The sequence below is a fragment of the Dromaius novaehollandiae genome, chromosome 5 (assembly GCF_036370855.1).
Source record: "Dromaius novaehollandiae isolate bDroNov1 chromosome 5, bDroNov1.hap1, whole genome shotgun sequence".
In the NCBI taxonomy this organism is placed as follows: Eukaryota; Metazoa; Chordata; class Aves; order Casuariiformes; family Dromaiidae; genus Dromaius; species Dromaius novaehollandiae.
This window is the reverse complement of record NC_088102.1, coordinates 33,401,211-33,473,299: the sequence shown is the minus strand read 5'-3', so window position 1 is coordinate 33,473,299 and position 72,089 is coordinate 33,401,211.

Sequence of the window (72,089 nt, the reverse complement as noted above, 5' to 3'; positions counted from 1 at the left end):
TTCTCCCCGATTTGGAGAATCAAGGAAGAAAAGGCCTTTTGCTCAATACAAAGTCAGCCATCAAATAAAGCATCATCACCCACAATCCGATATTGAAGACAGGACTTGATGTTGCCTGCCTCAGGAAGACCTGGAGAGAGGACTTCCAGTATATTTTACTCCTTACAAGCTACTCAATAGAAGTAAAAGTGTGAAAAGGGTAAAGAAACCTACAGATAATTTAATTTAGAAGCATTTACTTGGCAAGTGAATCTACGGACAAGATCAATGTGGGGATACTTTTAATATAGAAGGACTTCACCAGAGTGCCAGGGAATTCATACTGGAGCTAATGGAATTGCTCTCTGACAAAAAACACCTTTATTAGTCTTTTATCTGGGCTAATATGTACAGTGAATTAATTTACATGAGGCTTTGAAGCATTTCATTATATTTTCCTTATTTTATTGCCCCCACTGGAGTCTTCAGCTGTACTGTCTCCTTCAAAAACCACTGTTTCAGGAAAATGTCTGGAAATGTTCAAGCTCATCTGGAGTCTGTTCTAAGCTACATCTTCTCCTTCTTCAATACATTAACTTAATCTCATAAAAGCAGAGATGTCAATGGCTACCTGTTTGCAGTCAATTCCCAGACTTACTTCCCAGATATCTCATATTTTCTCTGAGATGTCTCAACATATTCTCAAACTCCTTCTCTCTGAAACTGAATATACCAAGTTAACTTCATCAGTACTATATAAATTTATACCACCACCAAGTCTGTCCTATTCTCTACTTTTTCTTTCATATTTCTTCTGCTAAAACCTGTTTTTACCACCCTGCTTTATTTCCTTTCCAGGTGTGTTTTTTGAGCAGAAGCTGCCAGTGTGAGTCATATTGCAGTCATACTATATGTGTACAGTGCTTTGTAGCAGAGACAAATTTCCAGTGGGAAAAAGGGTCATGAGAGTGAGAACATCAGAGTACAAGTACATTACAAATTATTTCTCTGAAAATGTCTCAAATCCAAATGCAGAAATTACTCTGTAACAGTCAAGAGGGTCCTGAAACACTGGTCCTGAAACATATATTCTCTAGAATGTTTAGTGCACACTGACAATAAAGGTTTAATAATGCATTTGTGAAAATGGAAGTGGTACAATCTTTGGGTCCCACAGCATATTTACATTTTAAGCTGGTCATAAGCAAACACTGTTTTGCTATAATTTCTATAATTGAAAATAATTTATGTAGTTGCAGCTATTGCCTAAAGATACACCCTCATGAGCAAATGAAACATGACAAAGTACCAAAATATTATAGCTACTGTAACCAAGTTTCCCTCCCTTTCACACTGTTTTTTGGGTTTATGTAGTTCAACATATGTGGCTGAACAACAGTTACATTCAGTTGCTTCTTAAAAATCAAGGAAATTGTCTGTGTCTGGGTTTGTAGAACTGGTCTGTACTTTGCTGTAAGTAAACACATAAGTTGTCACCCAAACAGTATTTATTCTTTACAATTTCTGTGTCACACTGCTCAAGAGTAGCTTATATTTTCTGTTGGCATTGATGATTCAGTGTTAAATTACATTGGCTGGCATTAAAGTCACAAGTATGCACAAGTACATTAGTTAGAAATTTAAGATTCATAATTGTGAAAGTTTAGGTTTGGCTCAGCAGTGATTATCTGTTAATATCCTTTAAGTTACTAACACTGGATACTGGGGAAGTCATTGGCAGAACTGAAAATTGATCTGCTACTAATTTAGTTAAGGGTACATATTTGTTGCCATTCTAATGACTGTATATAAATTAAACAAAGGACAACTAAATCAAATAAAGAAAACAGTACTACAGAGAAATTTGAGAAGCCATCTAGTCCATCTCCTACTGTGACCGCAAGGCAGGAAAAAGGAGGGTTATATACCAGCATAGAGAGACACTCAAGGCACATGAGGGCTTAATCAAATTAGATTTAATGAAGGACTTGCACTCCAAACTGTTGCTGGAACCCTGGGAACTGGGCAGAGGGGCTGCTGATGGGAGGCTGCTGGTGGACAGAGGGGTTGGGTCGGACACCCAAGTGGGAATCACTTTAGGGGCCCCTGTTATCTCCTAGAGCTATTTCCTTTTCTTGATTATGCAAAACTTGAGTAGTTACTGACTGCAAAGCAGCTAGACATCACTGACAAAACAGAATATGCATGTCGGCGCCTAAGTCCTCGCCAGATCTTCTGCAGGTATCCTGGCTAAACTCCAGCCCTGACTGAAATGTGGCATCAGGCCTACCTGGGCATCTGACCCATCTGTCCAGCAGTCCAGCAACCTCCCATCAGCTGCCCCTCCACCCAGTTCCTAGGGCTCCTGGCACAGTTTGGAGTGTAAAGCCTGCATTAAATCTAATTTGTTTAACCCCTCACGTGCCTTGAGTGTTTCTCTATGCCAGTCGGTGTCTGACCCTCCTTTTTCCCACCTTGCAGTCACACCTACCTAAGGGGGATCAATTGTCCTGGCAGAGGTTTGTCTAACCTACTCTTGAAAACCTTCAAATGATGGAGGACATTTCCTCACAAAACTTATCTGTACTATAAAAGCCTGTAGGAAATTAGAAAGTTCCTTGATTGTCTATTGGGACTACTGGTCCACTTGACTTTCAAAATAACCCCAAGTTTTCTTTGTTCAAAATAAACATCATAGTTTTCTCTTCATAATTCCCCATAAAACTAGACTCTTCCTGAAGGCCCAAAGAAGCCTCTGAAAAATGGTGCTCATAGGATTTGTGATGGTCTTATTCATGTTATGTGTCAGACATATTAATGCCTGCTCTAGTCTCTTAAAGTCTAAAATGTCTAATAATATGTGTCTAGTCTGTGCAATTATTTTAGTCAAAAATAGTCAGATATAGGACCAGTACAAAAAGGTAGCAAAGGATGTAACAAATGATGAAAATAAACAAATGTTTTACACTGTTAGAGTTTCAAAATAAGAAAGGCTAGATCTCTTTACAACCATTTCTGAAAAATGACTTAACCAGAGAGGAGAGCTTTGTATTTGTCATCTTCAAGGAAGATCATATATTATGAATGCATCAAATAAATAAATAAATAAACTTGGGTGCCATTCTGGTGATGCAGGGTTTACAGAAGGACAGGTGAACCAAGCAGTCCAGCAAGTCATTCTCTACTGGTGGATTCAGCTCTTATCATTAAGACCATGTGTCTCTAAAGTCTTTCATGTACATGGTGAGGAAATGCAAAGCTGGAATTGGAGGGGAGGGATGGGGAGCAAGAGAAAGAATGAGAGATAATTTTAACCTTTACCTTTCCAAGGCCTGATGAAAATTTCATTTTATAAGGTGCTTTGTAAGGAAATCATCTAAAAAAAAATGACAATGAAAATTTATTACACTATCAAATTATTCAAAACCAGTTGAAATGGCTGCTTGGAAATATCAGGAAACAAGTCTGGAAGCTTTTGCACAGTAGACAGTTTTCTTCTGCAGAAATCTTTTATGCATTAAAGACCTGAACCTGCCCCACCAGAAGTATCAGTGACATTATTGTCATGAGTAAAGCTAAGTTCGCATTTATGGCACCAAGAACTGGTCTGAAAAAGGGTATGATTCAGAAGACGAAAATAAACTTTAAGAGGTACTTTTGCAATCTTTGCTGTTGCTGCCAATCAAGTAAGATCCAGGTAGGCAGATACCTCACATTCAGGGGAAAATCTTAAGTGGGATGTTTGGTTGTGCAGAACTGGTCAAATTTGCAAGTTGCCTTGAAGATTGTCCTGTGTAATCGGAATGGCGTGTAGCCATGTGTCTGGTATGGAAGAGCTATAAACATTTCCCCATGTTTTCCAGGCTGGACTTAAAAAAAGAGAGAGAGAAATAGGCACCTTCCCCAAAGCTTTTTACAGGTGGTTGGTGGAGGCACCTATCAGTAAATAGTAGTTAAAGGGGAAAATTATGAAAATTGGGAGCAAGTGTTTCAGATTTTTGTAATGGTAATAGTAATGTCATGGAGAGTGAAAAAAGTATTAAAAATAAGATAAGATAAATAAGATAATGATAAGAACAAAATAAATAAGATAAAAATATGAAAAATAAGGCCAGGCAATGACAAATGAATAAGGACATCAGAGGAGAACAGGAGAAAGGGCAGTGATGAAAACAGAGAGGAAAGAGAGAAAATGCAGATTGGTATCACCATTCTGAGATACATACCCAGTGAATACAGTGATAGGTTTGCTTAATAACCTTGCACTTTATCCCAGCACTTATACTGAGGTATATATTTCACTTAAGCTGATGTTGTCAATAATTTAGATACACATACAATTATAAATTAATGTAGAATTATTTTTCAATTACCTGTTTTCATAAACTTCATGAAACAATGTTTAATATTCAAAGGAAATGCAATTTGGTTTTTGTTTTGTGAAAGGAATTACTAGCAAGTTTTCAGTTCTTTATAAGGAAAAGTCAGTATTTTATTGACATTGGGCATCTTAATGATGAATTTTGTGTTTGGATATTTAGTATGGTAAAGAAATCCTATACTTAGTATTTATGTTCATATGTGTGTGCCTGTGTAAATGTCTTGCATAGTTAGAAATAAACTGGTGTTTAATAAGACTTTCAAAGGAACTGCAGTTGTAAACCTCCAGTTCAGAAGTATCATAAATTTGGGGAAAAAATACAAGAGTCTGAACTCAACATAAATCACATGATTTATAAGGTAGTCTTTAATGTGAAATATTCTCCAAAATACTTGAATTATTGCCATCTGGATAGACTTAGACACTTCATTGCTTATGAATACAGGATCGCCATTTCAAAGATTTAAGAGCACGTACATCAACATGTGATTGGAATGGCTGTATGAACTATCGAGAAAGCCAGCTGGAGCATTATCGTTTGTGACTGTCTGTGTGTTTGTTCAGCAGTCTTTTTGCCTAAGTAAAGAGAAGAGTCTCTACTGTACTGCTGACAAATTCAAACACCTCTTACAAGACAGAAATGAAAGAGCACCTGACACATAAAGGGGTGTGTAAAACAACAAGACCTGGAGATAATTTTCTAAATCTGAGCTTACTCCTGAGGAAAGTCCATTTGAAATACCTATATTTGGTTTGTATTGCATCAGATACAATTGAACCTCTGCATAGTTTTTGTTTGTTTGTTTTTTAAGTGCTCTGTAATGGCTGTCTTCTGTGCAGCAGAAGACCTCAGCAGAGTCATTATACAGCTGAAGATCTACTTCCTTCTGAGGTTGACATTTACATTGAAATCAATGGAGCAGTGAGAGCTAACACTGTGGGGTAGAGAACAAGAGAAAATTGACTGTCATATCTCAGCATCAGACCTGTTAGAGGAAACCAGTGTAGTACTCAGAGTTAACCAGTTGCCTAAAATCCTACTGACTCTTAAATCCAAGTCCACCCATCCACCCAGAACTCTACTGATTTTTTTCCAGTCCATCTTCACAGAACAGCTGTGTTCCCTCCCAATTCCTTTGCTCCACCTTCATCCCTAAGAACCCTTCTCTGCTGCTGAATGTTACATTGCTGAGAAACCTCATGCTAGCTCTGGTAACATATGCCCTAACCTGTCAGTACTAGGGGTTCTGTTTCAGTGAAAATTAGAGAAAAAAAATTTTGGTCGCAGTGGATCATCTTTTCATTTGGGAAACCACTAGCTGTATCTCTAACCCATGGCCAGTGCTTTAACTGTAGCTAAAGTATACTTAGATATGAGTTGAACATAATAAGGATTAGAAATAGATATGATACTGAACCTAGAGCTAATGTCTAAGATTCTGAGAAGGAAGAAAGGAAGAAAGGAAGGAGCAGAAAGAAAAAAAGAAATCTTTTTACGTAAAACATCATTTTCTGAGAATAGCAAGTTGCAAAACACAGCTACTGATTAATAATTAATCATAACTTTCTTAAGTATTTTACACATTTTATTGAGCTTATATTAAAATAATTTGCAAACTAGAAAACTCATGATTTTGATAAGTGTAACAGATATTAATTGAATAACATAAGATTTTAACACTGTGAGCCTAATTGTGACCCTTAGATAATTTTGTGAGAATTTCCTCAGATGACCCAATTGATACTGACTTCAATGAGAGCAGCTGCCTGAATAGGTCTCATCAAGTTTGAATTTACCAGAATACAGCTCCCTAAAGTAATACTTTATTCTACTATCTGCCCTTCTGAGAGTCGTGACTCATCATGAGTTTCTTAAAATTTAAAATATATATACACATAGTGCACATATGTATTTTTATATATACATGTATGCATAAATAATATATATCTTAAGGTTCACTCAGAAACTCAGAAGCTAATCAGGAACACTGCAGATTATATTTTGTCATTTGAAAGGCAAATAAAGATTCTTGAATGCTGTTTTATAATAAATTGGTGTTTATTTGGTGTCCTGAGGAAAGCAAAAAATTGTGACAGGCTTGCTACGGCACTACTAGGTTAAAGCTTGATTCAGTAGTGCTTATGAGGCATTTGGATAGCACGACGATGAAAAAGCTGACATAACCCGATAGAATAAATGAACAGAAGATTCTGAATGCCATGACTGCACTTGGAGAAAACTATGAATTTTGAAATCCCATGACCTGTACACATTTTAGAGCCTGACTAATCTGTGTCCTCATCATGAAAGAGCATAGCATTTGAAGGATTTTAACAAATGACGAACTACTTAATTTTCTATCCCACTGCTGTTGACAGCTTACCTTGACCTTAACCAGTGCCGCATGGTCAAAAACAAATACGGACGAAGTGACAGCATTCATAAATTATGGAGAGCTTTATATTTTACTCTTTCTTTTAAATTCTTGAACTATTATATAAATCCCATTTGCAGTCATAGAGCACAGAGTCCATCCCCCTCTATTGCCTACAAAGTAGTTCGGGGCAGCAATAAAATCTACTCTAAATAGAAAACTGAAACAGAAATACCTGTTTCAGAAAATCAAGCAAACTCTTCTGCTTACTGTGAACAGATGAAATATCTTCTTTTTATCAATATTAAGAGCTACCTCTCCCCAGGCATGTTTTGTATTTCCCTTAACTTGCCACTGTAATGATATTTCATGATTCTGATGAAATGTATTGTACAGAGCCACAAGTATCCTCATCTAAATAATTTACAGGTCTGAGAAAGTAAATTGATGCTTTAGAACCCCATTCAAAATTCACAGAAATTATCAACATACTCTTTTTGAATCAGACTTTTGATCTAACCCACTGTTCATAGAACTCATGTATATTAAGCACCATGCAAAAGCATCTGAACATTTGACTCTGAGGAATCTGTTATCCTCTGTTTATTTGTTTATCTTACAGTTTTGAGGCCTGAGGAATTAACATTTGTACAAACCATGTGGGGAAAATTCCTCTGAATGAGCCAGAAACTGAAACTAGAATTTTTCAGAAAATCTCCATGGGCAGCCAACCGCTTCAGACTCATTCTTCTCCCCTGTAGTCAGTTAATGTGGACAGAATTCCACCTTTCTCCTAAAAATAAGCAGAGGTAAGAGCTGTTGATGGGGAAAGTTCTAAATAAACATAGAGCAGCTGCACATGTCTGTCTATCCAGCGACTTTATTATTATCCATCTAACCCAGTTCCATCCTATTTAACACCTTCATGTTTAAAAGGGCAAAAAAAACCCTTGCTTTTAGAGTCCTGGCTACCAAACTAGTTCTGTGCAGACAAAAGGTATTTTCATAAAGCATAGAAGGTCTTATTTTAGCTTTTCATTCCAGCCACAGAATTACCAGCTATTTGTAACACCGTTGACACCCTTGAAACCATTTTTCACCTTAACATTGCAAGGTTTAATTGTGACAGGATTATATGACATAAATACACAAAATGGTGAGACTGCTTGAAGATTTCTGTTTTTGCAGATTAAGTAATCACCACCACATCATAATTCATATTGCCTGGGGAGGTTAGTAAGATTTGATAAAAGTAAATAATTTTATGGCAGAGCTATGCAATTTATGCTTATCAAACATAGACACACATCACATGCAGTGAACATCAGTCAGACACATTTCTTACTATGGGTCCTATTATGAGAAGGCGCATTAGTGCTCAGTTAGATCAAAATTAGTCCTGCAGTCAGTTTTCCCAGTAGACTTTGGGGCCCTCAGCTTACCCACATTCTCATTATGCTAAACTGTTAGCAGCAGACTAACCATGGAGAGTTTATAGGCAATAAGGCAAAAAAAAGCTTTTACTGTATTTTACAATATTAAATCTGAAGCCATCAAAAAAAAATACAATTCTAGTTAAAGAAAACCATACATACATGAGTTCATATGATGTGACCATAACATCTGAACACCTCCGCCAGAAGGATAGCTTGACTGGGCACTAAAAATATTGCACGAATGACAGACCTAGCGATATGGTTTCATTCTAATAGTTTGAGGTGCTAATAGTATGAAACTGTGGATGAGATGTTTTCTGTCTTCACAGAGAAGTGATGTGTATATACATCATTCTTGTGCAACCCCTAAAGCAGGCTATGGAGTAGCAGTACTGCTTCAGTGGAAGTTATTGTTCGATACACAGGGTTATTACAGCTGCTGTCTGAGATGGTGTCAGAGATTGATATAGTTTAAATGATGCCCCAGAAGGTACTGCAGGGTAGATGAAAACGTAACACTAGTATAATATCCTGAGTCGCTACCTCTATGGGTTAAAGATCCCCTAGTGTAAATGCCCTTGCCAAGGTCAGGAGAACTTTATGTTTGGCTACTTTCAGTCTCTAGTAAGGAAATGAGCAAAATATATGATTCTGAATACTTTTTAAATGGATATTAATTTCAACACTCTTATGGTACATTCTTTCAGAGATGAGTAGTGGGGTTCCTTGGTGATTTTCCATCATTATAAATCCCCTCATGACTGAAAGCAAGTAGCTTGTAATGAATGATGCCTTCAAGGTAAAGCGAGATTGCTACCTGCTGTTACAGCTGGTAAAAAAGAAAAGCAACTACATGTTGGGTAATAATTTAACCCATTAATTTTTCTCACACATTTTAGCAATTAAACAACTGACCTGAAACCTGTGATAAAAAACGATGTTTTCTAGAAGGCACACTTTTATATTTATAGTGCAGTTGGTGTTGAAGGTATGAAATATTACTTTCACTTGATTAAAAGTCTTAGGTACTTCCATTTCCTTTGAAAGCATATATTCACTTTAGTACCTGACAAAAGAATCAAGCTTGATTCTTTGGAATGAAAAAAGAGGAAAGATTTTTGCTATTGAAGATTAAGAGTGCTGAAAAACTGCTCTCTGAAGCTGGAATAGTTTTGGGGATGCCAGAATACTTCCATCCTTGGCCTGCATGTTTGCTTTTTGCTGGTGGAAAGATTAAAGGAGCCAGAGGGTAGTGGAAACTCTATCCGACACATATCCCCATGCCTATTCCTTCTCTATCTCCAGTGCCTCTGAGATCAGTTGAAACAAAATGAAGTTTGAATAGACAAAATGGGGCAGCCATACTCCTCAGAGCTCCTTTGCACAGAGGAATTTCATGAATAATTTTGCCAAATGGTTCATTGCAATTTGAAAAAAACAGGAATGCCGGACCCTATGACTGCTGCACTGTCAGCCCCAAATATTCAAAAACAGGTGCCAGGCTTAGCAAAAATCACTTGTCGTAATCACAATTGAAAAAATATTAGATAATTGATAAGCGGTATATTTCTGTTTTTCAGGATGTTAGAGGTCATATTTTCAAGCTTCATTTTAGAGGACCAGAAAAAAATAGTCCTCATTTTGAAAGACATATTTGCATGTAATTTGATGAATATAGGAGTTTTAATGTTCTAAGAAAGACACTAGACATTGCTAGGACTTGTGATGAAGTCACAAAAAAAGATAAATAATAAGTAATTCTACCTTTTTTTTATTTCACAGAAAGTTAACCTGGATCACTGTCAATCAAAGGATTCCTTTTCTGGAAATTCAGACTGATGCGAGTCTCTGGATTCCTTGTTGAATTCTTCTTAAGCACTTTGAAGACAGCTTATAAAATATAAATTGCTCTTTTGATTAATAATAATAATAATAATAGCCTCATTGAGAGTTACAAATAAAAGAATGAAAACATCAGCTTCCTCCCAGTATACCAGCAAATAAGGTGAAGAGTGGATTTTGGAAGTGCTTGCTGCATTACTCAGAGGAAAAACAATCAGAATGCCATTTGTAATGTTTGACCAGCCATTGCTGTTGCAGCTTTTCCATCCATTGTCTTGCTTGATCTTCAGACCCCAAGGAGACACCAGAACAGTGCCAGTTTTTCTTAGTCAACATCCAGGAAAGAAATAATGTGAAGCTCACCCACCATACTGAACACTCAGTGCTGAAGCTTTTAGTTAGGTTGGCTGTTGCTAAAAATCAGGGTGAAATTTTGGCTGAAAACAGACCCCTGGAGGCAACCTGCAAAACTAGAAACTTCATGTCATGTCCCTTTCAGTGTGTGCTTGAAAATGAAGAGACTGTTTCTCTTATTCTTAATATCAATGTAAGTGCATTGTTTTGAAAATTAGAATCTAACCTTTTTATAAAATGGCAGGATAATTATAAAAAAATTGATTGCACATTCAGTGGCTGCTTAAAAAGCAGTGTATTGAGAAAACATCACTACACTAGAAAAAATAGTAGTATAATTAAACCACCATAAGCAGTAGCAGGTCCCTGAATGTTGTTTGGCTTTCTTTTACTTCTCTGCTTCTAACTTACAGCAAAGATTTATAAATGTGAGTTTTAAAAGCATTTCTCCAGCACTCCACGGTAGTAATTGTATTCACCATTACTGACAATATCTCTGCATCAGTACAGAATATACGAGAGTGCTAGTTCTTTGTATCCTTTTTCCTTTGATCACTGCTTCTCTAAATAATATAGGAGATTGCCAAGATTTTGCTTTAGTGTCAATTTATCACAAAGAAAGCACCATTGCTTCTTATTGGTTTGAGCTGATGCATTTCTGTTGAGTCCTATTTTTAAACCACAACTATTGCTAAAATGCAGTGTTGCCAGGTTAGAATTCAGGAGATTGGATTTCTCATCCACTGAATACATTCTCAAAATATATTCACTGATCTGCTAGCATTTAAAAATTACTTAAAATGAGTTAGCTCCTATTGATTTAGCAACTTTCAATTGCAGTATCTCTCAGTAATTTCTCAGTTCTGATTTTTTTTTAATTTCTATAGTTTCCCTCCTCCCCCTTTTTTTAAGACTATTCATTTGCTTCAAAGCTTTCAGAGGGAGACATCTATTTTACATGTTATGGCCCCGTACGTGATATGGAAGCCAAACTCTAGCAGCATTCTCAGAGAAAGCCTTTGCTATTTGGATACATTATTTAGCTTTAACCCTTTGCACATGAAATTATCCAGGAACTGCCTGAAACTTTAAAAACAAAGCAATTAAAATGAAATCAAAACTGAATACTATCTAAATGTAGGAAAAATACAAAGGCAAATACATGGATAAATAAGCCTATGTGAGTACAGTATACTTTCTCTTTCAGAGCCTCTATTTCTAGTTACCCGTTAATTACCTAAAGCATTAAGAAAACCCTAGGAAAAAATGTCACTTCATTTCTAAGTATTTTCCTGTGTTAAGTCCAAAAGGTTAGTGCGATATGTGTGGATGAAATAGGTATACAAATTCACTTAACTTTACACTTACTTAAAAATTCAGTAGCTCTAGCTGATAGTTGATTCAGAAAATCTGAGTTTATGCCGGAATAGATACTTGTTTCATAATAATGCTAAAAATGTTACTTTGCTATCCACTTAAAACAACATAATACATATGCAGATACATATTTTCTTTATCTCCTACAAAGCTGAATTTCCAATAGAATTTGAAATTGCAGAAACTGCAGATATCAAAACATACTGGGTTAATTAATTGTTATTTCTGCTTTTTTTTCTATCTGTCAGTAAAATGCTAGAAAACCAAAGTGATTAGGAGCTTGTCAATTAATTGCCATTAAATCATGACCTTATTTTCTATTGATTTGCTTAGGTAGTCAGCAACTGTGTTATTTCAAAATTTTATGTACGTATTACTATATGCCTTCACTGGGAATAAAGGCCTTCCGATGCAATATTTTCAACCTCTGTGAAGTTCAGATGGTAAATCTGGTATCTCTGGAGCATTTTTCCTGAAAAAGGAGTGCAGAGAATTAGTTTTTAACATGAAACATAACTGTACCTATGATGAAGAGTCACCAAAAAAAAGTTGTTCTTAGTAACAGTTAGAAATGGAAATATCTGATCAAGACTTGATTTGAGGAACTGTAAGCTCTCATGACAGTTCTATTTCTGCTTTTGAAATACTTAAACTATACCTTTGAGTCCATTTATGTGAGGGAATTCTGGCTTAGTAAGGTTGCACTTATCAGCTGAACCCATCTGAGCAAATGCAGGGTAAAACACATTAGCTTACATTATCTTTTGCTATTCAAATGTGTTCTACCTCATACCTGTCACTCTTTAAGTCACTATAGTCCTTCTATGTGTCTAAGGCTATAAAAAGATCTCTCAGAAATAAGATATCCTTAAAGGAGAGGCTAAACAGGCTTGTCAGAGAATGAATTCTTCTTTACAAATACTTCAGTCAAAGCTATGATAGTCTGTAGAAAACCTGTCTTTTTTCTGGCTATATCATCTCCCTTTCTGAAGCCTGCTCTGCTGAAAAAAAGATTAATGTCAGTTGAAAACACCACTTCTATTTTTATCCCGTTAATCTTCCAGACCTTTCCAATAGTTCAAATCATCCTGTCTTGACTTTCCCACTCTGCTAGAAATGCAGAGTAATTCTGGTGAATTAAATGTAGCTACACTTCATTGCAAAACTGATGTAAGTAAGTAGGCAGTAATCTGGTTCAGAATCTTCTAATAAAACCTTTTTAAAATCAGAGTATATTAATTTGTCAAAAGTAATTCTTTGTTGGTAAACATAGACTTTTCTGTGAAATCTTTTTCAGAAAGGCTTTCTGAGTTTAGGATATAACACATGATCAGAGGAAAATAAAAGCTCCAAACCCTCCCTCCTCCCTCCTTCAGCCATCCCATTGGTTTGAAAACTTCCAAGGGAATGATAAATCTAAGTTTAAGTCTTGGCCCAGTTGAAACATAGACTAGACCTGGAATATCTAATTTTCATTGTGCATGGCTAAAAGACTAAGAAATAGAATTGCTGTCTTGCTCCACTCTAACAAACATTTAATTATTTATACAGAATGAGCAGATTCAGCTGAGAGAATGACGTCATAGCCTCATGCATTTGAATCATATAGAAATCCCTGTGAACTTGGGTCTTATCCATCATATGTAATTGCCCTAATTAGCAACACATTTACTATACTAAGTAGAAGTGAGGTTTAATTGTCCTTCTCAATCACAATTTTGATGAGCATTGTAAAGGACTTGTTACATGTTAGAAAATATCCAGAATATATTTTAGAATGTGAATGGAGTTATAGCTTTCTCTATAGTCCTTGGCACAATAGAGTAGCTGGAGTCCTGTATGTCTGCATTTACTAACACAAAGAAAGCAAACACTATCAATCAAGGAAGTCATGAACATTTTGAACAATCGCAGAAAGATGGTAATTCCATTAAAACTGTTTGGCAGCTTTAGAGTGATGAAATCTTCCTTGACAAAATGTTTCTACAGTTTAAAGGAAATTTATATCCATGTTGCTCATATCAGCAAGTGCATATTTTAGAATATGAAACACCTGCCAGCATGAATAAGATCATACATTTAAATGTGACACTTTTCTGTCAGAATCTGATACAGCTGATTGATAGGTTGATCATAGGTTGATCGACCAACCATAGGTTGATCCTTTCCTCACTAAAAGCAATGGCAGCATTGCTACTGCTGTTGGTAAGATTAACATCAAGTGAATACAGTGATTTTGGTAATAGTCAGACAGCATCCAGCACTACAAGTCAACACATCCATACACTAGAGAATTGTATTATTACCACATACTTAAAATGCAATGATAATAAAAGTGAACTGGATAAAGAATAAAAGAGATTTACCAGAAACTAGGGTAAGGGAGAACAATAATTTGAACAGATATTTCACAAGACAATTGTTACAGTACTCATAAGAAGGAGACTGGTGGTATTACAGCTGCGTGTTCCATAGTGAATTTAGTCAATGTTATTGGAAGGAAAACAATAAACAGGAGGAAGGGGATGAAAAAGAGTATCAAGGAAAGGGTTTTTTTTAATTAATTTTGGACTGACTAAATCTGTAGGGGAATTTTCAATTTGAACAAAAGACCTAAAAAATCAGCTATTTACACAACACTTTATACACTACAAATGAGAGGAAATAATAAAATTTGAGTTATTCATATACCAGTATTTCCCTCTTAATTGCACAAAAGACCTTGACAACATAAAAACATGTAGTCCCAAGGAAACGGTGGGATGTAAAAAGTACTTACGAAGGTCCATCCCTCCCACAAGCTAGGCATTTAGTTAATTTGCATTCAGACCATGCAGACATTTGAGATTGTCAGTACCATAGACAAGTGGTTGATGAAAGCAGGACAAGGCTATAACACCTTTGGGATGGTGAACTAGCATACCTGTGAGCACTGCAAGTGACAGAGCAGCTTCAGGAAGAACAGATCCCTGAAGCTGCAATAGTGGCTATTATGTGGGTCTGATGTTATCTGTGCACTACAGAATAAATAATCATAAAAAATCTCTTCCCTTGGGTTGCATGGGTACTTCAGTTGAATTTGAAGTTTTATTAGTTCCTTTTTATCTTAATGCTTAGAGAGAAAAAAAGGTTAATGATTTACTTTTTACTAATAAAGTGCTATCTTGAATAATTTCCTGTGATGGAGACAAGTGAGATTTCCGGTTCTCACGTGTGTAAAATTCCCAGCCAGACATTTCAGAGGTGTCTTGATATCACTTCATTTATATGAGGTATCAGGACCTTATATGAAAATTCAGGTACATGAGGCAGAGATTTGAATAATTTTAGGCCTATTAGTCTGTCCAGATAAAATCTTACCCTGCTGTTTGAATTATCACAAATGAAAAATGCTTGGAATATGGTTATGCATCAAAACGCCCTTCTCTGAGAAAATAGTCAACCATTGTCGCTAGTTTCTCCATATTTTAAAGTACATCCAGGGGTAAAGCTAATTCAAAGACATGTCCTGATATGAGTTCCAGAGCATACACAGTACATTTGCTACAATACCATACGAAAGTAAAAATAAGCACAAAGTAAATAATTGGAAAAAACAATCATTATATCTAAAGAGCATAATAATATAAATACTGACAAAAGGAAAGCTGGAAGAAAATGCAACATATTCATACCTTTTTAAGGGATTGTAAATTACATTTGCTTCTGTTATTATTTATTTGATTTCCTCACAGGAGTCCCACAGATCATTATTAAAGGATGGTACAGAATTGTTTCCATAAGATTTAAAGGTAATCTAGAAACAGGTTTGATTAAAATAAAATAAAATAAAATGAAGATATAGGATTCTCTACTGTTTGCCCAGAGTTACCATGGTAGCAATACGCACAGTGCTTTTGTTACTTAAGTAAAAAGGGATTTTCCTTTTTTCTAAGATAGGACTGGATCTTTCACTGTAGATCCCTAGCATCTATTCTCTGTGATGCCAAAGCAGACTCTCTCTGCTGGAGATAAATCACTGATCATCCTGATTGCACCTACCTAGAAGAAACAAGCCTGATTTTGCTCCCATTAATATTGGTGGCCAGATTCCCATCAATCTGACAAAGCAGGTGCTGAGACAGGACCTAAGCACTTCCTTCATGGTGTTAGTTTCCCTCTGCTCCTGCTAACTACCATTTGTTTATTTAACTCGGACTTCAGTTTCCATGAATCTCAGAAGACTCATTCCTATATAGTAGTGTATAACGTGGTTATGCATACACCAACAATAGAGAGAGGCATGCAGCAGGCTCTGGCTGAGTGTGCCGGCTCTGGGACAGGCGTGGAATCCTGTAGCTGGAGTCGACCTGGCTGGGCATCTTGTAGCAGATCTTTGTCATTAGTGATTGAGGTGCATGAGACAATTCATCTCAGAAAATAAGCTTTAAAATCAGGTGCAGGTAACCAGTATTAAAGGCTTTTTGTGCAGAATTACTCTGCTGACTGCAATGGTGGGCAGGAGTAAATTCATCCTCTTTTAGGTCAGCTGTCTCCCTTGCTGCACACAGAAAGGGTACGTGCTTGTGGATTCTGTGAATGCAGATTGGGTAAGACAAGACAGCTTGATGTTTCACTGCTGAAAGATTTCTGGTATCTCTAACTTCCACAGGAGTAACATAACTCTGTTTCAGACAGCTCCAACAACCTTGATTTTCCATGCCAGCAGTGTCCATTATCTGAGCTGCAAGATAGGTTTTCTCCTGTCTTTGAATGGAAACCTTTTCTTTTACCTATATGTATTAGCAAAATTTCTGGTCAAATTTGCATGGTACCACTTGCAGTCTCTGTGGAGTGAAGGTGGTGCTTTGTCTAGAGAAGATTAGGAATTATGATTTATTCTTAGAGAAGAGTACAAATTATAGTGCTGAGCAAATACAAATCATAGCATTGAGTAAAAACAGTTCCAAATTGTTCATTCAGGACTGAATTCTGAAAGTTCTAAGTGGTTCCAAGCCATTCTGAATGGCAGCATAGCTTTTACTGAAGCCAACATATCAGTTTATAAAGATGAGGACGCGTAAGGGTGAGCCTCGCTGTTTAGCTGCCCTGAGCACTCTTTTTTTTTTTCTTTAATCTGACTCACATCAGACCTTGGATCTTTGGTGCTTGAATTTCCTATGAACATCAGTGAATACTGAAAGGCATAGCAGCTCTCACAGCTGACAGGACTACTCTCCACATACAAGCAGATACATTGCTGATAAAATTTCAGTTTTGACCTTAATCAAGTTCTTTTAAAACTGTTTTCAAAACTTCATTTGAGTTGTTTGGTGACTCCAGCATGGCTTTGAGATGGAGCCAAACAACCTCTGAATTATGATTTTCCACAGCTTTTCTCAGTATGTATAATTGAGCTAAGATATCTAAAATATGATCTTACAACATGAAATCTAACAGAAACATACTAAGATCCAAATAGGCTGGTGTGCAGAAGCCTATCATGTAGTTAAGCAACAATGTCATCAGTATAGGGAAGATAGACATGTTTTGTGTGGTTGGTCATTTGGCTTGGTTTCATTTCTTCCAACCTGACCTGGATAATAAGTTACCTTACTGTCTTATTTTAATCATAATGAGTACACATAGATCTGAAAGCATTGAAACTGAGAAATTGCAATTATTATTCAGTTGGACTTGGATATTTCATTACATTGATATTTATTTTTCTCTCTTAAACTGCAATATATAGCTGTCGTCTTCAACTCAGAACTCACCAAAGTTTTTAAAGAACTTGAGCACATTACCAAAGTCACATTGCAATAACTCTAATAAATTGCACCTGTGGACTCCTCTCTGGTTTATTTATATACTGTATCACAGGTCATTAACAGAAAATAACCCACTGAGATACAACATTCTTGTTTACAGTGAGATTCTTGTGGTGACAGCAGGAATATAAAACATAAAATCAACAGGGAACACAGAACTAATAAAAAGACAAGTGTCTATAAAGCACAGAAAAACCAAAGCCAACTGTGAAGGCAAAAATAAAATAAAATAAACTTTCATCATAAAACAATCAAAATCTAGAGTATATTTATAGATACCAGAGAGCACAAATACCAGCTGAGCTTGAATATTTATGGGTGTCAGACTATAAGTCAGGAAATCTGTGAGATATTCAGAATCAAAACTTGATCAGCAGGATATAACCCCACAAAAAGCTGGCTATGCCTGATTCCCTATAGCTCAGAGAAAAAAAAAAAATTACCCAGCGAGAAACTCTTGTGTTAAAAGAGAAAAAGATTTGAGAAATCAACAAGCTTTTGAAACTGGAGTTGTTATTCTCCTTAAAATTGTTTTCAGATGAACATCTGGTATCTTTACAGCTGTCCTGATATGTACATTGGATAGATGCCAGAAATATATTAACCATTCAGGTGCTCAGCATCAGAAGGCTTTTTGGGATATCAAGAGAAAGCTCACTTCAGAAAAGGATTAGAATCTGGACATGATGAATATATGGGGATTATTTTTTACATCATATTATATTTCATAAAACCTTTTCTGCACAGCTCTGTAGAGCTCCCTGGTTTTTTATAATTTTCCCCATCACACCTTGTATTACGCTTTGCTATACCTGCATTCAGTATCACCTTTATTTCAAAGGGATGGAAGAATTTATCAGGAAGCAGAAAAAAAAAAGTTTTCTGAAGAAAGCAAGCAAGTGGGTAGTATCTCTTCTTATTCTGTCTGAAGAAAACATGAAATGCTATAAATTTTATCACTCATTAGCTGGCAAATTCAGAAAATACTATCTCTCAAAATAAATGACAGACATGAAAATTTCTTAGTTATATGTAGCATGTGGTCAGGCTGGAAAACAGTGACAAAATACTGGTGGGGTTGGAAAAGGCTAATCTTCGGTATAAGGCATGGGCACAGAATTACATCCTCATCACGTGCTGAAGTGCATCTTCACCTTTATCTCCCAGTGAAGTAGTATGCTCCTGTGATAAGGCAAGCTTACGTCACGCCCTGAAAGCATTGCCAGGCAGAGAGTAATGGAGTCCTGAAGGTTAGAGATGGGATGGAGGGTTCCCATTTCTGTCACAAGGGAAAAAATGGCAAGAGAAATAGGTAAAGGGAAAATGTTGCTGGGCAGCCATTGAGATCCCGTCCTGCTTCTCCTCCGAATCAAGACGCTATGGTTTCTACAATGAACTCTGATATGATTTCCCCATCCCTCAGACCTATTCCACCAGCCATGCATCAAGCAGCTACGTTGTTACTCTGACATACTTCTCTACCCTTAACAGTTGGATTTACAGGAGTGGGAAGGATTTACACCGTAAATCATATTCCCCTTCTTCCCCTTCACTTTTTGGCTCTGTCTGTACTAAAGCACAATCAGCTAATTCCAGGCACTACAGGTATTGCTCCCTGGGCTAGTCACTGGCCTGTTGCAGTAGTACCCAATACTACAGCCACAAAATCAAACCAGAGCAGCAACAGCAGTGTCCCTAGGAGCTAGATATCTTGTGGGGTAACTCCACTGAGCATCTAATTTGTATTGATCCCTTTCTGGCACTCAGCAACTCTAGCCAGAAGCGTGATGTATTCCTCATTGCTGTTTTTCATTTTGTTGTTTTGGGTTTTTTTTCTTATTTTCTTCTTCATTCTGAATAACAAACTACTTATAAATATTCTCAGGAAGGCTGAAGTAGAGAACCACCTGTGTTATTTATTTCAGATAAAGGGAAACATTATTGCTAGAAATAGCCTCAGTTTATGTATCAGCTTCCACCCCAGACTCCTCCTAAATGAGCACAGATATCTGATATATTCAATTTTTTCTGGACTTTAAGATATTGTGTGTAGCAGTACAGTGGCAGTGGAAGCGATACACAGCCTGGAAGTCATGCTGAGTCTGAATGAAGCTCACCCTTTGTGAGACCTTCCAAGGAGAAAATCAGCCTTCTTGTATGTTTGTAAAGAAAATCTTCACCTAATTTGTACTAACAAATAGTGGGCAACAATCCTCTGCACTCTTTCCTGTGCACCTGTATGTAACTAATCTGCTCAAGGCTGGTTAATATTCACATTCTAAGTATTGTATTTCAAGATGATTAGTTTTATTTGATTCCTTGCCACTCCATCAAATACCCTACTTCTTCAACAAATCTAGGAAATGAGCTGATAAGATTAAAAAAACTATATTTTTGCATTTGCCTCGGGATGATGTTTATATATATTGTAACCTATATCCCATATTGTTTGTTTCACTTTATCCAATATATATTAGTGTGAATGTAAAATTATATATTCAATTACTAATCATAATTTTAATTGTAAGAAAAAGTAACAAATCCAGCATATTTTCATCTGTTTTGTCTTAATATGCAGATATGCATGTTGAACTTTAAGTGCCAAATCAGAAGTGGCCACCTAATCTATAGTATAATGGTATTTTAATTTATAATGGACATTTTTGCTTAGCTCATATGTATCTGATGCTTTTAACAGAAAAACCATTTACAAAGGGGTACAACAGTCCCTGGAGACACAACATCTCATTTTCAATTCAGTTGGCAAGAATACTAATTACATTATCACATATTCAGCAGCATTCAGCAAAGTTATTTATTCATTCATCCTGAAGACCCGGGATGCCTGGCAGGTCACTGCCAATAAGCACTACCTGGAGAATCTCAGCTGATGATATACAAAGATAATTAGATATGGAGCTGTTTGAAAAAAATCTCTCACAAAAAACTAAACCTCTGAGATTTGCCTCTTTGCTAGCTTCATGACTGAGTGAAAAAATTTACTTGCCTCCATGAACAAAACAAAACAAAAAATCCTATAGCTTTCATGAGCATAAAAGGGAAAGGAAGGAAAGAAAGGAAGATAAAATATACTGGCTGGTCTGCAAATCTTAAAGCTTGAGATCTTGAAGCAGGAGAGCCAAAAGTCAATGTCAAATGAAGCTGCACCCCACAATCTAATAATCTATCCTGTATTTGTTGGGCTCTACTTTACTGATTCTAAGACAAAACAACAAAATATCAGAATATTGTTTTCAAATTGTTTTATTTTTCATTTTCATGACATTTGACATTAAAAGATGTCATGGATGGGAGACAGGATACTGTCTCCCATCTGATGAAGTATGACCTCTGCCTTTCTTTTTTCAGCTTTGTGAACCGGAATTTGGCTATATAAAAATGAATGTTGTTAAGATGAATCTTTTTTACCAAGCAATTCAAAATGTCCAGTAGAGTTGATTTGTACCTCTTGTTATTTACCACACCAGCAATTTTTACAATGTTACCATTTTCTAATACCTATACATATTTCTGGGTTTGGGGGGGGGGGGTGTTGTTTGCTTGTTTTTTTCAGTGCTGGAAGCATTCCTGAGACTCAGAAACTGCAAACGCCAGGACTCTGAACCTGGACATTAATTGAATTAGATTGACCTTTACAGTATCTCTGCAATGGTCCAAACTGCTAGATTAGAATACAAAGACTATTTTCAGTGTTTGAGCCATGGGTCCAGATTTGTCATTTCATACTCCAGCCTCTCTCTCAGCATATTGAATGTGATCATAACCCAGCAATATCCTTAACTTCCTTATTATCTCAACAATTTCTTCATCTCTTAGTTCAGTCTGACTTGACGAACAACAATTACAGGATCTTTAAGCAATCTTTTTAGCATCCATTTAATCTTATCATTAGAGGACTTCCTAACAATGTAGTATAAGCTAAATCTGCTGTGTAGAAAATAGTTCATTTTCCAAACAGCCCCCCCCATGGGGATATTGTGTTTTCATAACTGATGACTGATGAAAGTCAATGAACCAGAGCTTAAAACAAGTGCTGTGTTTTGGCCTTGTACGTTTCTAATAATCTCCTCAACAGAGTTGAGCAAACAGATAACTGTATTGCAGCGGGGCTATTTGTGGAGGGTGCTATTGCCAATGTAATAATAGCAAAGTCAGGTTCATGGGCTTCATCTACAGTGTGCTAAAGTGTTATGTGTCAAATGTGTCGAAGTGCTACTGAGGCTGCTTTAGTAGGAGGCTGCAGAACGAAAGTGTCCTCTAAAGTCAAAATAATGCAGCAAGCCAGACAGTCTGTCTTCAAGGGCAGAACCTATCTCACTTGTCTTGCTGCATGACTAACAAGGTTTTCTGACATCTGTGCTATGTCTCACTGATCAGCTGCACCCCATGCTATCACATGCCACCTCTGTCCTTCATTTTCCATATTAATTTTTTATTTCCTACCTGTTTTTTCAAAAATATTACCTACACAGTTGGGGAATGATGCCAGATGAAGCAGGAATCTTGACTGAGGTAGAGGTAGAGGTAGAGGTATCCTGAAGGTATCAGAACAGACACACCCACTGCTAGAGAGGGTCCCTACTGCAGTATGTTAGTTGATCTCACAAATCATACTATCCTGAATGGTGTAAGCCTCAGCCTTAGCTGAGACCATTGTATTGGGTCTAAACAGAAGCATGATAGCATCATTAATCGTATATAGCCAAGACACTCTTGATTTCAGTGAGAGTTTTACACTGATGATGCAGGCATACTGAATTTATGCCCACCATCTCACAGCAGTTCTGAAATGGCGCCCATGTGAGATGACAAGCAGAATGCCATTACTTCTTTTGAAGCTGGAATTCGACTTCATGATCTTTTACAATGACCCAGCACAGGACCTGAAACAGCAGAAAGCTCATTTCCAGGCTGTCATTTTAGTGTAGGTGAACAGAACTCTGTTCTGACAGACTCACATTGGTTGTAATACAGCCATTTGGCATTAGTGAGTCCACTAGAGGTGACATTGTCAAGAAGCACTCTGGGGTTTTAATACATTCTCATCCCCTTCTGTTTTTTCATGTACTTCAAGGTCTCCTGACACTACTTTCAAGAGGTGATCAACACTGGCGTGAAGAACACTGTCAGGATCAGAATGGCCTGCTGTGCACTGCCAAGTCTGTGCACTGACAGCTGGATGCCATTGCAAAGGCTGGCTACTGCCTGGCTGGTCAGGCTGGTAGAGTTCACTAATCACTGCCTCCAGGAGGGAATGCAGAATGCCATTTCCTCATCTATAACTCTTATACACTGCATTTGCACAACAACACTGTGAAAAATTGTGCTGCTGTCCAGTTGTAGACCAGAGACTCCACTTCTTTTCCTCGTCCTTTCTCAATCATCTTCCCTCCTCTCCTGAAGCAGACTCTCCAGTCTGCTGCCTTGACGTTGACATAGCATCCTGGTTCCATTGTCCAGTCCTAACTGCATTTTCTATCTCTGTTCTTTAATAAAATCTCCCTACACAGCTGTCTTTTTCCACCTAGTAAAAACAAGTGTAAGGATTCTTCACACTCAAGGTTGTTATTATTATTCTACTTACACAGACAGCATAATCAATATATAACTGTGAAATGAGACTTTACACCATTTCACTACCTGCATCTGTCCAATAACAAAGCCATTATAGAAAAGATACATATTGCAGCCTCATTCCTTCAAATATAAACCTCTTATCCATCCACATGCTGCAGCATATAAAGAGGACACATGAGCTATGTGGCCCTACTGGGTTTTTTACTTCAACATCATTTTCTTTTGGGGCTGTATTTGTAGCCCTGTCCAGTGCATGATATAAGACAAAGAAGGTAGTTTCCCACAGTTATCCCACCCTCCCCGTGTCTGAACACCAAAACCTCTATATTTTCTGCTCCTTCTCTCTGGCTAATTTATATTTCAGGTACCTACTTTCTCCCCAGCTATCTCCTAGTCTATGGTTTGTTGTTGTTGTTGCTTTTGGTTTTTGGTGGGGGTAGGGGTGATATAAGCCTGATGCAGACCGAGCAAACTTTTCATTCACTAGGTGACACTGATGTCCCCAATTGGCAACGGGAGATCTTCAGAGTCTTCCCAAAGAGTATCAAATCAAGAGAGCAGAAACATGGAAAAGAAAAAAAGAAAGAAAGAAAATAATTTATTTTAACAAGCACAAAACAAAAAAAAAATCAGTTGAGAAGAATTAGTAAACTTTATAGTTCTTACATAAAAAAATGTGCTTATGAAGCACACCTTAGGAACAAGCCCAAAACATACAGACTTCACATTCTATCTGCCCCCCAGGACAATAACCCCAGAGAAAACATTTACGTAAATAAAGCCCATCTTTTCTAACTGAGGCCTTTTAAAACTACTCAGTTCACGGCTAGGGAATATTTCCATACAGACCACACTTGATTAATGGGGCCAGCTCACATTAGTCACAGTTCTTTCAAGGAAAACTTTGATACAGGCCATCTGTCAGAGTCAAGTCAGACTCTATGCACACACAGGCTAGAGCATTAAGAAATGTATTGCTTAATGCATTCAGAGAGAGATAAAGAACATAAAAACAGGGTTTGTTCTGCCTTAGTTACTCTAATCTGCTAAAAATGATTTGCCACCAACATAAGCAAAATCAGGGCAACTTGTCCTACACTGCCTTTCAGAAAAACCTTAATTTCAGACCGTGGACTCTTCTTCCACATATTCGATGAAAAAAATAAAAAAAGCTATCACAATTTTTTAAGTGCAGTACTAAAGGCAACCCTCTTAAAAAAGACCAGAAACCTCCAGCTTTATGCCTTTAATTTTCTTCTGAGCCAATAAAAGTGAACAGGGCTGTGTACTGCTACATGCTGCATAATAGTAACCTTCCTGCCCTCCTGTCAAATATCCCCTTATACACCAGTCATGAGGACAGGCCTCTCTTCAACCTACTCCCTTCTTACATTGAGGAGGCTGCCCTCCTTGGGTAAGGGCTCTTTTCTTTTATGCAATATTGCTCCAAGTGTACTGGTCTCTGAGCTAGTCATCTGTTCCTTGTGGCAAGGTGGTTGTAGCTCATCTTGCTGAAACTGTGGGGGAACATTTTATTTTCTCTCCCTCTTTCTTTTACAGATGGACAAAAGGGCAGGCGCTCTTAACTCCAGGTCATGATCCAGATAGCAAGCTGCAGGCAGTTGTGGACCTTATGCCAATCTGTGTGGTGTCTTATGCTGAGAAGCCTGCTCATCTTGCTCTACTGTGGACTTTTAGAAGAGGTATACTGTGCATTGTGGCTTACAGTGGGTGGAGTGGGGGAGGCGTGCAGAGAGTGGTGGGAGAACTTTTCATCTGGACCAGCTTCTGTGATCTTGAGTGTCAGCGGACTGACAGAATTCCAGCCACAGCTTTCAAGTGCATGTCGTCAACAGTGCATGTGTAGATCTCCAGAAAAGGGATCAAGAAGCCACATACTGCTGAATTTTCAGCCTTTGATACATAAGAGGTGGAATGTCACCAGTGACCCCCAAAGCACCCTTACAGGTAAACAGTGTGAAATTTGGTCAGAGAATTGGGCTCTCAGAATATTTTTGTACAAAAGTATAAATGCAGACAGTAAACACATTCTGGATTTTTCCTTTTCAGTCCCCAAAGGTTCTGCAAGCAGCTTATGACTTTTCGCTTGGAATCATCTTGAGTATTCTTATCAAAACATCTGCTGTATTCAGGTCATTTCTGAACAATGCATTGACAGGGATCTGTTTTGAAATGCCAGCTAAGTAGGTTAGTTTTGAATGTACCTAAAGGCCATGGGGCAGGCTTCTATTCTGTCTGAAACTGATGAGTTCTTGAAATCATGCTCAAAATCTACTTTCTGTGAAAATTTCTCAATGAAAAATTCCAATTAGTGCATTCATTTTATAGTATACTTTGGAAAACAAATGTGAAAATAATCTGAATGCAACATTCAGATTTTTCAAGCAAATGTTAATGCTTGCTCCTGTATCTAATTGTTATTACATTATATGATCATGGTTCACTGTGGAAATGCTTCTCCCCCCTCGCCTTACCCCTCCAGCTGCTAGTACCTGCAGTGAAATGAACTGGCTGTCATACTTGACAATGATTTTTTTTTTTTTTCCGTCCAAAACAACACTGTAATCTTCATTTAGGATGCATTTGTTATATGGGGCAGCTAGTGGAATGAAAGAGGAAATGAAGAGAAATTGTCTTAAAAGCAGGCTGAGGAATTCTGCTTTACCATGTAATGTCTCAATGTTTTAAACATATTATCTTGTGCAAAGTGCATAACAATAATCAGACCTCAAAGGAGAAAAACACTGAAGAATAAAAGCCATCTAAGTAACAGCTGCGGCTGGAGTAGCCAGAAGGATCTAGAGATTCAACAAAATCTGTAAAGGTCACAAATCCTTTAAACAAATGGTGGGCATACCTTGTCAGCTGTATAAATAACCCCACTTTTCCTGCTTGTTTCTTCCACCTCATAATTCAAATCTTGTTTTCATCTGACTTGCATCTCAGTCAAATTAAACATCATTTATTACTTCACTTTTCCCCCCTCAGGCATCTACTGCCCCTCAGGCATCTACTCTGTTCCAAGAAGACCACAAAATGTAAAAATGCTGAACCTGATGTAATTGGTCTGTGTGCAATACTAAAATTAGCACTTCTTTTCCAACACTCTTAGCAGCACTGGAAAGGCACTAAATCTGATTCAAAGAAGAGCCTTTGCTTAGTCAAGCAAGCTCTTTCCTACTGCACCATCTCAGAGACAAAAGTAAAATTTTCACCTCTCCAGTGTGATCCAAAAGCATGTAAATACTTCCTGGCCAAGAATAGAGGGTTCTAAGAGGGTCAGTGCAGACACCTGTTCCTATTCTGTGCCAAAAAGAGAATATTAAATACCATTCCTGCTGCTAAAATCAGCTGGAGTCAACTGTGCTCATGACAGATCCCCACACAAGGAAGAGCTATAGTTTTGCCCTTCTTCCCTCCCCCATACCCTACTAAATCCTGTATGCATACTTACAGTCTTTTACCAATCCTAATGCCTCCAGAATGTCATCCTGGTGAATTTCCTGAACTCATATGACAGCTGTTTTCCCAAGACTAAGCCTTCAGGGTATTCAGATAAGAATAGACTAGTTCAGAAAGTTCAGGTAGTTTCATAAATTCCATACAAAGATATAAATCATATTTCTTGATATCACTCAGAGTCACAGTAAGCTTCTCCTTATGAAGATATCCCATGTGGCAAGACAAACTTTGGTACTTTACAGCAGAAATATGCAGGTGATTTGCACCTACTCGTAGCTGCTATTTGGTCACCTCACTTCTTGCCTGAATGGCTTTGGACACAAGCATAATTGACAACATCAGATTACAGGCACCAGCATCAGACCCTCACTGGTCACTCTTCAGCCTTTGAATCATCCTTTATGCCTCATGCAATCAGTGAAGCTTAGAGCCACTGCTTGCTCCAAATCATTAATTGCTCTGTTTGGTATCAGCATCCTGATAATTAGGCAGAAATGTATTTCTTCCACCCTTAGTTGTATGTAGTTGTATCAGAGAAAGATCCCCAAAGGAATTCCAGATGGTCTGTGAAAACTATTCATGCCTGCTCTCCTCTTGAATGATCATCTGTGTCCCCCAGTATTGATTTTTTGCAAATGCATGTCTATTCTATTTGTGGTAATGTGGTCCAGGTAGTCCGTCGATGAGATCCTAGGTAAAACATTACTACCTAAGCATGTAAAAATCTTTTAACTTCTCTTCTTATCTATTTGTACTGAAATATAACTACATATGACCTTTCTTAAAGCATACAAAGACAATGAGAAAATCTTATTTTTATTCCAGGTAAAGCTGTTGACAAAACTCCTCTGGACTAATGTGGCATAAAATCAGGCTTTAGTAGATAAACTGGAAGGATAATACTGTAATACCTACACACCCGTAGCATCAAATAAGCTGAAATTACCACAGAAAGGCTATCATAACTGTATCAAAAATGACAAAAAAATCACATGAGAGAATTTGACTATGCAAAATTTCCACACCGATTCCCAGTCTAAATTTGTTTGAGCAAGAACCTCAATGTTTGTCCTGGTATCAAGAGCACACTGAGTGTCAGCTTCATTTCATGTTACTATTGTATTTGTCTTTCGGAAAAGGCAGCATTTTAAGGAAACTTACTAACAAGCATACCCACTTTTTAGTGTCCCAGTACATGCTCTTGTGTTAGCCAGACAGCCTCTTCCACTGTTAAAAGAAACCAGAAGCCAAGCTGAGTAATAAAAAGTATATCGGTTGCATACACTGGATTTTATGAACAAGTAGAGATGGATTTGAACAAAAAGCACATAGCATACATCTTATATGTGCCAAGAACAAGGAAATCCTCCATCTAAGAAAAGTGACCTCACTAAGCTCATGGTTCCAAGTAGCTAAAATCTTTGAGTCTCTGTGTTATTCTAGTTTCTTTCTCCCTGTTCTCATTATTTTAACAATGTCTTGGAGTAAGAAAAGAAGTTATCAGGCCTGCAAAATTCCTAAAATATCTAACTTCCCTCTCATTTTTATATCACTTTAGAACAATGTCCTGTAAAAGATCAACTCAAAACCAAATAATCAAATAAAATTATCTTATGCAGCTTCCTTTGAGATTTTGTGTGACTTTCAAAATACCGTCTGGAAATAATGGCCTTGGCCATGGTAGCATATTTCATCAGCAGAGCGTTATATCAGATAAAAGTACTATTATTGCTTATAGCAACTGTGTGCTCACCATAATTTGTTTTGATTCTTTTTTATGGCTGTTCAGCACTGTGCAGAATGTTTGAGCATGTTATCATGCATCCATAACCCCAGATATCTTACCTAGTTCCAAATATTTTTATGTACAAACTATATAGGATGTCATTCATCCTTTTCATATCTCATATTTAGTACTTTAATCTGATTAGCAAAAACATAGCTCCTTCCAGATTTGTATAATCCCTACCTGTCTGTGCTTTTGATCCATACTGATCTTTGGAACTGTACCAAATTATATATCCCAGACAGTTGTCCACTGACAATAAGAAATCTTAATCAGTAGTTGGTAGGCCTTACTCTCCTTCATGCTATTGTTCCTTTCACTGACCTGACAGAGAAAAATATTCAGAAAACTGATTAGTTGAGAATTCTTTCAAAAACAAGCAGTAGCATTGGTAGAAGCAGCCAGTGAAAGAATCTCGTGAGAATGCCTCGTTCACCAGTGATTCCCATTTGGGACTATTGCTCTGGAGTGACTATTAGTAACTTGTATTATTTAAATTAGCCTCTGAAACAAGGGAACACAGAGGTGAAAGAAAACCCTCCTTCCACAGGCCTTCATAATAAGCACATTGTAGAGAAACCTAAGGCTGTGATCTATAGAATGACCTTTTCTTCTTCATTATTTCCTTTAAGGGTAGACAGCATAACACAATAGCCAGTTCCTAGTGGGTGCCTATTAGGTCTTAAATGTCCATGGAGTTATTCAGATTCATGACAGTTCAAGATTTGGTGCTGTGTAGAGTTCATTTATGAAATGCTGTGGTACATTCTGCTGGTATTTCCTTTATAACAGAGCAATTCAGAACACAAAGAAATTATGCAGCCACAGAGAAGTGTCAGATGTACTCTTTGACAAACAAAACATGCACATGTAAACACACAAAAGCTTTTTAACAAGGATATAAAATTGAACCAGAAGTCAAAACTTTAAATGAAGAGGCCAGGAGTTAATAAGAATCAGACCGCATCATCTGCTTCCAATCAAATAAAGATGGAATTGGCAAGAAGTAATGAAAGGTGATGTCATTGCAAAAAGCCAAGAAGCATTGACTATGTACTCTGCATTACTCTTGGGCTGTAGTTTGCTCTGTTTCTGTCTGTCTGTCCTGTCTTCTCATTTGAACAGTAACATGAAGTTTTGCTGAAAAATGTAAAAAAAAAATTTTCTTTCTTCATTTCATCCCACTAATTTCGTTTCAACTATGAGAGGCAAGTTTATCTGGGGTGAAAATCAGCATCTCATTAAAAGTATATGGCAACCTTTCACCACAATTTGGACAGAGAGGGCCAGTGAAATCCAGCTGAAATAATATAGAAAATGATAGATATAAACCACAGGAAAAACATCTTTTCAGAAAAAGTACGGAAAGAACCCACTGGGGCAGACCTAAAAGTCGTAATAATACTTCCCATCTATACTTTTGTTTCCGTGGGTTTCTAAATGTTTCTAAACAGTTTGCTTTGTAATACCGGGACGTTGTCCTATTATGCTACTGAAAACACTGGTGCCCATATCATCAATCCTATTATAATCCAAACTATGAGTATGAGTAATAGTGTCTTTGTGTCTCACTGGAATGTGTAGTCAGCAGGCTTCTTTGCAGTGAAAAAATATGCTGTAAAGGGAAGGATCTACATTAAATGGGCAGATTTAAACTACAGTTTAGGCTTCAAAAAATCTAATGACCTTTGGGAAATGTTGCAAGGCTGATCTCTTTATGCAGGCATTTCCTTATTCATTAATCTATTTTTAATTATGGTCTATGGGCAAAAGTGCAAAACTGGCCTTCATCCACAGTAGTGCTCATTGCTGTCACTTTGGGAGGTTCTTACAAAGATCAAGGATAGTAACTGTAGCAACTAAATATTTAGATATTATTGTTTCTTCAGTACCCTATGGTTACACTCAGCATGGCTAATAAGTGAATGTGCTCATTGTTAGCTTACCACTACTTCTGCTCCTTATTCTCCCAGTCTCTTTTCTGCTCTCCTTTGTGAACTTTGCCTATTCTTCCTTAGAAAAAACTCCCCTTTCCACTGTATATTAGACTGTATAGCATCTGTGAAAACCTCATTGCTAAACTGATCTGCAAAACAGTTAGTTATTATTAGTTAATACTGAATAGTGAAATGGCCTTGCATCATTTTGCAAGGCATTCTACAAGCTAAAGTAGATACTACCACATTATTTTCTTCCATGTAACATACTTGATGAGGAAGGCCCTCATGGATAGAAACATAGTGTTTGTTTTAAATAAATACAACATTTAAATATATGCAGTGGGCCACATAAATATGTCACATATCTTTTCCTGATGAAAATGGTAAATTTCACAATTCTACTTACGAAAGTTATTTTAAAAGATTTTGCGAAAGAATAAGCTTGATATATATCATAAGTCATGAGTAAATTCACCTGGGTTTTCAGCCAAAAGGGGCAAAATTGGTCTTTTTGGATACTAAGGACTTGCTATGCCAGAACAAGTACAAGAGGAGATGAGAACTGTCACATGAGCTATCTGTTACATTTAAGGCTTCCAGCTGATCTTGAGAACTGTCTAGCCACTTTGGTAACGCTACGTTCCTGTGCCTAATTCCGTAGTTCTTCCTGGTCCTTATTCCTGCCTGACTTTAGCTCAGTCTCACTCTTTGTCCAGAACCTGGTTTGTGGCACACATGTTCTGTCTTCTTGATCCAGCTCTTGGCCTCTGATCATATTTCTTGACCCAAGTCTTGGCTTAATATGTCTTTATCTTTGGAGCTCAGGTCAGAAACTACTTTCACCTCCAGTAACTATCTGTGGTTTTATTGTGATGCTGATGATTTACAGCCACCTTCAAACTCTTTTGAGATCTTTTTAATCCTTTGAGAGCAATCTTTGTTCTAGAAGAACCAGTCAGATACTAAAAGATGATTTCTAATTTTGAGTAATGATAAAGTATAATTAATCTATTTAATTAAAAAAAAAAAAAAGGAGAACTTTTATTTCTGTCTCACTGGGTTATTTTCCTGGGAGCTGATGAGGATGCATGACTAGAAATTTAATAGTGGAAATATTACTGTGAAAGTTACTCATGTTTGTCAGGTAGCACAATGAACTTGTCATGTTGACAGTTTGAGGGTGCTCTGGATGCCCTATGAGGAGTCTTTCACTATGATGAGTCCTGGGTTTAGATAACTAAACCTACCGCATGGCATTTTAGAACAAAATGAGTGGAAGGTTTTACTTGTGTATCATATTTTCATAAATCTAAAAGCAGGCATTCCTCATTTTTTCCAAGTAAAGCAGGATAAAATCCAGAGGGAACAGCCTGAAACCTTTTGGTTTGTTTGTTTTGCATACAAACTGTTGCCGTTAGACACAAGAGTCAAAAATATAGGAATATTACAGCAGTCCAATGCTTTTCAAGTTAGAACTTCATAAAGTTGTTCCATGTGCACATTTTTTGACAAACATTTTAATCATCAGTCATTTTCCAAAATGAATTCCTTTGGTAGGACTGAAGAGAAAAGGGAAAAAAATACTACTAAAATCCAGGAACATGCAATTTTTCAAAGTATAAACCTTTTCAAGTCTGCAGTAGTGGTAGTTATCAGAGAGAAAAATTAATGCATTTGAATAAATATTTATGTATATTATAACAGCTTTGTGACTTGTATTCCTTCGTGTACCTTGCAGGCAAGTTAAGAAAACAAGTATAAATCATAAATAAGACATTAAATGAACTCTATGACAATCTCCTATTACTCTATTACTGTGCTCCAGCCTAGTAATCATTTCTTTTTTTTCCTGCAGTATATTTCCATAAACAATCTGTAATAGAAAAGCAACAGTGAACATGAAATATGTTTAAGGAACATGAAAGTAGGAGAATAAAATTATATATAACACAGGTTAAATTAATTTCTATTTCTTTCTACAAAGAGAGGTGTGTTTCAAAATAATTATTTAGTCCCACTGTGGTTCTCAGGCAAAGATATTTCAGATTGATTTTTAAAATCCTGTTCTGTAGAATCTAAAGTAAATTATGTCTTAAGGCCATATATCTAAACTTTATATCTCCTGCTTTAGTCTCCTTTCTATCTGATGACTTAGCTTTACTTAATCTTAGATTAAGATCTAAGCAGAAATGTACTTTCTTCATAACTTCCTTTCAGATCTCATGAAGGGCTATAATTTTACAAGTCGAGCTTCTATATCATACATTTAGCATATTTTCATGAATGACACTGGAAAAAAAGCATTTTAAGTTCTTATACTGCCTTTCCAAATAGTATTCCTTGCAAAGAAGAAAATAAAATCTATGTTTTTAACATTGCATTGCTCATGAGGGTTGTGTTTCATCCATTTCTTTGGGAAGTAAGACCCATTTACCAGTTCCTATTTGCCAGCATCTTGCATTAGCAACCTTTTTTTTAAGTTCTGCATTTTTTAAATTAATTTGATGATTTCAGTGATAACATTTTTACTAATAAATAAAAGGACTTTTGCTATCAGTCCATCTACAGAAAACTGTGCACTATAAAAATATTACAAACTTGGAACAGGGGTCCTTGGATAAGGTTTTTTCTCCCCTAAGCCTCCATCCCAGCTCCAGAATAAAAAATGGTTGTATGTAATTCCGTTGAAAATTATCTATGCAAGCCTTAAATAAAAGAAATGACCATTTCCGATAGTTGACATTAAAAATGTATCTTATTCACTAGCGATTTTGCTTATTTTTCCTATTATGTAGTATTCTAAGTACTGCTATACGGATGAGAACTCGGGGTGCATGGTCACTGGGTGAAGTTATTCTGTTCATTCACTTGTTAGTTTGTCAAATGCAACCACACTGTATGATGTCCAGAAGAATGAGTAGTGGAAGTGGTTTTGTTCATTCATTCTCTTTCTAATAATCTTTGCTTTGTCAGATAAAACTACCATCTTGATTCATTACTTGATTTGATACCATAAATAAAGATGCAGTCCCGCTCCTGCCTCCATTGTATCACTCCCCCCAGTCCCATTTTATTTACTGGCCTGCTTGTTCTCACCCTTTGTGTTCCTATAATAATAAATTCTGTAATACCTTTATATTCCTTTGCCTTCCTCTGCTGCTTGCCAACTGTTTCCTATTTACCTTAATCATATTTGCTTTCCTCATTGTTTCATCCTTTGCAGCTCACATTTTCACAACTTTTGGACAAATGTGACAGGTTTGTTGTTTCCAAGTCTAGAAGGTAGTTCTTTCCTAAAGGATTTTCTGATTCTTCCTCTTCGTTTTCTGCACATTAAGTTTGGGAGCTTAAAAAATATGGGAAAATCCCCAGCACTTTGAACACTTCTTTGGATCAGTCATGAAGATACCAAGATCCAGTTTTGCATCAGGTCTCTGTGGGCACATGCTGTACTTCAAAACATCTTACATTATTCTCCTCTGTGAGCCCAGCATTTAAGGTCAGAACTATACAGCAATTTCATAGCAAATTGTGATGAGAGTAAAGTTCGTAATATGCATCAGACCATTTCATGTCTTTTTGCCTGGTGATTCAAAGCAAAGTCAATAAATCTACTACCTGTTCCAAGAGGCAGATTAGAAGAACACTGAACTTCTCATTTTGGACCAACAGCATCTCCCTTTTATTGTCACATTTGTATGCATATAAGATTTATCGATTTTATTCACCCTTTTGTTCCTCAATGTCTGTTAGACCATGTCCGGTGGAATACACAATCTTTATTTCATTTGCACACCCTGAAGGAAACTTATTCTCTGTCTGATATAAAAAAGTTAATTCATTTCATTTCCCCCAAAAATGACCCATGAAAAAAGAATCTCTCTCTTTTACAAGGTATCCAGGTGTTATACACTTGTCTGTCATTTTTGTTCCTAAAAAATGTGTTACCCCTTCACAATGAGCAAACGCTCAGATTCTATTCCCATTCTAGAGATATCTTTTTCTCAGCTTTACTACCTTTATGTGACTCTTCAGTTAAATATCTGAAACAATTACTTGCAAGCAGTCTTCCCTTTCGTTAATATGGAATGGGGAAATTCTTATCTTGGTCTTGAACCAAGCCTACAGAAAGTTTTATATGAATGCTGACTCCCAAGTAAGAATCTGCAGGATGAATATGTTGCTACAATAATGTTAGCTGTGTATATATTCTAAACCATGCATGAACACCCTGCCAAAACAAATCAACCATAACTCATTACAGGCCGAGGCAAAACTAGATGTACTTTTTCTAAATTATTACAAAACCTCTTTTCACATATCCAGACTGACATGGGTAGAGTCTGATATTTGTATTACCTTGGCATTCTTCATTGTCTTACTTAACTACATGATACTCTCTCTTTGTCTTTATTTATTTGAGTGTATCACTGCTTAGAGTTCTCAGTCAGTTATTAAAGTGCTATTGTGATGAAAACTGTCTGCAAAAATAGTAAAAGGCAACTTTAAATTAAGGATCTTCTGATACTGTTTAATCAGACAAATATAATTGATTATTTTGAGAAGAGTGGAACTATTCATGACATAAAGCATTATGGCATTAGAATTAAGGTATCACAGTATCACAATATCACAAGTTAAAGGGTCCAATCTTCCAGTGTTTCTTACACTGAAAGTAGTACTCAAATTAACATTAGTGAGAAGAGAAACATTGACTCCCTGATTTTTTGATATTTGCTCTTGCGAACACATGGTAAAATGGGCTCATAATTTCCCAGTTCCTTTTCATGTTAGAGATTGCCTGAAAACAGTGATATTCATATGACACTCTTGGCCTTGACCACTCACAGTTCCCTTCCTGATGAATGTGTAAAAACAATGTGAACAATATAGATGCCAGCACCAACAATATTCCCTGTGGGAGACACCTATTTAAATCCATCATCCTACACTGCATCTCACTGCTTCCTAAATTTTTTTACTTTATTTTTGGATTATAAAAAAAAAATTGAAAACAAATTGTCGCATCTCATGAAAATGCCTTTCTGCAATGTCAGGCAGATGGAAACAAGAAATCTACAGTCAGTAAATTTCTTCCCATCAACTATGGGGAATGTTTTTTACATTACCTTTATGAATTTTATTAGCTTTGCTGGTAGCATTTCATCATATGAAATGCAAACAATTTGCTGTACTTACATTTTGTTTACCTGTTTTTCTATAAGGAATAAACTAATGCTCTCATTTTAATAATAAGATTCTGATGCCTGCTCAGTGAGTTCACCTTTTACTTTGCATAATCTGTGCATGTGAGATGTAAGAGGATTCACTGAAATTACAAAAAAGAGAACATAATATTCTATATATAAGGATTAGAGAAATGTCCTATTTCCATTTGGGGAAAAAATAAGCAGTTTTACTGCCCCAGTATGTATATGCCTCAACATAATTATTTAAATCAGTGATTTGACATCTTTCTGTGTTTGGCCAAATCATTATTGTTACTGGGAAACTGATTTTCCTTTAAGAAAAAACATTAAAGGTTTTAATATAAACCAGTGCTTTGGAACATATGAAAAACAGTGTAGCATGCCTGAACAAAAATGTAGTAAATCTGTGTAATCGCTGTGCCCTTGGAAGATTCACCGTTGTGACCGCAAGGCGGGCAAGAGAGGGTCCGATACTGGCAGAGAGACATTCAAGGCTCATAAGGGGTTAAACAGGATAGGTTTAATGAAGGACTTACACTATAAACTGCATGGGGAGCCATGGGAACGGCAAGGAGAGGCCACTGGCCTGAGGCTGCTGGAGGCACGGGTTGGACACCCAGGCAGGACTCAGCTCATTGTTCGTAAGGGCCCCTTATATCTGCTAGAACTATTTCCTTATCTCAGCTGTGCTTATCTTGAGAAATTACTGTCCAGGGAGCAGCTAGACGTTGTTGACAAAATGGAACATGTATGCATTCCATGATGGGAATTTGGCCAGTGTGTAGTTTCACACGATGGGCCTGCTACCACGTACTCTGCCAGTCACTGACTCCTCGCCAGGTCTTCTGCAGGTGTTCTCACTACCACCTTCTATTGCACACAGAATCTATCAAGCCTTTAGACTCAGAGTCTTCACTGCTTTTCATCAAAACCAGCATAGGCACAATGAAGGAGGCTAGTGACATGCACTGTCACTGAACACTTAATTGCTCTAGTCAGTCCATCAACATTACTGTGTCTTCAAAAGCATGATGACTTTGGAAACACTTAGATACACTTTAGAAAATGGCTCATACTTCATCTTTTGAAAATTATCAACAACTTATATAAAGAAGTTTTTCAAGTTCTTTGTTCCATAAACTACTTTCTGGAAAGGATATTTTTTAAAAAGACAGATGATGCAGGTATTATACTCAATTTCAATGCTATCTTTCAGAAGCAAGTGCATTTCCTTTAAAACATCTAATAACCTACCTTGCTTCAAAAAATCTTTAAATGCTCTGCTACTACTCCACCTAATATTGCCACAAATTTAGTGTCACTTTTAGGGGTCATCTAACCATGACAGTGCAATAGCACAAAGAGTAAGAAAGGTGAATTACAAAGAACTGGCCAGATTAAAATTGTGCAAATAAAGAAGAGGAAATTTTTCCAAGAAAAGGGATTGCTATGGCTGTTTTTAGAGCCATAGAAATCAGACATGAAATATCAGCAGAAAACCAGTTCTGCTGTGACTTTTTATACTGAAACCTTATCCAGCTCAAATATAGTCCAGTATCTAAGGTCAGAACTAGAGCCAGAACCGGCTCTGTGCATTGGGAATGTAGGCAGCTCCTGGGGTGACAGCTACTGGGGCCTACCAGTTTCTAGGTTCTGCTCATTCATTTGTTTAAGCGAGAGCCCTGGAAAACCAGACTGGTCATCACCTAGGCAAATCACGTCAGATGTGGGTACTATCAATTCATGTACTCTGCAGCAGCAAGAGCATCAAAACTAAGTCTCCAGGGCTCTCCACATAGCTCCCACTCTTTCCTTTTATCCTTCTTTGTTTGGCAGCAAAAATTTTGCTCGCAGCCCAAAAGTATCTCTTAAGTAAAAAACTTCAATTTTGTATGTGCTTTGAAAATGCTCCAAACTATCTTTGCTCTTAGCATAAAACTGACTATAAATAGGATTCTGTATATCACTTATGACAAGGAAAACAGTCTTTTCTGCAAATTCTGGATCCTGCATTCTTCAAAGCATGCCCACCACCCCCTAGTTAGCCCTACAAGGGCCCTGCCATGTCTGCTTTACCTCCTGGCACAGAGATACATTTTATTTCCTGTAGGAAGAAGTTTCCTAGTTCCTTGTCTTGATCGATAAAATGGACACACAGATATTTATGGGTATCCCTTTAATGTCACTTTAAATTACTGTGATTAGCATAGTCACCTTGAATAGTTATTGCTTAAAACAATCCCAAGCTTCCACAATCTCTTCTTGGTGTTGGATTTTTAAACATTTTAAAATGACATTACTATTTAAATGTTTCATTAAGAATACTCTTTATTTATATCGGCATGTAAAAAAGTACAGCTGTACAACACATGCATCAATGTCCAAAGTAAAACCATGTTAAATTCATAAGGTTCATTTTCTGACATTGAGTGTGAACTGTAGCTAAGAGTTGGTCACAGAGCAGTAAACTTCTATCAGTGGTAAACTTATATAACTGCTAGTGTTATATTCCCTGATGTACATTCAGAGACATCTACAATTTTATAGTTTAGTTTTGCTTATTTTAAAAATGAATATATATTATTCTAAATTTTACATTTTATGGCATCAGAAAGACTAGCAGATTCAATCAAGTAAGCACAATTTTCATTCCACTATGTTTTAGTTAGTATTAAGAAGAGAATGACACTATTATATATAATTTTTATATTTAACTTTTTTTAAGATAAAACCAAAAAAAGTCACATACAACATTATTAGGGCAAACAGCACATTTTATCGCAGATTATATCTACTCTTTTGAGAAATAAAACAAATTCAAAAGGTAATCATGTTTTTTACAGCAAAGTCCACCCAGAAGACTGAATTTCAAATCCTACAGGCACTGCCCGTGTAGTTACTGAACAGCTGCCAAAACCAAAAGAAAATTATCCTGTAACATAGCTTAGTTAATAAAATTTCTGTCATACTGCTACACTGCTGATACAAATGGAATGGTCTATGTATGAAAGTGGGTTTAGAGACCTTTCAGGTAGGTGGCATATTAAGTTGTCAGTGCCGACAGCACAACATCTCAGAACATGGGAAAAGAAGGGTCCAGGGACAAATGAGATGCAAAGATTATAAAAGCCATCCATCTCATTTGCAGTCATAGTGACATCTGGCTTAGTACTTGTTCATTTCAACTATTTTGTATTTTCTGATCTTATTACAATCCAGAAATAATTAAGAGAAAAGTAACATTCTAATGGAGAATCATCCAGCTAGAGTTGCTTCTCCTTATGCCAGGTTTAAATTTAGTATTAGAAATGGACAGGCACAAATTAAGAATTGTAGTTATCACAGCTCATAATAACTGTGGGGGCTAGGGAGAATAAATTAGGAAAAACTCTTTTCATGTGTAGAAGTTAGACTTACAGAGATGTGATTTTATATAGTCTCTTAAAAACCTGCAATGCAGAAGTCCAAGTCAGGAAAGCCCCTAACATTGATTTTCTGCCTGGGTTTTTAGTGAGAACTAAACAGCTGAAAGTATTTTGGTATTGATTCTTACCTTAAGCTGGGAAACAGATTAATAAAATCCTTCTTCATAATGACATCTTCTGCAGTAGGATTACAAATCATACCAGTACACTGATAATGAAATGAATTGATTGATGAAACATTACTGGGCTTAGAATATATATAGTAAGGGGAATTTAACAATACAGGGACATTTCACAGAACTCTAGAGTTTGGAATGGCCATTTAAAAATACATTTTATTTTGTACTTATGATTTGAGTTTTCAAAAAATACAGGAGAGTTACGTATCTAACTCCAATGCATTTAAACATGTGTCAAGTATTTATGTTTTCCCTCCTTTTGAAAGGTGCCATCTAACTACAACCCCAAACCCATGATCAAAACCCTGTAAACATGCTCACTATTGCTTGTCTGTGAAGTAGAGAAATGCCTTGACTCTTTTTGCACTGGTGGGTAAACTGCAGCACCAAGATATCATGCATAAAATGTTTGGCCTTTTACTGATATTCAGGGTTTAGATATTCAAGAAGGGGTGACAATGGAGGGCAACAGATATTTTCAAAAATGAGTTACAGATGTATTCATGTTGCAAGACCTGTGGCAGCCCTACTTGTGGTTTGGGAAAAGATCTGAGGGAACTGAACATCCATATAATACTGCATAGAAGCTGCTCTGAATGCATGGAAATTAACAGGGACATGACTGCCCCAAAATCTCAAGGCATTGCTCTGTGTCAGAAGCAACTTAAAATTCTGCCAACAGAGCCAACAGAATAAACAATAACTATTGGTTTGTGATTGTGTCAGCTGGACTAAGGAAGACAGAGTCCATACTCTAAAGGCTACCTGCATAGATCAGGGAAGAGAGAACTGTATTTCAGCTAAAGGAAATATCAGTCTTGGTTACTCTTTCAGGTACTGTTCAATTCTTGTCTTTATCTTTGCTCAAAATTTTTAGTGACACAGGAAAAACACATTGAGAACTAAGTTTGTAAATAGCTCAAGTTAATATTCTCTGCTCCTTCTTCTCACTGAAATTTGCTGGGACGTTAAACAGAGTCATGATTTTATTCATAGTTGTCATTCTGAGCAATCACAATTCACTCTTCACATATACTGTACAGGGAGTGCTTGTCAGAGTCTTGTGCATGCGATACTTCCTCCATCCTACTTGGAAAAATTAAAAAAAAGCATGAAAAAAATCAGAGGTCATCTTTTCACTGAAAGTAAGACTCAAGCTTCTTTAGATAAGAGGCCTTACTTGGCTTTCTACCACTTTTCAATTGTCTCATTTCCCATGGTAGTCATGGATAAATTTGTGGCTTTATGAGCAACAGAATTACCACTAAACCCATCAGAAGCCTCATGTTAGCTTTAACTCCTCCTTTATTGGACATACCTGAAAGCCTGGAGTGTGAGTGACATAGCAACACTAACTCCACATGATTGAGAGATTTCTCTGCACAGGAAAAAATCCCCTTGGCTCTTTAAGCAAACAGTTCATTCTTTTCGCCCAAGCAGACCAACATAAAGAGAACAGAGTAGGATTGAAGCTCTCTTCTAAGAACTGGAAGTTGAGATCAAGTTCAAATTTCTTAAAGATTTGGACTAATATGTTAAATAGAGTATAAACAGAGCCCTGTCATAATAATGTGAAGTAGTAAAAATACTGTTACACGCATCAGTCTACTTTGTGTGTTTTGCTGTATATCTAGCAGAACTTTAGGGTAGTGTGAAATATGATAGCACTGGATATTACAATAACAATAGTATGGAAAATAAGTAGACAGGTGATAGCTGTTATAGGCCATAGTGTTTGATATTGATACAGAGCTACTTGGATAAACATAAAGCACTAAACCACTAGTATAATTTTTACTTTTTCTGACTACCCTCCTATATTAAAAAATATACCACTTAAAATTCATTATATGTACAAAAACATATGTGACACTTAGCAATGGATGTCAGACAAAGCATAGCATATCCCAACTTGCTTCATGTTATGTGATATGAATAATATATCTTATTAGAATGATATTTACTACCTGTATACTCTGGGATTCATTATCTTGTTCACAGGTTTTTCATCAGAAGTGTCATAACATTGAGAAATGGTTAGCAAGTATCTTTCTCCAGCATAAGCAAAAGAAATTCAAACTTCCTGTGGAAATGGAAATTTTCTTCTGACCCATACTGGTAAAGTAAAGTGGTTGCAGTTCTCTGCTATCTTTCATAATAGATCTTTATTGTGATTTTTAGCCAAATGAAGCTGAAAAATTCTGGTGCATAAATTAATTTCTTATTTAAGTCAATCCTTTTTGAGGCCTAGAAGTTTGGCAGCCTGTTTCCTTAATGACAGAAAAAAAATGAGGCCTATCAATTTCAGAGTTCCAAGGTTTGAATGAAAACTTGCATGACCGATGCACAGCAACGAGCACTCAGCACTCCACCTTCATGTCAACTTGTTAGTTTTTCACTTTACCTTCTGTCCAATTAGAGATGGACAAGCTGGTCTGAATAGAACACAAGTGTAAACCAGTTCTTGGCTTGGATGAGCAGTCTGCATAATTTATCATCATTTTGACAAAAGTTTTCTTAGGACCATAAGACTACCTCAGAAAATAAACAAGCAAATATAGATAATGCCGCAGTGATATTTAAATAACAAGGATATGCACTAGCCAAGACTGCAGGTTTGAATATCCTCAAACTTATTGATGCCAAGTGCAAATATAGGGAAAAAAATCTAGAAGAACTAAAGCTTTGGGAAAAAACTCTGCCATTAAATCTTAGGAATTCAAAATCTCATTCAGCACATTATCAACTGGATAGTTCTCTACAGAAATATCTTTTTATTCTGATTTTCTCCTTAAAGATAAGATGCTTTGTACCTTCTTATTCTAGAGAGGGGAAAAATTCCTTTAAAATATCTCACTTCTTTCTTCAGGAGCTTGCTAAAGTTGAAGATACACAACCTTTTTTTCTTCTTTTCCCTTCACCTTGTTCCCTACCATCCTTTATTTTTTGATGAAAATAGCAGAATACAAAGTGAGTTTCCAGAGTCCAGCAGAGCTGCTTTAGAGTAGCAGTTAGCATCTGCAGATGGCCAGCCGAGAGATTAATAAAGCCATCTGAAATAGGAAATTAAAAACCATGGGTATAACGCTGTGTGGGTCTCTTTCCTACACAATAAAACATACTCGCATACAGTGGGCTTTGCCTGTAGGAGAGACGAGGCATTATGCATATATGCTTTAACAGCACGAAGTATCTTGATTTCTATGCATCTGCTAAGGTTTTCCAGGAGTGCCAATCTCTGACTGTGTATATGTCTCACCTTCTCCTTTCTCTATGCTTCTTAACAATGGCACAGTATTGCTATTGCTTTGAAAATCAAGCAAATATTAGTAACTCCATGTTTTGATTTGCTGCTGTGTTTATCCATGATAAGAAAAGAGGAGTCCAAAAGAAACAAATGTTTTCTGTAGAATTTTCCAGATGTGGAAAATCCTGTATGATCCCTTATCAGCAGGGTTGGCCACTGCTATCACGTTACTTGCATATCTACCCTATCTTTCTCTCACACTGTGAGACTCTGGAGTCAGGATAGGAGTGGCAAATTTCAATTACTTCTAGTAAAATTCATGGTGCTAATATGCTTTATGTGTGCTGAAAACATAACACAGTATCTCCCAGGGGCAAATGATTTCTTGATTTTTAAAATTTAAACTTATCTATGTAAATGGGGAGTTGTGAAGATTCATTAGCTGCTGTTTGATCAGTGTTCTGCATAAATAATATAGAGCATTAAACATGCCCTAGGTATTAATTATTATTATTAGAAAGCCATGGAGACAGAGAAGAATCAGAGACAAATACTTAAAAACTAGAAATGCCCTACATCAAGTTTTAATATCGTGTACAAAATCCTTTAGAATTTCATATAAAAATTTACATTTCTGTTTCTAATGATCATATACAATTTTAGCAAGAATTCAGATAAAAATAAACTGAAGAAAGGAGAGCATTCTCTTTTTATTATGTTACTTATTGATTCCATCCCTATTCAGTTCTAGTGGAATGTTTTCCACTAGTATATTGTCTGAGGACCTTAAGTGGACTCAGATAAGCAACACTCATGGTCATCAATGATGGGAAATGGGGTGCTCTTTAAAGCCTGTATAGTATGATAGTATTTTTCTGACGATCACTGGTGCCCACATAGCAGTGCAAAAGGCTTTCTCTTGATCCCCAAAGCTGTGGTTGTTCAGGGGAGTCTACTCATCAGTGCCAACTCTCCTCTGACAAGAAGACAGAAAAGCTGTTTGTGAAGGAACACGACAGGCTACATGGGAGGCCATGAATCATTGCTGTTGCAGTAGGATATAATACAGAAACCTGTGCTTAGAACAAAGAAGGAAGCAGACATAAAACCAGGCCTATCTGTGAATCTGCACAGCATAGCATACGTGGGAAGGAAGACCTGTTCTGTAATTTACAGACTAATGTTGGATAAGGCTTGGACTGCATCTCCGATTGAATCCTTAGGATCTCACAGCATGTGGGTAGTTTGCAGGAACTCAGTCACAAAGTATGGTGTAAAAGTTTGGCATGAAGAATTCTCAGAAATAGGAACACAGTACATGCGTTTTCAGAAGGAACCTGAAACTGGATGGATTCACTGAATAGTACAAAAATTTGTGTCTGTAATGCTGAAATTACTCTTCTTCTATAGCTTCTTGATGATATAATCATATGTTTTTCTGGGGACTGGTATAGGCTGAAAAACTTCAAGGTCTGATGTCCTTGGAATTAAAATTTGAACTTTCTGCTTTGGATATAGCCAAGATACTACATAATTTTTCAGTTGTTCCCAAATCACAGTGTTCTAAAGCAAGGTTGTAAAGGCTTAAAAAAAGAAAGATCTGTATGGCCAGTGGTTTCTATACAGCTTTGTTTTTCAGAAAAAAATGCTATTATCTACAATTTTAAAACAAGCACATTTATGCTAAATATGAGTGAACCAAATTATTGCAGGTGGCAACTTAGAGAGACAGGGAAATAAAGGACTGTAATTATAGTTATAATTATGTATAATGATATGCAGACTACTACCTTAATACACAGCTCCCTCATTGTGGAAATGGGGCACAAAACACGTTTGTCTCCTTTGGGACAGACAGAATTTCATCCTGAATAGGTCCTTTGAGAAAAACTTGGGAGATACGTAAATAAATACTGTACCATTTATTTAGCGTTGTGGACATCACAGTCTTTTTTTCCTACCAAAATGAATGCTGTAGCATAGTCTCCCTGAGAACATGACATAACAGAAAGGATAATTTGTCTAGTCCCAGAGGTGACTTTTCAAACACTATTAAAAAGACTGCTGTAGGGATAAGGAGACATAATGAGGCGGGGAAGCCAAATGAAGCTCAGCCCACACACTACAGCATGTTTGATTTAGAAAGTAAGATTTCACCTTTCCTGTCAGAAATTTTGCTCTCATGAAAATGATGTGTTGAAATTCTGGATCTTCTATTTCTCCTGATTGAATGCAAGAGGATTCAGAGCTTCATCAGCATAAAACAATTTCTTCTGGGAATGATGAAATATTTCTACCACTGATATTGCAGTGGTTCTAATACCTGATCAGGATTCAGGCCCATCTGATATGTCATTAGGTGTATACAAACCCAGAGGTAGCTAAGGTGTCCTCCCACAGAGTCACTATCTCATGTTATTTTTAAAGTAACAGGTAAATTGTGACTTTATTACTAGGGACTGCATGTTGTTCCTACACAAGGAACTGCTGCTGCTTAAAGTCTAGGAAATTCCAGAAGAATCTGCTCATGACCATTTGTCTGTACAGTTAGTTAATCAAAACCCACTCTTCTTCTTAGGCTAGGAAAGGACATTGTCTCTTGATGTACCAGGTATAAGTATAATATATTAAGTATAACCTTGAACTTTTTTATAGCGCCTGTAGCTAACACTTGTTTGGCCTCACACTTCCTGAAATATTCCAGCCTCACAGGGAATAAATGATAATTAATAGAGCCAGTAGGAACTTCCAGACAATTTTATAAACATAAGTTTTTATTTAAGCATATACTGCCCAGAATATGTATTTCCTCATTCTGCATTCCTAAGCCTCCTCCCCAAATCTGAGTCTAAATTGCTGTAGCAAAAGGAGAGAGGGAGAAGAGGGGTACAACTCAGTCCTACTTTCATCATTTTTGGATATAAGGGCACTGGCTTATATTCCAGGCAGTGTCTAGAAGTAAAATCAAAACAACAGAAAACTCTTTGGGGTTTCCAGTTTACTTATAGCTAATAAGGCTGAATTCATTTCCTTCAAGTAGAAGAATACCCTGCAAATACTAAGCAAGCAAAATAGGGGCAAATAAAAGAAGAAAAAGAAAAAGAAAGAAAGAAAGAGGAAAGAGAAAGAAAGAAAGAAAGAAAGAAAGAAAGAAAGAAAGAAAGAAAGAAAGAAAGAAAGAAAGAAAGAAAGAAAGAAAGAAATCTGTGCATAAAACAGGGAAGCATTTGTTACTTCAGAGTCTCCAGACTTGGCTCTTTGTCTTCTGAAAGCAAACCAATCTATTCAGAGGTTTTGAGGCCATTTGCCATTTGCTAAGAAGGAATAATTGAGAAGGGGAGGAAAAATTATGGAAAGGGTGAGGAACTCTTCCAGGTGAGATTCCAAAATTCTTGCTGGCCTAAAACACAAACTAACTTCCTATAGCACTGTCAAATGACTCTAGGGTATAAGTAGGGTCTTGTGGACTACATTACCCTTTCCATTTGAAATTGCAGTTTGTTCTTCACATCCATCTCTGTGGACAACCTGCCACTCTCAGCTTCGTTTGGTGGAAGCTAGTGTGTTAAAGTCCTTTGACAGCCTAAGATGATAACTGCTATATAAGCAGTCACAGTACCTGCAGCATGCTATCTTAGCTGCAGTATGGTAATCTCAAAAGGGAAGAGCAGCCTCCTCCAGAAAAATTATTTAGACACAGAATGCTCTACTTTCCTGACTCTTCAACTCTCACCTCAGCAACCCATGGGGCTCACTTATGATGGCATTATATAGTCGCACAGTGACTACTGACCTTCATGCACAGTGACTAGAATGAAAAATGAGAAACTGTTTTGTCTTTTCACCTCTCCAGCGTTTTACACAATAACATTGAAAGTGGTTGAAAACTCTAGACTAATTACACTTAATATTTTATTACAGGCACATAACTCTGGTTAAGGTGATTTGAGCCCTGCTTTCTTTAGAAATGGGGTTCGTAGTTGGTGTCTCAGGCTTTATCTATACCATCAAGCTGAATTCCCACTTAAGCCCAAGTTTGCTGGTTGTCCACATTACCAAAAATAGCAGTTTTGCTCTTGTTCCATTTTTAAGACAAAATACTTGATCTCCAGGTAGGGAATCCTGTACACAGGGAAGGAGTGACTCATACTCTATCATTGCCACAAACCGTATGGATGTAGGGCTCACTGTAAGCATTGAAGCTAATAAAATTAGATTAAGGGTACCATGATTCAAAACATATAAGGTAAGACTTATCTACCTGTCTACACCCTTGAACTTCCTTCCAGGGACTGGGAAACCAGGTAGACTTTCCATTCATATCACCATTGGAAAAAAGGACTGGAAAGAAGTTCCTGGTTTGTCAAGGCTAGCAGGATAACATCACATTATACTTTACATAAGTGGATTGATCTCCACCTTAAAAATTAATTGTCCTCATTAAAAAACCGTTCCAGTACTTCTTAATTTTCTGCATTGATTGATTCATGGTCAGTTCATATCCATTTTTTCTTGTGCCAGCATTGTTCTTTATTTTTAATAGTTCTTCTTCCTTTCTTTTATTTACTTCCGCTGATGCATTTATAGAGGTATTATCTCTCTCTCCTTTTGTTATGTCAGACTAAAATGGTCAATCTCTTCTAGTCTTCTTTTCTGAAGCAGGTTTTCCATTTTCATGATCATCTTACTTTGTATTGCTTCTTTCACAGTTGCTTTTTTGACATTTAGATCCAGTGCAAGACACAATAGGTTACTGAAGCATTATGCTCTGGAGAGACAGTTGCTTTATTTTGCGTAATTGCTAGGTCTGGCTCACTGCCAGAAATTAAATACCAGTGGTCAATGACTCTGCTCTCTTTGTAAAAGTATTTAACTGATATTTTTCTTTGAAGTGCAAAATACATGTTCCTAGATCCCTGTTTTCAGTTGTTGAAATAGCACAAACAGCAGTACTGTCCAGAATTTAACCATATGAAATGATGACTGCTTCATGGGAGCACAAACTTTAATCAAAGTTCATAGGAACTAAAGCAGACTTCACACACGTGCAGAAATTACCTCACAAAATCAGTCTCCTGCTTGCTATAGGGTATGATTGCACATGACATATCTTACTGATTGTGTCTGGGATAGGATTCTACCTATAAAGAGTAGCAGTGAATTCAAACAACTTTAAAGCAAAATATATTTCAGAAAAATTCCTAGATTCCCTAACAGACCATCTGGGAAGTCTTCTCATTTAACCTTCAGACTCTGAGACAGTGTTGGTTCTTCAAATGAAGATCTGTACCAGGATCCACATACCAGGAAGGTTGAAATTAAGAAAACATCAAATTCACTATTAAGAAGAAAAAAAAACAGCAGAGAGAAAGACTTCTCTCACATTCATAGAACTGTACATGATGTCATCATGGCAAATTAAAAGATCTCAACTAAAATTTTATCTGATTTCTTTTAATCTGATGATTTTGAATATATTTTATTTTTTCTCCAGTTTTCCTCTTGTATTTTCACCTATGTAAGCTGCACGGTAGGCATTGCAAGATTTCTTACTTTCTCTTTCTTTAAAAACAAAGACAACTATACTGGAAACCTGGTATTCCAACTGTTAAAGAGTAAAGAGCTCTCCATCTGCTGAGATGGCTCAATGGAGCAATCTCCATTTAGTTTGTCCTTCCAAAGTCAGGAGTGTGATTATTCCATAATTCTCTCACCTGATTAATTCTTAACTATGAACATAATTACACTCTCCAGAAGGTAAATCACTCTTATAAATCAGTTGCTGCTGACAGTTCACTCTTCTGCACTTTAGTACACTGCAGCAAAGTCAGTCTGAGATTGAAGAAACAGGAGATGATTGTTAAAACACAGCTTTTACAGAAGGTCTACTCATTAATGAATTATAGGTAACGCGATACTGCAAGAAAAACAAAAAAAAAAAAAAGGCAGAGTAAGGACTTATAAATCTTTTGCCTACTACAGAAACTTTTTTTATCACCAGAATGAAGACAGTCTCTGGGTATATTTGCAGTATATTCCTTGCCCTGCTGGAAGCTGAAGTAAAGAGACTACTTGACATTTATGAACTCTGACATACTATTATCCTGCCCAAGATGGGCTTAGAAATGGGAGTGGCTTCAAACAACAAATGCAATGAAAGTACATGATGTGAGAAAACTCCACAGTCCATGCTGCTTCTATTCCATCCACACACACATTTAGCAAAGACATTTTTTCCTGGTTCTATCTAGTGATCAATTTATGCCCTAACACATAAGGTTTAAGAACATTGTATGACTGCAGCTCCCAGTTTTATCAAAGTATCTTGAAGGTGCTCCTCTTCAAATACAGGAAAGGTGAATCTTCAATAACAGTTTTCCAGTGTTTCTTCTTCTCAAGTAACTATAGATAAGAGGCCAAGTTTGGGGATAAGAAGCCAGAAACTTTTTCATCAGGTTTTCTGTAACATCCGAGACATAAAGGAAATCTACTGTGTCCCATTATTCATGGGGTAACAGCTCCCACTTTAATCTTGAATAGAGGAAGAGCTTGGTACATTTGAGTCCTGAGGAAAGTCTTTGCAAGTGCACAGAGGGACAAACTAGATTGTCAGAATGGCAGTTACTGAATTGGTTCTATCCCTGAAATTATGGTGTTTTTTGTTTGTTTATTTTTTCCCCATAGAAGAACATATACCTACCTTTTGTGAATAACCTTACGTATATGTTTCCACAGTATCTATAATCAGTGAGTTCCATGGAGTGATTCTCATATAAGCAGTACATTAGCCATTACCAAATAAATACTCTAATTTACTTCTGCTGATGACTCAACTTTATTATTTTAGAAAAAATAGAAAAAAGTCTTCTTATAAAGCTTTTGTATCTTAGCATTTGATGTATTATTCACTTTATTGTATCTTCTTTCCTTCTTTTCTTTAGAAAGGATTTAAAATGTCTTTGGAAGCAGAAGACCTGGCTATCACCAGTGTTTTTAATTGTTTCTGATTCCTTTTCTGGTCCCCTTGCATGTCTTTGGTTTCTCTAGTGAAATGAAATATTACCATAAGGCAATGAGACCTTTGAAAAATATATTTCCAAATAACTGGGCCAGAATCATTCCTGAAGTCAGTGGCACTACATGGATGAATCTATTATCTTACATTTATTCTTTTTGTATTAAGTCCCATTATCTCAAAACTGTCATGAAGTGCATGAGTCTTTGAAAAGGAAACGTAAAATAAATGTGTATTTTAGTTAAGTCCAGTGAATCATAAAATACAGAGACAGACTTCAAATGAGGCTTGATATTTCAGCAGTAGCTTAAAGGAGATGCATTTTAAAGGATGAATTTGTATGTAAAACACAAATTTAAACTTCTCAGGCTTTATTTTCTATCCTAAAAACTGCTAAAACTGCTATCTTAAAAAGTGAAAAAACTGCTTTTATACAGTTCTATTCAGGTTCCTGTAATCTGCTAAGGGGTGAAAGCTTAAGGGAAAAGGGTGAAAAATCAGCCACTATCTGTACAGGATTAGCTCCCAACCATTCTACCACATTCTGGAGGATAATACTTTCCTTAAGTTACTTCTGCACCCTTTTGCCACACTTGACTCTGAATTCTACACTCCTGAGACTAAGCTGCTTTTCTAATAGCTGATCTAGTTCCGAATTACCTTGTTTATCTTTACACAATAGTTGAGCTAAAGAAACATAATAATCTTTTAGCTTATATTCATTTGTCTAGATGTTTAGTCATAACTTTTTATTAAGATCACCCTGTATTGTACAGAGTAACTCAGCATAGGATATGTTGAATGTATTGTGAATGGGTAATCCCCCAAACTTTTATATGATAGTGATCTTCAGCTTTTATCTTGGTCCTACATCATTTCTGAAATCTCCCATCACTTTATACCCGAAAAGAGAAAGGAAGTTTGTGATGGATCTTTTGTGAAATCCCTACACTAGGTATCTAACATCCAATTCTCTAATTATGTTCAGGTAACAGTTCTTCCAATTTTTACTTCTTTCCTCTTAAAAAAGACATTTTGCAAAATATTTTCTCCCTTTTTTTCACATAGCTCTACTTTACAGCTAAGGTTTTGGCTGAAGTCTGTATTCAACTGTAGTATTTTATGTGGGTGGAAGGTTTCCAGGAAACAAATATACTTACTCCTCAATCAGGGCAACACTGTAAAACAAAACACAATAAAGAATCCTCTTTTTCCTTTTATTCACATTATGTGTTATGCCAAACAAGGACAAGCATGAAACTTTTACACAAAACCAAAGCTATGAGCTGCTCCAGAACTGAAATACACCATTAATGGTCCACAATTCCTCTTATTTAAACGTGTGTTTTACAGTAGCTGCACGATGTATTCTTCCTATAGCACAATCTACTACTCAATTTGATCAATATTCTGCAAAATAAGATGTCAATAGAAATCGATTTCTCATTTCTTAGCATATCAATCTTAGGACAAATCTTTTCCAGCTTTCTAAAGAGCAGCCTTTAGAGGCAACCATAGTCTGTTCCTTTAAGGATCTCAGTGGATATTAACTAAAACAATGATTTAACATGGGTAAAATCACAATTTTATGAATGAAAACAAGACCTTTAATATTTTCATTCCAGACAGTTTTAGTTTTTTTCTGATATTAATGTACAAAAATGAAAACACAAATTACATCCAAGTTTCTCTCACATTTTATATTTCCTTTTGTCACAGACTTTCCCCCCTATTGCCACTAGAAAAGGGTATAACTGTAGCACGGAGAAAAGGCTGTGATAAAAAGCTAGACAGCAAATACAGTTTTGACACAGCTGCTATCTTGTGATTTCAAATGTAAACTATTGAAATTAACAAATTCTTGAAACTTGCCAACTCTCTCTACTCATATGGGACTCTTCCATCTGCTCTCCTCAAAGGAATGAAGCTTTTTTAGTGTTTAAAGATGAGTATTAGAATTCAGTAATACAGCTAGGGAAATTCAGTGCTTTGGGTATTTAATGCCTTATATATGCACACTTAGGTTCACAGCGATGTATTGCAGCTCTGTCTATAAACTACCACTTTTCATTTAATTGTCTGTAGACATAATATAAAGCATGAAACAAAGACATATTTTCTCAACCTTTGAAAATATTTGGATCAAGGATTAATACAGATAGGTGCAGTCCTGTGAAGCTCAAATCTGCATCTACACTTTGCAAAAGGTGTTATCCAGTTCCTAGGCTGTGATTCAGGGCTCTCTTTAATTAGAAGGCACATCAAGGTGAGCAAATCCCTTAGCTGGCTTATGCTATTGCACACTACAGTGGTTTGAATCATATTTTATAAACGGTACCTGACTTATTTTAAGGTCCTGTGGTACCATATGTGCTCCACTCTCTTGACAGATGGATATTGATATTTGTTCTCATCTGCCTGAATACTAGCTGAAGCATATGCAAAACTCTTAATGACATTAAAGCTATGCCAATTAAGATCATATTCAAGCATCCAATATGATACTTGATAGTGTGTTTCACAAACTCTGCTTCTGAATTTTGCATTGTGATTTTTGTTATATCATTTGTTGATACTGTGTTGCTAAAACTAACATTAATACAATCAACACGTTTGAAATATGTTTCCCAAGACTTTATTTCTCAAAAAAGTCAATTACTAAAGAATGGTCAAACCACAGAAAGATGAGGGGAAATGAAAGGGAAAACTTCCATTGTATGTACATATACAATGTTAGAATTGAATTTGAGCGTTATCCACTTCCTGGGGGTAAGGAAGTTGCTCCAAGTGTCATGTTCCGAACTTGCAGTGAAAGAGTGCCTTTCAGGGAAAGTACGAGACCAGACCTTAGATGCAGATGCAGGTGAGTGTTTGCAACAAAGAGGAACTTCAAAAATAGAAGGCCAGATTTTTCCCCAGACTGCCTGAGGTACATTTCCAGTATGGGAAACCAACGGTATGCCTTAGTATATACTGTGTTAAAATCTCAGCAACTGAGGAAGTATGGAATACTGGATAATGCCCTGGGGACCTGCATCCTATTCCTGACTCAGTAACTGGGCAATTTAGGACACTGACAGTTAGTTCTGGAAAAATCTAGGTATGGCATAGCAGACGTAATAGATACTTTCTGCTATTGTCTTATTTTCCTTTAAATAGAAGTTATTCCTCTTTAACAAAACAGGTGGTATACCCATACATCAGTAAAAAAAATGCTTAGCATCTTGATTAGTTAACAGCTCAAAGTCAAGTCCTTTGGCTTAGTATAATGTTAACTGAAGTGTGGGCATGTTTTACCTTCTGATGACTGTTGTGGAAATGGTAAATCTATAGAAGAGAGCAGAGCAGATAGAAAGGAATAAAAATTTTTTCATATACCACAGCAAGAATCATCATAACTTAACTGTCAATGCCCTCAAACAAGTCACTTTTCCCCTTTCTGTGCCCCAGCTTAAAATGAGGATAATGAAAGTTTTTTTTTCATAAAGAACTCTGAGAATTATTGATGTAAATTACTTTAAAAGAGCAAGGTATTATTATTTTATTTAGCCATACCTTTTTGGCAGCTAATAGTAGTCACTAAATCAGATACTGAGAAAGAGATGACATCCCTGCTTTCAGATTTAAACAATAACTAACAGGGGCAGTAGGTCCCAGTACATACATTTTGTTCCATTGTCGGATTTATGCTACAGCTACACTAAACATTGTAGCGCAGGGGAGAAATCCCACATTAACTACAAATCTTTTCCGCTTTGGTTCTGATACACAAACCAGAGCTTGATTAGCTCTAGTGTGAGCGTTCCTCTACAACTTTTAACACATGATGCACATTGAAACTGTGGCTCAACTGTAAACATAGAAATATAAGAAAAGAGACTTACTGATCTAGAAAATACACTATCTATCTTTGTTGCTGAGAGAGTGACTCAGGAGCTGGAGAAAACTCTAATAAGGCCTTTACTCTCAGATTCAGGTCAAGCTCTTCAGATAGCTATATAAGCATCAATGAGTTTAATCCTAATACTTGTTGTCCCTTTTCACCTGTCTTTCCCCCATTCTCTCCCCAGCTATCCAACCCACTGAAGTGATCCATTTTCCCACCGGAAATCTTTTCCAGAGAGATCACTCAGGCTCTCAAAAACATTAATTCACTTATGGAAAAATGGCAGTCCAGTAACTTTTACAAGTGTCTTCAAAATTGAACCTCAGACTTTAAGGCTCAGAAACCTTCATGTGTTTAGCAATAATATAGCAAAATGCAAAGGAAGGCAGATAGGCAGGCAGTGTTTTAGGTTTCTGAGGAAAAAGAAATTTTTAAGTCTAGAAATATCTTTATTTTCTTAATTTCTTTTCAAGAGGAAGCAAGAGTCACACTGGCACCTCAGCTTACTGTCCAGCAGCCAGATGGAATACGAATTTCTAGTCTGAACTTTTAACATCTCAAAAAAGAGTGCATCTTTTTTATTCAATTTGTGATCAAAAGTTGAGGAGGTAAAGCACACAGGCTTACACAGCTATCAGTTTATTGAATTTCTCCTAGCAAAGCTTTATGCCTTTACATTCTATAAATACATATTTCTTTAAATGTTCAATTTCTACAGGTTCTTCAGTCTGTTTGCAGGTGTCCACAGATACTGTGCTAACCATCACTGCCTTGCTGCAAGTGCATAGTCTCCTAGTGAGCATTTGTTACAACCCTGCTTTGTACTATATCCACAGGAAATAGGAGACATTATACTTGTGCACAGTGATATACTTACAGAAGAGAAATCATGTGAGACAGTGCTAGTCTGAACTATATTTCGAGTAGATTTCATAGAGTTTTACATAGCTACATTATTTAATATTTTTTAAATTACAGAATACACAATACAACTTGCCTACTTAACCAGTGACTGCTCTTTGGAGCATGTTTTTAACATAATAATTGAACACAACATAAAATTGTGATTCTACCAGCAAAATGTGAGATATAGATTACATCAATGACAACACAGTTGTGACTGTTCAGCATAAATGAAGTTCAGAGATGGATAAAGACATGCAGTCATACACTTCAGTGAATATCATATATAATGAGATACTTTAAAGTAACAATACTTAAGTATTATCTGAGCTTATTTAATAAATACAGAAACATAAAAATTATTAATTTCTATCCTTGTTTTTTCCATATCTCTAAAGGGCAACAGTTGTAAATTTGAATCATTTTTTTAATGTCATGCTGTTTCCAAAACTAAATCCCTTGATTATTATTATTGATTTCCACCACTCACATTTTTAATTTAAATGCAAATCTTTTCAACTTTAGCCCTTTGTATTTAGAGACACACCTCTTTATATCTATCCTCTGCACTGTCAAAAACTGTTTGCCCAAAGAAGATGAATCAATACCAATTTACCTTGTAGTATCGTACTAGCCCACGCCCTTAATACATGGATTATGCCCTTTGACACATCTTGCTATAAAAAAAAAATTCAGAATGGATGAGGATCAGATTGGATACTGCTAGGACTTTGACACAATCATTTGTATCTATTTAGCAAATGAGAAATAATGACAAAGAAAAGCCTCTGCCAAGGAATATTAATATAAAGAGATTTACCCACATATATGTAGATACAGAAACTAGACATTCTAATTAGCCAGCATAAACAGGTTCCTGCTCCATTCATATAGACATTCATTTAAAATTAGAAACGATTTAGGGTAGGAATTGTGCTATTTGTGAATGTTTCATTTAAAGATTCAATAGCAGATGGAATGATAAAATCAAATCCATTTGACAGTGCAATTTTGATACCTCCCTAAAAGCTTAAAGTGCTACTTTATTTGATATCAGCTTTGTGGTTTCCTTCCAGGTCCTAAAGAAAGACCTTTGAATAGCTACAAACTGTTATGATTACGTAGCTTTGCTCATATTGTGGAAATACTCCTGAACTTAGGGAAAATTTCCATTTTTTTGTTTACAAAGACAAAAACAGTGGAATGTTAGAAAACAAGTCATAGAATAATTATTAGAACAAGATGTGAGTTGTCTTCCACAGTAGAATCCTCCTCTGTATAAGAAATATAAATCTTCAAAAACCTGTTCACCTCCCAGATGGCGAATCTGAATAACTCAGTAGTGTTGATTTAGCTCTCCTTAGTGCAAAGCCAAAAATGTAGCTTGAGCAGTGGATGCAATATATGGGTAATCAGAGTGACCTTACCTGGGGGAAAAGGCTTATTTTTCACTGTAGGTTAGCACTTTGAAATATGTTCCCGTATTTATATGGGGGGGGGGGGGTTGGTGTTTTCTGTTTGTTTTTTAATGAAAGTGAAGATCTCAGCACATTCCTTTTGGTGTTCTGATCTGGAATATCCTGTTTCTCTGATAATGTTACTGGAATTCCCAGGTCTTGAATGCTGTAAATGCTGTAGGTTTTTTCAACAGAACTCCTGTTGAAAAATGGCACTGCTTTTCTCAATATCTGGGATGAGATTGCTGTAGCAAACCATGTGAAAGTAATGCAACTTTTCTGAGTTGTTAGCTAGCATTCTTATCATATTTTGAAGGAAAAAAAGTCCAGACAGTTTTGCCATAGACTGAATTTGAAGCTCCTCTTGTTTTTAACATGCTACCAGGATTGTCACCATATACCCTATGCCAATATTTCATATGTTAACCATTTCATTAAAAGGTAAAAATGACTGGCAAAAGCATTAGTGAACAATCTATGCCAAAGCACTGTGAAACAAACTTTGACAAATGCTGTTATTAATGTTATGAGAGGAAATCTGCATGGGAGAAAGCAAAAACGAAAACAAAACCCACAAAAACAAAACAGGAAAGTAACATAAGGCGGAAAGAGTGAATCATTTTATTTTGTCCCTTTTTTATTACATATATAAGCTGATGCTACTGATGTATGGGAACGCCAAGTCCCTACTGAGAGCAAGCACACGCAGCAGGAACTGAGTCAAAGCTCAGATGGATAATATCTGTATTAGCTTGGCTGCTCTGGAAAACAACAAAGCTTACATGATCACATGCACACTTATAATAAATTCTTTTCCCATTCAATAATTTCAACCAAATTTGACAGAAAGCTACACTCCCAGTGGTCTGAGCTCTGCAAGATGTTTGTCAAACGTGTGATGTGGTGGTCAGACCAGGAATCAACATGACTGCTGTTTGATAATAGATTTTTAATTCATGGTAGAGAGACTCATAGATCCCTGCTTCTCCACTGTACCCAAGCTGCAGTGACAGATCAATTTGGATCAATTTCATAAACACTTTCTCACACTAGAGAGTCTTTTTTCTTTCTGAAACTCTCCTTAACTTTCCACTTTATGGGTGTAAGAGTAGCAGAAACAGACTCTTAAAAGAGGGCAGAGAATCAAGTAATTTACCAAGCTTTCTGGGGATGGACTGATTTCAGGAGAATATGCATTTGCTATATGAACCAGATAACACATTTAATTATTCAGTAAATTTCCCAAATGTTTAGTAGTGTATCTAGCAGTGCCACTGATTTTAATAGCAGTTACACAGTCATACAGTTGCATCTGACTTTGATAGTGTAGAAGCAAATGTCTACACAAAAATGCCGTATTTGTAGTAAAAGTGCCATGTCAATTAAAGGAAGCTGATTAGAATAAGTTTTGCTACTGAAATTGTGATTTTTTTCCATCTTCTTTTTCAAGTTGTTGCAATTTATTCTATAAAAAAATATTGACACATATAATGCATCCTATGGAATCAGGTATCATAGGAATGATCATCGATGATAATATTTTACCTAATATTTATACAATAATTCAGTGTATTGCACAGCCAAGTCGAAAAGCTCTTTCAGGCTTCTCTGCAGTATCATTTGCTTCTGCAAATGCAGCCTGAGGAAGCTAAAATGTATCTAGATTTAACTGTTCTTATCTGTGACATATTAGGCTTTTTGACCTAAATATGCTATCAGTTGAGACAGAGGTGTCAAGGTTATTCAAGTATGGTGATATATGTAATTCAGTCATCTAAGAAGATCAGAAGAACAGAATGGAAATGAACTGACCAAGAAATACAGTCTGTAAAGGCTAATAGTGCCAAAAGTAAGAACACAGAAATTACCAGAATGTGACAGAGTAGTGGTCCCTCTCTTCACCCTGAGCACAGAAGGTAAAAGCATGCCCATAGCAGGCAATTCTAGAATAAAATACCAAAGAGGTTTCTTTTCTAATATTCTTCAGTTAATAGCTGACTTCTGCTTAGGTGCCACTGTATGCATTACATCTAAAAGTAATTACTTATTAATATCATATATATTTTTAAACAAAAAAACAACTTAGTGTTAAAGGTAACTATTTCATATGCAATTCTCTTTTTCACTGTTATTCAGAATATCAGACACCTTGTTATCATTTAGTAAATAGGTTTGCTTGACTGGAACTTTCTGGAAATATTACATGGCATGTAATAGAGGAAAGGGCAAGGAAGCCTGAGTACATTATCAATATTATTCTGTAAGAGTCTAAATAGAAGAGTTTCAAGTCTCTGTTAAGTCAGCTGGAAGGCTTTGATTCCAGGAGGAAAGGGTTACCCAGTAAAAAAAGGAGCAATATAGGTCTCAAACATAGCTGATGGTGTCAAAGGTAATATAAGGATTTTAAATATTTTATGGTGGTCTCCTGTAATAAACCAAAGAATTTGTTTATCTTCTGTATTATTCCTCAAATTCTCCACCTCAACTTCATCAGAAAAAAAAGAATCTATACCGACTAAAAGTATTTTTATTATGGTCCATGTTATTTTCTCCTAATTCTCACAATAAAACGCAGTGTGAAAGAAGTAAATTTTCCTGGAACATACAGATGGCATTAGAGGTTCAGTTCTGAGAGGTTTTATAGATACATAGATATTTTTCATAAATTACATTATTTCTCAATTTTATCAGTAGAAAAGAAAAACTTAGGACCCTTAGAAAAAAGGATATAAAATAAAAAGTAATGGTATGGAAAACTGAGAAGCAGTCCCAGAAGCCATTCAAGAGGTAGATGGCAGAGTGCTTTATAGCTTGAATTCAGAGAGACATGGATTTTTCATTGTCTATTGCAAAGGCCGAGGAGGGATACAACCCTTCATTTTAAAGGTAGACCTGAAACAAAGCACTGTACAATATCAATATCCAGCCTTAAATCTGAAGTACTGACAGTGAACACTCTGCAGGGATGTAGCTACCCTTTATTTACCACACAGAGTAGACCCTAAGACACTGCCAAATTGTATCAGGTGATAGGAATAAAAATTGGAAAGACAAAAACACCAGCAAGCTAGAGAAATGAAATTGAAAGAGAAATCATAAAAAAGGGAGGAACTAATAAATTAAGAAGTTCTTCACATATCTTTGTACTATGCCTCACATTAGCTGTTACAAGGTTTCTATTTTTCACTTATAAAAGATAATACTTTACGAATCAAGAAAAAAAATCTTTTTTAAGCAGACTGTCCAATGTAAGAATAGTGGCCAAAATAGGCCTGTGACATAGGAGATAGGAATAAGATATGTTTGTGTCACTGCATCATAGTTTTCTGGAGAATAAAGGCCGTTAACAATGTGAAACAGTGTTCTATAACTTCATAATAAAATCACTGAAATTGAAGGAAAACATAGTGAAATACAATAGAGATAACAGAGCTCCTGATTTGTCTCAATATGCCTTTGTTGGATGGGACAGGCTGCGCGCTGCTTTAAGTATTTCATTTACTGAAATCATCAATGCCTTATACAATGACATGCAAGAAGGTAACACATTTTATGTATAACTTGTCCTTTACCTTGTAAATACATGCAGGATACAGGAGATTTGGAAACACAGCAGGTATGAGAGTCTGTAGGGCAGATCAAGAAGTTCAATCGTTTCTCATGTATATCTCACAGAATGATACTGATTTAAAAAAAAAGAAAAAAGAAAAAAAAGAAAGCAAGCAAAAGCAATCTCAACATTTCTGTAGAAAGACAGCATACATCACTATATCTCCAGGATACCTATGCAGGCTTCCAAATACATGCTCAAACATCCCTAAAGAGAACAAAATCAACGCAAGTGCAGAACATGTCAGCAACTCATAAAAGATTATTTTTATCAATAGAAGCATCTATTTAAAAATGACTAATGGCAAGATCCAATAGAAGACTTGGATACTACATTCAAAATTGCAGAAGTTCCCACTCAGCTGCCACAGACCTTGTGCCTAGACTACATCCTTGCCTTATTTTTCAACCATCCAGTGCCTTTAGGACTAGGGCTGTGCTTCAGCACATGCCCAGTTGCCCTAATTTTGTAGTTCACTACCTGGTCTGGCAGAATGTCTCATACACAGTGTTGGGTTGGCCTCCGCAGGAAGTGGAGCCTGAGGATCCGCTCAGTTCTCATCTCAACCTAGTGTGTAGGGGAAGGAGATGCTGCTGTTGCTGTTTCAACATCTGTTTCACTGTTCATTCATCCTAACACCAAGCAATGAAAACTTTAAAACTGATTTAATAAAATGTGCTAACATCTCATGCATTAAGAGGCGTCTTTCTAAAAGAAAAGAATGAACAGTTTGAAAATACATATATGGACCCCTCTACTCAGAAGTGGGTTTTGACCTATAGACAAAAATATGTATCTAACCACTTATATGATTTGAGAAATGTAGATTGTGTTTGCAATAGAAATGCCATTTGTGTTTGCAGATTTTCAAAATTATTTAACTATACACCTGTGAAGAACAGGTTAAATCAAATTATAGTCCTGTTACTCGGTAATAATATTTGAGCATCATAAACAAAATCTCCCTTCCCAAGGTGATACCACTTTTATAAATAATACCACTGTTAACCATGGAATTAGTCAATAGTCTAATTTCCTGCATAATCACATAATTCACCCAAAAATTTTTCAGAGAGATAGATCAGATTTTGTAAGAATGAACTGTAATTTTTCTGTATATCAACTGGAAAAATAAAGACATTATCAATCTTTGCTAATTCCTTGAGACCTACCTATAGCTAAAGATAATGCAGATTGCTTCACCGCATAATCTGAGTAAGCCTTCCTTGGATGAATTTTACTTTCTAGCATTCTCCAGTAATGAATAAATTCTTTTTTTTTTTTTTTAATCCTATCAAGAAGAAGTAGTTTCAAGATTACTTTAATCAGCTAGGCAACTCCAGTATTATTCACTAATCCATGTCATGACCAATCACCCAGATATCAAATGCTACAGAACTATTCTTTTACCACTTATTATTCCCAGAAATGATACTGATATTTTATTGTTGATATTTTCATTATGTTAATGCAATATGGACCTGTGCTGCAAGTACTTATTCAAAAGCTTGCATCTGCAAGCATCTTCTCTCAATATGGGCAAAAAAAATTGAGACCAAGTCAGCATTTAGCACAACAGTGTCAGAAGCATCTAGAAGAACCATCTCCCTCACAAGCCTAAATGAGTGAAGACAAGAAGTATGCTTTGTGTAGCTAAAAGATTTGAGGGGGAAAAAAAAAAGAGAGAGAGAGGGAGAGAGAACAAATAAACATTCTTCCAGTTTTCTATGTACAGAATTAATGAACAAACCAAACCTGCAGAAGTTTAGGAATAATGTAATTGGAATAAAAGGGTTAAACATCTCATGTAATTGGGCACTGAGCCAGGGAAATGTTGCAAAACAATAGAGGTATAAATTAGGTGTTTGTTCTGCATTTATTCTAGCACAGAAAAGAATATATTCAGAACACCAAGCAGTTAATAACTAATGCTGACAAAGACAACCGGTGTGTCAGAAAAAATGTAACTGTTGAGTTATGTTTTAGGCGTATGTCAGATGTCCTTGATAAAGGCAAATGAATCCTCTCAAGTGAAGGACTTACTTCACACACACACAAGAAGAAAAAAAATCTCTTCTTCATTCAAGGCAGGAAGCTGTCTCCAAAGGATAGTTCCAAGAATGCAGACATGCATGAGAAAGAACCGTAAATTAGCAGGTGGAAAGAACAACACACAAAGGGCTATTAAATGATTTTGTGATAGCTAACTTCTCAATAGAGTTGAGTGAAACCAAAAGCCCTGTGGAAGCATTCATGCATGGAGAAGATGTATTTTTGAGAAAGTTGTAGGGTTTTTTTTTTAATTAGAGACAGTTGCCAGGCTAAATGTATGAAGTAAATTTCCCGCTGACACAGTGTTTCAATGTACAGACAAAAAGTCCACTCACCTCAAAGACATTACTGTAGTCCCTTCATTATGGTATAAACATGGATTAGCAATGCCAGTGAATGTTATACATCTTGTACCTTTCAAGAGTCAAAAAAGAATCATTACAACAAGAACAAGGAGAAAGAGAAGGTGAAAAAGATGCAAAGCTGTTAGAATTCCAGAATGTAAATAATTTCCTTTCTCCTGAGCCTCTTATACACATATCTACAGTAAACGTAGTCTCTCAGTGAAGCCAGTGACCTTATCTCATGTTTTCAGCAGCCTAGTGCAGCCTCAAAGAAGCAGGAAAATTAGTGCTCACTGCCATTATCTCTTCTTACCTAAAGAAAATGCAGCATTGATGAACTAAAAAAAAAAAAAAAGACATTGTGCCTGTCTGATAAGACAGCATCCTTCCCAGCATTCTGCCTTTATAAAGTGCAAATAAACACACTGGAGAAGGAAGAAGTGCAAATCTCAGGTTTGATGTTAATTCTTGAAATTCTGAATATAAAGAATTTGAGATAAGGTCAGTAGAATTTTAAAACTACAAACCTTTGGAAAATCTTATCTAAGGCATCCAAAAGATCCAAAAGCAACATAGCCAGAAGTAACTCCTCAAAATTCTTAGTGCCTCCGTTGATGTTGTAAAGCAGAAGTGAAGGCAAAGACAGTTTGAATGTGCCAATTTCACAAAATGGGCCAGTAATAGATTTGAAGTTTTAACCTGTGTTTACTGACAAGCTCTATGATCTACCCCTTCAAGCTGAGTCTCCACCACGAGACAGAAAGGATTAGAGAGCAGTATCAAACACATTACTGCTTTTGTTCACATGACAAGACTCATTAAAATCAGTTGCATTACTTTTATGGTTATTATATATAAATACAAGTTTTCATGGAGTTCAAGAGAAAATGCAGTATTAACAAGAAATATTTTTAAAAAGCATATGAGAAAAATGAGTAGTCTTGCTGACGGAAAACACTGATTTCTCTTTCTGCTATTCAATGTTGTTTTATTCACACTTAGTTTTCAGTGAGCTGCTTGCAGAAAGCCCTAAGCTGATGCAGAGAGACCCAGGACACTAATGCCAGATTATAAGTCAATCACTATTATTGCTGCCGGAGTCAAGCAATGGATTTCATGCAGACAGCAGTTGCTTCAGTATGAATTCCACTTCACTTGTATCAAACACAAGTAATTGGGCTCTTTGTAGGAGAAGTAGAGATGGAGAGGCAAAAGAAATGAAAATTTTAACCCAAACCCACCACACAGGATCATACTAAATGTACCTCAGCTCAACAGCTTTATAAACTATGTAAGCAGCTCCCACTTGTCTACCAAACTGGACTGACAGGGAACTCTTGGGAAAACTTTAAATTCAGATCAGGGGACATAAAGTCTAGCTGTAATTAAATAATAATGATCTAAATGTATCTGAATGGTGAACTGTAGATAAAGATCCTCTTAAAGCTCACAAAAGAGCCAATAAGTATAAAGTTGTATTTTGAAGCATTGCAGGGAATGCAAAATATCTGTTTAACTTCTCCATGTTATTTACTTTGGATGAAAGTGGCACAGTAGGTGACTTTGCTGTCATTGTAGTTTGTGATGAGTTAGTGAAATTAATTCAGTGACCCATAAGGTCATGCTGAACTCTCAAAGCACAATCAGAATGATTATTACTGTCCCCGTTCTATACTGGCACGTTAGAATAAAAAGTGCTGCAACTTTGTAGTGATCTGTTTACTTTACTGAAGAAAATTAATATAATAAAATCAAATCCCATTTTCTTTCTCACCTACCTGTATAGTAAGCTTCTTAAAAGTTCAGTTTTAAAGACTACCAGATAAATTAGTACTGTAAACAATATTTGTGTGTTTGTCTACACCTGCATGTAAATGTCAACACCTAAAGGGAGTGGGTGAGAGGAAGAGATTTTGGAATATATATTGGTTTGCTATGCTCTGTTTGGAGGTAGGAATACAAGATTGCCAGGATTTGGATTGAAGATTAGCTTTAATTTAAGCCTTTTGCTTGGGGCTGCAGCTCAGTTATTTTTATTTACTTTACCTATTCATTATTTATTTATAAGGCATTTGTACAGCATTCAGTACCTTGATAACACTTTGTGTAACACTGACACATTACTTCTCTGTCAGTGAAGTGCATAATGGTGCCTGAAGTGCTTCTAACTGTTGGTTCAAGAACAGCAAACAATTAGATTAGATATCCTATACAGCATGATATCTGTCACACTCTATTACTATAAGCACACAAAACCGTACTAGGCATGAGTCTGCACTTGAGTTATAAAATAGTATAGAAAGTCATAGAAAACTTACGTATGAAGTCAACAAAGTTTCAACTGCTACAAGATTCTTCATCTTCATCTGCTTTAACTGCATTGGACATGGAACATCACATTATATCAGCAAAATAACCCCTTTTCTCCCTCCAGCTACTATTAGAATAACCACTAGACAAGAGATATGTTTTTTTAATTATTAATTTTATTATATGTGTTATCAAAATGGACATGCATATTTTCAAAAGCCAGTTACGAATCACATTTTATAGTACCTTTTTTTTCCAAATACACTGCTTTGTATCTACAGATCAAATGAAGAAACTCTGATGAAATGTATATTTATTTCCCTTTGCTTTTAGGGGGTTAACAGGGTTAGGAACACTGTAGACTCTCTTGAGCTTTCTCCTTGTCTGGGAGAAATGGGACAGATGTTATCTACCGCACTTCTGTCTTACAGCATTTACTTAGAAGGAGCAGTATTGCAAAGAATCATCATCTTGCACTTACAATGCTCTTAGCTATGCCAGTGACAATTTCACACAGCAGCAAACTCATGGTCTATTTTTTCTATTTGGTTTGGCTTAGCTCAGCTTAGTGTCACTAGCTGTAGTAGTGACTGTACTTTAAACAGCCTTTATGCACTAACATCTCATTACTAGCCAAGACCTAAGCTGGTGTCTAGCATCTTTCAGAACAGATCAGTCAGTTGTCCAAAGCCCTCAAGGCTCTTCTGAAAGCTGTGAAAAAGACAGATACTGGGATGCCCAAGTGACAATTCCTTCTGTTTCAGAACATAAGCCAAGCACTCAGTGTCTGCGATTAGGAAGAAACAGTCTCTGTGGGTACCTTGCTTTAACATCTCCTCAGAAACATCTGGTGCTGGCCACCATGGCAGAAAGAATTACAAATCAGATGGAATATAAGTCTGATCTATGTCTGTGTTCCAGATGCAAAGTGCTCCAAGCCATCAGCAGGAGAAGGGTCAGGCCCACAGAATTGAATCCAATACCCAAAAATTCAGAGATGCATGCTTTCATCTAATGCATTTTAATCCATCTGCATTCAGCATTTTCAGCAGGATGTATTTACCTATGTATGACATTATGCTGATTCTTTATTTCTAATATACAACTATATTTATATATATGCATAGGTATAGATATTAATTATATATATATATTATATTTTTTACACATAAACATATATATAAAATTAAAAAAGGGGTGGCATAATCAATGTGAATGTAGATAGTGGCAATCTTAATGGAGAAGCAGAGATAACATAATTCTTTATTTCCCCAAAAAGCACATGGCATGTTGACGTTATCAGACCATATCAGGCTTAAGGGACATTAAATGTCAAGAGAGCAGACACACCGTAGAAAGCTGATGGGAGCTCCAAATGCTCTCCTTTATAATAATGGGCGGTGACATCAATCTCAGGAGTGCTGCTACAAATGTCAGTGAAACTCTTTCACTGTACACAGATTAAAATTGCAGAGAAAAGCAGAGGTCGAAATCAAAGCTTTAGTGTTCTTTATCTGAAACTTCATTGCCAAAAGTGCAATTTCTTATTTATCAAAAAACCAGAATCTGTAGCATGGCACTCAAAGTTTCACATTTTTCGTGTTATCAGGAAGGTTTATATTAAGAAAAGCTATTTTCCCCTCAGGTTACTAGAGCAGAATATCACTTTTTTTCCCTTCCTGTTCTTTTCCAAAGAACAATGTTTACTTTAGAGTAGTTGGCTTTCAGACAAGGAGTAACTTGCTCTGCAAATACAGTGATACAGTAACACTTCAGTGCTAGTTTGCAGCTCCCAGAGGGGCACTCACATTTAAAGAAAAATAAAACAAAACACATTTATGTCTCCATGTTGCTTCCATGTGCTGTTCATGGATAAAAATGCCCCTGCAGAATGGCATCAGAATTTGTAAACACTATGGTGGCAAAGGAGGGAGTCAGATAAGGAGTCAGCAGAGAAGTGGATGGATGAAATATAAACCTAAGCTTTATCATGTAAAAGCTGTTAGGATTTTACAAGACACTCAAGAGGATTAAGTGACCAACTCGGACTGACTTGTTTAGGAAACAAGTCTTCTGAAAACCTCTGTCAAAATATTTTAAGGTACTTTGACAATCTAGATAAAATTATACTACCAAAAGTGACTTATGCAACTAGAGACAGATTTCTAAAGGTATCTTCAAGCATAAAGATGCAGACCAGTGCAGTAAGATTTTCAAAAGAAATAATGTAAAGCAGAACCCCAAAAAAGCACTTTAAACTCCTACAATTCACATGCTATAATAAATGAAATATTCATCTCCATGCATGAAAACAGTCTAAAGAAATATGAGGCACATACATTAGGTACACAGTCACTGGGGTGAGTTAGTGGCCCCAAGAGGACTGTTAGGATCCAAAAGTAGGCATTGAATAAATTTACACATCTTGTGAGTTCTGTTGGAGCAAGGTCCTTTCAGATTAAGGATTTTAGTGCCTAAATCCAGTCTAAAACTTTTTTCAGTCATCCACAGTACCTTTCAGGAAATCATACTTCACTCTTATGGATTTCGGTGGTTATTAGATATGTAACCCATTTAAGTTATTACTGTTGCTTTTTAATCTCATTATGTGCCTTTTCTTGTATCCCTAGGTACCTAAATTCCCAAAAATCCTTCTCTTCCAAGTCCCATAGTTTGCTAATGACCTGAACTCCATATACCAAAGCACTTAGGACCCTAATGATATATTGATATTACCATACCTCTCCCCATTCTTCCAAATTCATGCTTGTGTTCTCTGTCCCTACTTCCTGGAGAAATCAGGAAGAGAAGAACAGAAGAAGAGAAGAAAGGAGGATTTAGCTTGATCCTCAGACCCCACAGACATTATGGATGTGACTAAGCAGGCTTGATTCAAAACTTATCCCCATTGGTCTTGCACCTTTTTCTTTCCACTCTCATTCTTCTATCAGTGCCAAGCCATTTCAGGCTGATTGGCCCTTAGCTTCTCATCATAAAGATGTTGACATAGTGGTCTATAAAGCACTTGATCTCATAAAAAGAGTAGTTTTCTGGAAGTTATGTTTGGAAGCTGTAAATGCGCAGTATGAAGCATACAGGACAATCATATCTTTTGCCAAAGCTTAAAACTGCATTGCTAGCTAAACCTTCCTGCAGCACCATTAAGGTCTAGTTCAGGACAAGACCAAGGCTGGGTAAAGAAAAAAAGAAAACGACAACAAAAAGGATCACTGCAAATATCAGTTTAAATAACTACATACTTCCATATAGGATTCCTTGTCTTAACACTCTTTCACATAAATGAGCTGATATCATCAACTTATCAAGATTTATGCCTTGAAGATGATGACTGAGCTCCACAATAATGTTCCATTCCCTCTGTGATCCCAACTTTTATTCTGAAGAAGGAACAGCTAGCAATCTGACACTAAATTTCCCACAGACTCCTCTGAGGGATTCTTCTTTTTGCTGTCCAACCATGCGACAGAACCAGGAGGCTGTATATGGAGATGAACTCTAGAAGCAGAGTTCTGCGGTGCTGCCCATGCACCTGCCCCTAACTAGCAGGAGAATTCTGGTGAGTCCATTTATGGAAGCTATAAAAAAGGTCTGAGGCTTTAATTGTGAGGAAATTCTGCCAGAGGAATAATTGACAAAAGAGGCCACAGGACATATGCTAGCTCTAGTAAACCCCACAAGAGGATAGTCAAACTGTCAGGGTACAACTTTAAGGGGCACTAAGAGGAAGTAACAGCTATATTTGTAGGAAATGCTTTATAATCAGGCAGCACAAGTAATGAGATACAGCAAAGTAAAAGTTCTGTGATAGCAAATAGCGGGGCACGCTCCATGACCTTGGTGACCATTAAAAGAATGCCACAGCCAGGCATAAGTAGCAAACACTAGCATTTTCATTTCTTAATCCAAAGTGATTATAAATTTTAAGAATTGCTGTAGGAATCAAGACAGGAAGAAAGAGTCTTTTCACTAAAATTGCTAGCAGGATAATAGTTTTTTTTGTGCTTACACAACCCCACATAAATGTTCTGCATCCCTGGCTCCAGTTCTTCACAGATCTCCCTATAAACTTCCATGCCTGGGTCTGACTCACCCCTGCTGTGCTCAATCTGCATTTGGACATTCCTTGATTTGCAAAAGCAGCTTCTGCGGTTCTGTAGTGGACCACCACACACTCATCATTTTTTTCCTCCTGGAATCTGTGACAAACTTGAGCATTACCCCAGTCACATTCCCTCTTTCATCCCGCAGGCACCCACATTTAGCCTTGGGACTATGCAGTAAGGCTTAACCGTCAAAGTAATGTTCTAGGAAGACTGGTACCAGTCTGGACAATAGATAAGAAGCTGAATGGATGAGACCATGGATTGCAGTATCTTAGATGACTGAGATTTTGGAGACTGTATCATACTGTAGTTTTAAGGAATAAATAAAATACATTTGATCTGGTTTATTCTTCTCCACAGAAATATTTGAAAGGGAGTTCCCCATCCAACGACTCTTCAGTTTGCCTTCAATACATAGGCTGCAAATTCTAGCTGCAAAGCAGAACACTGATATGTGTTCTTTAAGCCCTGAATTGATTTTTGCATCAAGATGAGGGACAGAGGGAACAGCCTGAAGACCAGTAGTATTTGGTTGTACTCCACTAGCACATGCTGGAACACGACAGGCAGCCAGGAGGCAAATGCTATGTGAATTCTTTGATCATAAAACCTAAGTGGTGCCAGACAATCCTTTTTATCATGTATGAACCATGCAGAAAAAGCATTAAGAACAAGATGTCATATAACCATGTTGCAGGGGATGATTCAAGATTAACTTTCTTTTCTTCCTCAGCTAAGACACTACATAATGCCATCCAGGGAAGCTCAGTACAGGATGAACAGGGAAGAGGACTCCTGGAACATTAGTCTGTTGTTTTCTGGCTGTTTCAGCCTGTGTGGAATTCTATGGTTGCTTTGCCTCAATTTCCTTTTTATTTTGGGTCTTCTGCTGGCCTTGTTTTTATCCAGGGAACCCATAGTGACCAAGGACTGTCATTATATGGAGTTTTAGGTTCTTGTTAAGGTCACCATGAGCTGTTTCTGTTCTTCAAAGTAGCACAAGGAATGCTGGAGGCACACAGTGTTTTCAATACTCACAGAAGAAAGAACAAACAGTAGAGTCCTAATGAAAATACTAACACACATTCTCTTGCCAGACAAGGGCTTACTCTCTGATGCCACTAAGCCAAATGAGCTGAAGACAGGTTGTTAAGCACAGAGGGTGACAGTCACTTTATTCAATAACTTGGCTTGCTAGCAGAACATGATCCCGATATTTCAAAATGGCTGGAAAAGTGACAAATTCAGAAGAAAGGTTTTCTAAAAAGATTTCATGGAAACCCTGGCTCTTAAAATTGCAGATGTACTTCTGAGAACATTGCTAACCATTTTCCAGAAATTATGATGATGATGATGCAGTGAAGTGAACTCTCCATGAAGAGTTCCTAAGGAGTGTACAATAAGTCAGAGGCATTAGAATCAACAATTAAAAGTGTTACTGGGTTTAGATCTATGATTCGACAGCTCTTGTAAACAAAGAACGAAAATTTCACTAACAGAGTAGGCATAGAGCAAACTGAATGCAATAACAGACACCAGTTTTTAATATATATCATATTATGTCGCTGTTAGAGGTAAAACTCTCCCTCAAGAACTCTTGTAATTATTTGTACAATGAAATTTTCACATGAAAAAAATCATTTTATATTCCAAAATACAAAAAAATCAAGTGGTAAGTCAACAAATCATTGACCATGATCAAGTTCACTTTTTTGAACAAGAAGACTTGCTTCAGTTTCAGAGAACTATCTTACAAAGAGGGCGATAAATATTTGTTGCAAGGGAAAATGATTCTGAAATGGTCCCTTTTATTGATGGCATGGCAATTCAAATGGAATGGTTTAACTTTTTCACTTAGTAAAAGATTGATTTAACAATCTTTCAAGGGCAAGTTTCACCAAGAGAAGTCCAATCTTTTATGAAAATGCTGTTCCATTCACGTCAATCTACCTAATCAATTGAAAGCTTGAATCTGCTCTGTGAAAAAAATCCACCCAACAGTCTGAAAGTTGAGACTAGCCAAAATGTCAGGGTTTCCAAAAAGAATAGAGACAGGTGATACTAGCCATTCAAGTTCAGTAAAGGCATCCGTTAAGGACAGCTATTTCAAAATAATTGATTTTACAGTGTCCAATATTCAACCCAGATCTTGAAAGAAAGGCTGCTATTTGATTGAAAATCTTGAGAAACTTTCATAATACCACCAAACATAAAAGAAATGTATGTTCGTGACATGCTTCAGTCTACAGTTCCAATTGCAGCCATGATTAACTGATTACTTAGCTTCATCTGCTGCAAGCTAATTCTCATATTTCAGAGAGAGCACTGAAGTCCGTTCAGAAATATCTCTGTTTACTCAGCCAAACTGAATGTCAGCTGTTTTCTGAAGTGGTGAAGTTGACAGAAATTGTTTTAGAGAAACTAGCAGCAAATGCTGCAAGTAAGCACCATTCAGTCCTCTTTGCTGCATTAAAACATGGCTTTGATCCACAGTGAGATATTCCTTACTCACGTGTATGTGATTTTATTCCTACACGAAACAGAAGTGACTTACTCCTCACGGATGTTGTGGAAGAGTTGTTCTTGAGCAAACCAAAGTGAAAACTGCTGTTTGGAACTACATGGGAGTTGTAAATCATTTTTCATATTTGTGTTAAAGAATCACAATCTCGTTATACCTTTGTTTTGTAAAGTGACTACATTTTAATGTGAAGTAAACAAGCGTCTACACCATATTTACCCTAGATTTCTTTAATTTATTAGTTCAGCCTGTGGGTTGGGGGAAGAGAAAGGGATGGAAGACTGCAGGAGAAAATCCAAGGTCTTTTGAAATTGCAGTTATCTCTATCCAAACATTACATTTTCTGTCCATGCCATGCATTGGTCCCTGGTAGAATATATGTATTTTAAATATCAAGCTCTTTTGGCAATCTAACCTAAATCTGCATTGACCTGAATTTAAGGAACACATCTCACATGGCATCTCTGAAAGAGGGGACTACAAATACTTTTGCAAACAGCATTATTCTAAGTATGTTCAATAACTAGATTAAAAAAATATATCTCCAGAGAAAAAAGCTTTATTATTTATTTACATATCATTTGTCTCTTAAGACCAGACAGGGTAACCTGAAGAAACTCAAGGGGACAGATATATATTATATAAGATGCAGAAATGAGTCAGAGGGCAGTGTCATCTCCAGGTAAGCAGACCTTGTGTTCTAAAAAGAAAAAAAAATAGGTGGAAGTGTTGCTATTGATGAGATTTTTCTACTACTCCTCCTTCCCTGTCTCCCAAATGATGATCATGTAAGCTCTTGTGCAAAAAAAAAATCTATCACAGAGAGGAACCTGTCTGATAAACTGGCTATAGTACCAGAGGACTGTGTTATCAAGGACCAAGATATACAAGCTTTCTGATTCCAATGAAGACAGTATGTTGGCTTGCCACTGGGTACCACTTTGTATCCCTGGGTACAAAACTAGTAGTGCTTGTCTGAGCTCTGGGGAGAATTCACCAGTTATAGTCTGTGTTGGGCAATGGGATTATCAGAATTATTGAAAGGTTACAGCATGGAAACACCTCCATGGAAAACAGCGTCACAGCTACAGAAAAACTGCTTTATGTACATAATATTCAACTTAATCTAATATTTAGAAGCTGGTGGAATATTTTTAAAGGTTTTTGTTCCAAAGTGAGAAACAATCCAAACATATCTTTCAACATCATAACACTGGGTTTCAAAAGAGGGAAATAAAAGGGTGAATATGACAGAGGTCTCTGGAATCATGAAAGTCACGGAAAAAATGAATAGGAATGGTTATTCACTATTTCTCATAGTGTAAGAACTATGAAATGTCAAATTTAATACACTTTCACTGAAATCCAGTGTTATGGTGTTGAAAGGGGAATTCAATGGGGACAGGATTTGCTTTGCTTTACATATATAAAAGGCATCAGGTTGT